The 71,725-nt window shown below is 45.1% G+C and overlaps 3 protein-coding genes across 3 annotated transcripts in view; 2 read left to right on the top strand and 1 right to left on the bottom strand.

Annotated features, from left to right (window-relative positions):
• The window catches only part of EXOSC7 (exosome component 7), a gene marked incomplete at its 5' end in the record, with an annotated part of 22,238 nt that extends 13,966 nt beyond the window's left edge, over nt 1-8,272 (top strand). The window contains 3 exons of the mRNA XM_081996907.1: nt 3,077-3,200; nt 4,166-4,321; nt 7,388-8,272. Of these exons, the coding sequence (XP_081853033.1) occupies nt 3,077-3,200; nt 4,166-4,321; nt 7,388-7,492 (385 nt within the window). The 3' untranslated portion in view covers nt 7,493-8,272. The remainder of the gene's footprint in view (nt 1-3,076; nt 3,201-4,165; nt 4,322-7,387) is intronic.
• Nucleotides 8,273-17,908: 9,636 nt separating this feature from the next.
• On the top strand, nt 17,909-24,563 carry CLEC3B (C-type lectin domain family 3 member B; the record flags this gene model as incomplete). Its single annotated transcript, XM_081996798.1, has 3 exons — nt 17,909-18,017; nt 22,729-22,827; nt 24,163-24,563. 3 exons carry the CDS (start codon nt 17,909-17,911, stop codon nt 24,561-24,563), a joined length of 609 nt encoding a protein of 202 aa, XP_081852924.1.
• Nucleotides 24,564-42,431: 17,868 nt separating this feature from the next.
• CDCP1 (CUB domain containing protein 1) lies at nt 42,432-69,955 on the bottom strand (the record flags this gene model as incomplete). The annotated part of the gene is made up of 9 exons (XM_081996389.1): nt 69,698-69,955; nt 55,923-56,129; nt 54,722-55,078; nt 53,022-53,390; nt 48,332-48,559; nt 46,262-46,642; nt 45,436-45,801; nt 44,072-44,153; nt 42,432-42,873 (listed from the first exon to the last, which is right to left on the bottom strand). The coding sequence occupies exons 1-9, from the start codon at nt 69,771-69,773 to the stop codon at nt 42,432-42,434; spliced, it is 2,508 nt and encodes an 835-aa protein (XP_081852515.1). The 5' UTR covers nt 69,774-69,955.
• Nucleotides 69,956-71,725: the final 1,770 nt, after the last annotated feature.

Raw genomic sequence — 71,725 nt, 5'->3', positions numbered from 1 at the left:
TGAAAACCCTGTCTATTGATTTGAGCAGGGAGTGCTAGTATGTCTAATCTCATATGAGCTCAGAAAGTCAGGAGGTGAAATTCAGAGTGAAAACCTGTTGTCCTCATTCACTCTTCCTCTCCCTTGGTACCTACTAAGTTTTCTTTGGATTGACACAAGGTTGTTTAAAGTAGCTGCCTACTTACCATAAAATATTATTGTCCGAGCAGGACAAGATGTCTATTTGAAGATCACTTCAGATTAACTGTTCTGAAGTTTGCTTGACATGTGTGTCCGTCTTTGAGACTTAGTTGCCTTTCATAATCTGTTTACAACCAGGTTTTTGTTATAAGTGTTTTCAGATCTTTGTCATCCTTGACTGCAGCCTTGGAACCAAGAGTAGGAAACTCAAACTGCTGTTTTTTCTGTGAAGCTACAAATGTTTAGATATTCAGATAGACATTTGAAAACCTCAGCTTCATCATTAAAATCTTGCTCTAACCACTTTTATAATAGCTATGGACATGTTTTTCTTTAGGGCTAAGTAAATCCAAAATCTTGACCTAAGGAATTTTGCACAAGGATTATGGCATTTAAACCCTTTGTATGTCTGACCTGACTCATCGTGTCCCCTTCAGGCATGGAACAATGACAATATGACTGTTTTAGGGGGAACACTTACTCCTCGGAGTTTTACACTGTTCATGGTGTTCTGAAAATTATATCAAGATCATGTGCAAAAGATAGCACATATCAAACTTTCTTCTTAACTGTGTCTCCAAGGTGCTTAAGGCTGGATTTATCCATGATGGAAGTAGATATTGCAAAAAGTGCAAGTAGATACTGTGCCAGGATTTAACATTAAACTTGATCTTGTGGAATGTGCCTACTTGCAACGAAGGCAACAGAAACGACGCAAGTTATAAAGCTGCAGAGTTCATAACACAATAGCCTTGCAGATGTGGGTTTTTGCTGGGCAGCATGGTAGAGGTAGAACTGATGCCCGCTTGCAAGGGTAGAACTGGTTTTGCAGTTGTGAAATCTGGGTCCGCAGCATGCAGAAAATAGCATTGTTCATTGTGTGACTAAGTTCTGCTGTACAGATTTCTGCACTGATTAGTTGCAGGAATCAAAATAGAAAAATGAGAGTTGCGAAGTAAACATGTACAGCTAGTTCTTAAGATAAATCTTCACAAGCTGGGAGAGGCAATCTCTAGTTTTCTGGAAATGCTTTGTGCCACACTCTCTTGTCTAGCTTCCGTGTGTATGTACCCTCTTTTTATGTAACTAATGATGCTTGTGTCTGATCAACTGTCTTTTTGCCTCTGTAATAGTTCTAATTTGTACCTCCCATCTGTTCTTGGCCAAAACAGTTACTTGCAGGCATTTTTCAGGTATTAATTCTGGCAGCTTTTTCTTGCGGACCAAACATTGCTCTGGTTTCATAGCTCTTTTAGGATGGAGTTAAAAATTGTTTAATCTCACAGATTTTCTTGAAATCTTCCTTCTTTTTTTTAAGCACTGCTCTGGCATATACACTCCTTGTCTAGGCTGTTGTCCAATGTTGTCCATTGTCCTCTGCAGCTTGAGGGTTAGTCACCTTGTGACTTTATTCCGTCAATTTTTAATGGAATATTTTTAACTTGAAAATAGGCTTTGATGCATTTCCAATGAGTTGAAAAGCATTTTGAATTTCATTTCAGGAAAAAGTACATATCACAGTTGTTCTGCTTACTGAAAGTTTTAGTTTTAGCTTGCCTCAGGCCAATGTTCTTCTAGGGGATTTGTTCTCACTGAAGCAGGGTTAGCTGTTGTGAAGTACTTGCCTCTAGGACTCTTAGCCACAAATAACTAAAATACTCTCCAGGGAACAACAAAAATCACTTTGCGTTGGTGGGGGAAACATTCACTAAATCAGCCTCTATCTCTTCTTCTTTTAAAAGAGATTTGATACAGAATGTGTAAAAGAATGTAGCCTACAGAGTCTAGTTATAAAACACAACGCTACTGTAAAAGTACTAATATAAAAACAGATTATATTACATTCCACATGGTTACTGAAGTTAGCTTTCTGGGGACGACTTGAAATATTTTATGTTTTCAAGTACAAATGTTTAAAAGCGAGAGTAGTATGGTTGAGCTGTGCGGAGGGTTTACGCCAGTAAAGCAAAGTCTCTCAGCACTCCATCCTAGTGGGCATCTGGATAAATGAGGGTATATAAGATGCTGACATTCTTGGCGCCTTGTGATAACCATCTTCTACTAAATTGCTTTAAATTACTTTATTCATTATGCTAAGAAAACTGCATTAAATCATCCTGTAAAAATCACATTAAATGGCTATCACAAATACAATATATGTACCTCTGATAAGGAGCTCGTCTAGCTTGTTTGTGAGAGCTCATCATTCACAATTAAGAAGAAAGTATTTCTTGGACTTCTGCCTGGGTTTTTCTATCCCTGATCGTTGCTTTTGTGTATCTGTCCTTAGAATAGCAGAGTGTTCTGGCTTCTTAAAGAATGAGAATATCTTGCCAATCTTCCCATCTTGCTAATGAGAAAGGATTTTACTAATGTCATCTTTTCCCTTTACCCTAAATCTCCTTAGTTAGCATCATTCTTCCCTGAACAGCTTTACTACTTGTATTTGCTACTGATGTCACAGCTTTGCTAAGCACTGCAATTGCTGTAATTCTGACAACTTTGTGGTTGTCTGCAAGGTTGAGAACCACAGTATGGAAGGATTCAGTCTTGGTAATTTGTGTCCTGTACATCCAGGCAGATGTAAAAAGAATTGTTCAGAATTGATTGGTGCAAATTCCAAAAGACTCTCTCCCCATATATTAGTGTAAAAACCAGTTCAGATTCTAGCAGTTTGAATTATGTAAATATTATTATCTTATCCTAAATAACTTCCCACTTACAATGTTTTCTTCCTAGTCTCAGTGAGTGAGTTGTTAATACTTTGATAACATTCTGGATTTCTTTTCTAAACATTTAGCCTTATTTAGAAAGTGTACTTCCTGGAGTTGAGGCTGTGTGACAACTGTATTCATTAACAGTTCTGGCAATTATTTTGCACATTTTGTTTCCACAGAATACCTAAAGTGCGTGTTCTGGAAGATGAAGAAGGTTCTAAAGAGATTGAGCTGTCTGATGACCCTTATGATTGTATTCGGCTTAATGTGGATGATGTGCCCTGTATCGTCACACTAAGCAAAGTAAGCCTGACAAATTTTTGACCTTCTACCTAGAGACTTCAGTTTCTATTAACTTCACCTGCCCTTTTATATTTTTTCCCTAGAGATAAAACTTGTGTTACAGAAATGGTCAGTCTTCACTATGTATGTATTTGTTCACCTTTGGCCTCCTAATTAAGAACAACTTTACTGAATACGAGGTTTTTTCCATCTCTGACTTGTAGGTTTATACTTGATGACTTCTTAAAATGCATCTTCTTGCATGCAGAAGAGTTGTTTATTATTTTTCATCTACTCCTTGCTCAACATCTAGAGCAGCAGATACTTCAGTATGTTAAAACAAATGGTCATTGTGAGGCGCAGAGGTCGTCTGATCTGCCTGGAGTTACACTAGTATTTCTTGCTGTGGACAGAACTCCGTTTTCATGGGTGCAATACTGTCCTTTTCTTTCAAACAGTTTTTTTTTTTTCCTTTTCCATATACAGCACACAGCTAACACGGTTGATTTGTTGGATGCTTCATTTTCCATTGCAAGAGTTAGTGATTTGCTTAGTTACCTGAAAGTCTGTCTGACATTTCTTTTAAGCAAGTTGCATAAATAGTAGAAAGGCCATTGCTGAAGTGAGGGCTCACCTGAGTCTCAGGATGTGTAATTTTCACCTAGTGGGGAGCAAGGTCCATGCTTGGAGTTGGGTAGGAGAGGGGAATAGGGAGTTTCATATAGGTGAAAGGATGGTCTGAGGGCAAAACAGTATGAAGTAGTGACATGCTTATCTCACCTCTGTTATGTATGTACATACAATTTGGGGTCAGAGATTGTTTAAATACTGTGCTGTCAAGTCAGTCTCTGACCACTGCAAAACGCCACATGATACAGGGATGGGAGGCTGTAGATAACTAACAGAGATACCACTCACAGTTTAACTTGTTAATAAAGAGCTTAGACAACTGCAAACTAATGTGTCATTTTTTCGTTAACTTACAGATTGGATATAGGCATGTGGTGGATGCTACCCTTCAGGAAGAAGCCTGTTCTTTGGCCAGCCTGCTTATTTCTGTGACCAGTAAAGGTGCCCTCACTTCTATGAAGAAGGTGGGGAAAGGTAGCCTGGATCCTGAGAGTATTTTTGAAATGATGGAGGTAAGGAGTTTTGAGCAGTTACTGTCTTGGATGATACGGGATGAACTGGAACTTGGGTATATGAAAAGCTGCAGTAAGGACTTGAAGAGCGGAGATCTTGGCGCTTTTATTGGGTGCACAAGGGACTTGCTGAAGGTCACAGAGAGTTCCTTTGAAACAGAATCTAATATGAATGGATGTTGGCTAAAACTTTTAGATGCCTGAAACATAGGGTACTCACATTTGTTTTAGTCAAGTACTTCACAGCTATAAAGCTTAAGTTGATAAACTTTGAGAGTATTTTTAAAGAACGTGTTCCCTCTCATCATTTCCCTTAAAGACTGAAAGAGCAAAACTTCTAACATGGTGAAGTCCCTATAAAAGTAGAGATGATGTTTGGAATTGCTAGTGCATGGTGTTCTCTTCTAGTAGAACTTGTTCTGTTAAGCTTGCTGTTCTCATTTTACTGTTGTTTTTCTTTGCTCCTTTATAGGGTTTCTGATCTGTTCCTACTCCATGAACATACTAGTATCTGGATGTTGTTCACATCCACATAAGAATTCCATTTTCAACCTTTCTTCAGGCTCTTAAATCTGTCCTGCAGTATAAATTCTTATGCCTGGGTTTGGCCTTGAGCATGAGACAGAAATGGGTTTCAACTTGGAGTCAGAATGAAAATTAAGTACTTCAAATTGGCGCTGTTTCCTAGAGATCCAGAACTAATTTCAGCATGGCTGTAGTGAGGAATGCAAAAATTGAAGCCAAGTTTGAAAATAGTTGATCTCAAGTAGAAATTACATGCTGAGTATTTATGGCACTTCATTGTTTCATGATGTCAATCCAGAGTGCTAATCTTGGTGGTACCAGTGGGCTTTTTATCTGTGTCTGTCAGAGATGTCATTTATCCCCTTTATCTGGGTAGAGGGGTGTTACCTCTAATCTGGCATCCTGAAGAAACCGAACTTCCTAGGGACATCTGATGTGTCTTCCTTGATGGATTTTGCACCCAATTCTAACTAAATGTCATAGAAGACTTGAGGTTTTGGGTCTAGGGCTGTTAAAAAGAGATGGGTGCTTAAGTCAGGTTCATGGTAGAAGCTAGCCTCCATGCAAATTATCTGCACAAAGCTTTGCTTGGAGCCTCTATTTTGATCACTGATTTTGCTCTGCATTGACCCCTAAATAGGTGATGAACTTCTGCGGTCCATTGTATAGCCTACCCCCAAACGCTGTGCTTGGGATTATGTAATGGTCATCTAAGCACTAATCAGAGATGCGTATGGAAGGTAACCATAGGAAATCTTCAAACCGTCCTACTCTGCTGAAGAGCTTTAGTGAACTTGTCCCTACTTGTTGGTGCAAGGAGTTGAAAGCTTTAGCTGATCACCCAGTGAGTTGTGCTGTCTCTCACTTGGTTTGGAAGAAGTCTTCCCTCCTGGGTGGTGAGCAGTTTGAAGGAGTGGGGGATAAAGCTGATAAGAAGAAACAAAGATGTTTTCTGGGAGGCCAGAGATGTGTTGTTTGGCCCTGCCTCAAACTCAGCAGCCTCATTAGGACACCAAGAAAAACAGAAGTGTCTGGGAACGTCCAGTGGAGGAGCTGCATAACCCGTGTTTGACACCTCCATTGCCTAATGATTTGGCTGCAGGTCAGAGAGTGTTCAGCTTTCCTTGCCTGGTAGAGAACAGATGTTCCTGGGACATATCTCTTAGGAAGGCAGCTTCACGGGAAAGTTTTGGAAAGCTGTCAGCATTAGGCTTTTTTTACTGAGTTTATGATCCAATCCATAAGAGAGACAAGTGTAGGCAAGGCAAGGCAGTACCATAAGAGGTATAAGATGGCAACAGTGTTGTGTGTCAATACCAAAGCTGTGCACAGTTCCCATTCACTTTGGCCTGGTGTGAGTGATGTTATCCTACCACCTCTCAGGACTCCAGACTGCTGCTGTGATCTTTGTCCCAGTGCAGAGCTGTAACAGTTCTTGTGTGTGCCCCCCTTCACTTAGCATGACTCACAGGGTCTAGGACTGACAGCTACCCTGCTGCATCAAACCTCTTCCTGAATTTCCTTTGGTACTCTGGGCTGTATTCTGTCACCTGGTTCTTCAATTAGAAATGTACATTATTTTAAGATTTGTGGGCCCATGGTGTTGGTAATTGTCATCAACAGGTGAAAGAGAGCTTTGTGGCAGGCATAGGCTTGATCAGGAGCTAATAAACTCAGTTTAATGTAATCAGTCTTTGGCTCTTTAGGGACAGGTGGGCTCTCTTCATCTCTGTATGGAATCAGTATTTCAGGTCATTTAGAGAAGACCTGGGAAAGCTCTAATAGGCACCACTGCCTTAAGATCTTTATTTCAGCATTGACCAATGTTTCCCTGTCCTGCAGTTTCCACAATACAGTTGTGCATGTGGGAAGAGTAGAGGCTGGTATTGGAGCTAATCTTGGTGGTTTTCCACTGCTGGAGCTGATTTCTGTAAAGAAAACCTTCTGTTAACTCCTTTAAGGTCCTTGGACAGTACAGAATTGCACATCATAATGAAGGATCTGCTCGCAGACTCATTTGGTCATGCAGCCCGTGTCCATTTTGGGTTTCTCTGGCCACACAACAGGGTGTTGAGCTGGTCTAAATTCACTCTGCTTATTCTGAGCACGTTCAGAAGAGTTTACTGAACTTTGTATTAGTACATTGCTTTGCTGGTCAGGTATCTCTTGTCCTCTGGCAGGCAGCATATTGCTTCATATTGTGTGTGCTGGCTAATTTGAATGTGTGGTTGTGCCAGATGTGAATTCAATTTGTATTCCTGGGTGATCCAGCAGTGCACAGATCTGGTATTAATGATCATGGAATGCTTCTCTGATGAATGGGAGCTCTGTCTTTATGTGTACATTTTTTCAAAACTTAATCAAATTAAAATGAAACTTCCATAACCATTATTTTTCTTAATTAAAAGCATATTTTGATTATACTAGCTGGTGCATATTAATCATTAAAGGGAAAATATTTGTCAAAAGGAAGTGTTCTGTAAGAGTCTTCCTGTTAACAAGCATATGTCTCAGATTTGTTTTACTTTCTTTGCATTGCAGACTGGAAAAAGAGTAGGCAAGTCATTGCACATAGCCCTTCAGAAGACTTTGGATGAAGAGGAGAGTTTGGGAACCTCACGGCAGAAAGTTGGATTTCTAGGATGAGTTTTTATTAAATGTTCAAAACTGGTTTTAATTGTTTGTGCAGTCTTGTCAGTTTGTATATAGAAAAAGGGTTGTGGGTTTTTTTGTTGTTGTTCCAGTACCTTTATCCTTCTGACTAAGAGGCTTTTAAAATGTTACTAAGCATAAAGAAAGCTACAGTTAAATGTGAATAAACAAATTTGAGATGCTTTCCATATTAAGTAACTGTCTGCACCTAGGAAGCGCATCAGCAGCAATTGATGCAATTGCCTGGGAAGAGCTTGAGTCTGTTTTCAAGAGTGACCACTGTAGGCTCTGCTTAATTTTGTTTGCATGCGTTCCACTTCTGCAGACCAGCTGCTGTGTTTTAGTGTCTGGAGGGTTGTCCTCAGTATGGCACAAGCCAGGTTTTGGGCCTCTTGAAATTTTTTTTTTGTTTGGTTTGTTTTGTTTTGTTCACCAGCCAGATGAGAACAGCACTTGGTGGAAGTCTTCCTTCAAATCATCTTTCTTATCTTTGAATAAAATGTGGTCAGATTTTACTGTAAAAACAACATGGTCCCAAGTTTCCAATTCATATTTTTAAACCAAGATTTCTTTGCTCACTAGAGCTCTGCCGGTCCCTTTTGCTAACAGGTACAATAGTAGTCTAGCCAAAACCTCTCACAGTGGGTAAGGAGAAGGGGCATGGCTAAGGTAGAAGGGAAAATAAGTTTGGTAATTCAGCTGGAAAAGCATAGTGGCTGTCAGTAATGATCCTTTACAGGGAAAGACAGAAGATGGCAGATAAGGCATGCAATCAAGTTGTATCACCGGGCCTTCAAAGTGGGTGGATTCCCTCCCTACATCAATTGGCTGGCCCAAAGAGCTGTTTATTTGGATGGGAAGAGACAACAGATGGAAGAAGTCAAAAGAGAAAGTTGATTTTCAAGAAGTTGTTATTTCATCTGCAAGTGTTAGCAGGGTTGTTTTGAACAAACATTATGGCAAAAGTTACTACAATAATCCAAGAATCATTTAGCTCAAGCAGCCTTTTGTGAATTTCCTGGTTTAATTTCCTAATATCAGATTAAGAACATTCTCTTGACTGGAACATATCTGGTGGGGAGAAGGGGAAAGCTTTTGCTGAAGAAGAGCTGTAGGTAATGGACAAAATACATTACATCTCAAACTAATAATCAAGATCATTAAAATATATGGTGTATTTAAGGTCTCCAGATCTCTTCAACCCTTTTCCTAGAGATCACTCACATAATTATTCAAAGTGACTGCAATACTACTGTGTATTTCACATATGTGTAGCCACTACTATAAAGAGCAGGCAGGTTTTTTTTTTAAAAAAAAAAAAGGAAAAAATAAATTGTCCAACAAAATTTGCCCGCAACATCTATTTTGAAGAGGTGGAATTTTTTCAGTACCTTAAGTAATGGGTTAGGTAGGTTATGATAGTGCTATGTAGTAATACAGGCAAGAAGTGATGATGATTTTATATATAAAAAAATCTTTAATCACTCCAGCAGAGGTATTCTTTGTGAGTCAAAGACTAACCTGACATCAGCTTCGCAGTAGCTGTGCTCCATTCCTTGCCACGCAAAGCTACTTGTAAGAATGTAGAAAGAAAGAAAACTGAAGGGGAAAAAAACATTTACAGTATCTTTGACTTACCAGAGGCAGTTTTTGCCTGGTCATGTGTTTGATGTTTCAGAAAATGGTTAATCTAAATGAGGATTGCAAGTCTTAAACCACAGCCATTCGCCATTCTCTGAATAGCTGTTGCCTTTTTTATTACAGCTCTGTGGTTGGATACCAAAAGGTTGCCCAGAGTTACTTCCAGGGTGAATTTTGTAACATGGTAATAGTAGAGTTTTTTTCTACATAGCACTCCAGCTGAAGGATCCCCAAGCGTTTTGGAAGTTACATCATTTAAGATGCTTCTTGTCCCCTCTCCAGATCCTTTTAATTTTAAATTGATTGTTATGAGAGCTGGGGAGAGGGGGCAGAGAGAAACCTCCCTGTGTTTCAAGCATGTTAACTGACACCTCTGTGGAGGTGAATATATGTGCATTCCCTCTCCACTTCTTTCTGAGGATGGCAAATATTTAACCCATCTAAGATCTAGGCTATGTGCTCAAGGTACTGAAAAAGCAAACTCTTGGTACCTGCGCATCTGTGTCTGCTGCCAGCACAGGGAAACCTGTGGAGCAGCTGTGTATACAAAAATGGCTACCTCAGTCACAAAATACTTGGTTCCAAGCACTTCCCAAGAGTGTTGCTGTTAATTAAAATGGTGTGAGTATTTGCAGTGCTTCCTCTAACTATGAGTGTCCTCCCCCCAGGTCTTCTGTAGCTGTATAAGTAGGCACAGAACGCACCGAGTGGTCTTCAAGGGGTCCTATTCCTTCCACAGTTGCTACCTCCCATCTATTGGCATGGAAAAGCAATGGGGTGGAGTGTGACCACAGTTCGGACAGGGGCTGCTTCTATGCCCAAGAGATAAATAATGAGCCTGGCCAAAAGTATTACACAGCTGCTAGTTGGTCTCAGCTGTCCCTGGAGGTTTGCTGCTACCAGCTCATATCCCAAATGGATAAACAAAGCTCTGACAGGGGTAAAAGGGCCTACAGCAGTCCCAGTTGATACAACATTTGTTGTATCAATGAGACTGTGGTTCTCAGGCATGCTAGGGGATATGCTGCCCATTTCTATTTTCTTAGCTCCCTTTAACCCCTCCCTTCCATCCCAAACAAAAATAGCAGTTAGATTTTTAATAGAGGCTTCAACTGAGACTGGTCCTGTTCCCATCTGGTCTGGTGGAAAGTTCCATGTGTTGCTGTGCAGATATTGCCACGTTTTCATTGACTCAAGTCCAGTAGAACTAAGAGGAAACATCTGCGGAGCGGGATAGCTGTCTGTTTGTCCCAGAAATTAATTGCTTCTGCTGGGAGTGTCGAGAGGCTGAAAGCTGTGTACTAGAGATGAGGAGTGTAGCAGCTCCTGCTAGGCTTCTGCTTGTGTTGCCTTAAAAGCAGCTAGCTGCAATTTACTTTTTTTTGTTTCTCCCTTTCCCCATGCATCCCAGCTTAAAGGTCTGTTTGACAGGGACAGTTCCCTTGAAGCAGGAGAGGGCTAGGCTGTAGGTTAGTGAACCTGGCTAGTTTGCTTCTCGTATTCCTCCAGATCTGTGTTTACGCTTAGGGTGGTGCACAGCAGATTTACCAAGTCGAGGAGTCCCATCAGCCAACATTTTGCAACTACAGTAGTGGTTCAACATTGCAACTGTGTAGTTTGGGGAGGAGAGGGGAGCTTGTTCTGCCCTGGGGCGGGAGTTGAGGCAATGGGGAGGAGAGGGACTATGCTACCCACAGACGGGCTTTATGAAAACTTGCTGCCACACAGCCTGTTGTAAAGACAAGTTAGTGTGAGCCAGAGCTTGCTCATGGCTCCCGTGAGACTGGAGTGTGCAAGTCTCTCTTTGAGGGACTCGGCGCCTTGATTTGACATAGGTAATATGGAGTTTCTTCATTTTCTTTGTAAAAAGGAATTAACTGGGGTTTGCCACCTTCTGCTAGGACTGCCTCCAGCTTTTCTTTTAAACTTCAGCAGATGCCACGGCCCTCCTCGGCAGCGGGATGTTCTCCAGCCCTGCTGTGGCATTTGTTTACTTTGCCTGTAGTAAGCAGCTGCTGAGACCTAGAGGGGGGAAAGAAGTGACTCTGTGACTGGTGAGACCTGAGCACTCCAGCCCTTACCCCAGAGCCTTGTTCCCTCCTTCCCTTCAACACGCTTGAGCAAAGTGCAAGAGCAGGTCTGCAACTGGGACTGAAGCTCTTCAGCCGTCAGCCTTTCTGCTATTCCTCCCTGCTTCCCAACCCCTCATCTCCTAGTACACTCCTGCCTGTTTGCGCTCCCTGCCCCTGTCGGGCAGCTATTCCTTCTAAGGCAAAACGTGGACGCTCCTCTTCGCTGTGCCTCACAGAGCTCCCTGCTGTCGGAGGCAGCTAGCTTCAGGCTGGTGCTTTAAATGTCTGATCCCGCACTCCTTTTCCTTTGGGGAAGTCCCAGACTCCCAGTGATAGTGCTCAGCCACAGCAGGGCACTTTGGTACCCATCTCCCCACAGAGGGCCTGCAGTTCCTCAGTTTTTCCTTGGATCAGCATTTCTATCTGTCCAGTAGCAAAGACCTTTCTGCTATTCCTGCAAAACAGCATTAGGATCTCAAACATGCTGCTGTTAATGACTCCCTGGTGATGGTTTCAACCTCAATTTCATCGACTGGAACACTTTTTAAGGCGGCTATTGTTTCTTACGAGCACCTCTGTTGCTATCCTGCACTCAAGAGTAGGGCGAGATCAGCAGCAGAGGCACACTGTTCTCACAGCACACCATTTACAGATCAGATTTGATCTCCCTGGTTTAGACTGGGAAGATCATAGTTACTGAGGCTCCTTGGCTAATACCTTCGGAGGGGAAAAAAGAAATGAAATCTTAGCTGCTTTCTGACATAGAGAGGCCCTCCTCCGCCCAGCTGGCATGGCAGGGACCACAGCTGAGCCAGTTGTGCTCAGGCATTGGAGCCACCAGCCTCCAGGCCTTCCTTTCCAGAGGAGCGCTCACTACACGTTCTCGCTGTGTTTTGGCAAACGGTAAATTTTGGTATTTCCAGGGTTGGAAACCTGTGGGTTGAAAAGTCATGATTTAAGTCCTACCTCTCTTCTTTCCCCCCAGAGAGAGACCACCTTTAATCTGATGAGTCTTTTCAGAGGCATGAATTGCTTTCTTCCTGTCTGATCATGCAAACTTTTCTCTAAATTCAAAAAGCTAAGGAATTCATGAGGCTGACACTGAGATTCTCTTACAATCCCTAATTCAGCATCCCCAGCCATGTGAAAGCAAACCTGCTGAAAGGTGAGAACAACATGCAACAAGATCATAAGGTGGCACAAGCTCTCTCTGCTTGCCAGTCCTAAAATACTGACTTTAATTTCAGCGGTGACTTAAGCTCATGCTGAGACAGGCAGTTTCGTGCAGGCTGCTCAGCAAACCTGCACAGTTAAGAATTTCTCTAGAGTTTTGGTGTTAGATTTAGACACTTGACTACACTTTTCCTTTGGCTGGTTGGACTTTGGGACATGGATGGCAGGCAGAAAAGCAAGGCAGTGAAGACAGCCAGATTCACCCCTAGCCCACAGGAGCTGCATTGCTGCAAATGGAAGGGGAGTCCATCCGTGCAGCTCCTTTTGGAAACAGGAGGATTTTGAGCCGCTTATAGCACTTGAACTCAAGTTCTCCACATTTGGGGCCGGTTTAAGGCCCAAGGATCTCCTTTGTCACAGGACAGAAGGATCTGTGCTCCTTGGTGAAGGTGGGGTAGGGATGTGAGCTGTGCCTGCCATGGGATGTGATGGGAAGGTTCCCTCCTTAAGCTCAGAGCCAATTTCCTAAAGTTGGTGCTGGGGATAATGTTTTGGCAAAGTGCTGACTCCTGGGTTTTCCCCATCATTGTCCTTATGAAAACCGCCCTTTCCTGAACTACTATCGCATTTCTTCTCGATTGGTCTCAAAAACAATGATCCATAGCTTCGGCTCTTTCCATTTTAACCTGTTCTGATATTGTTTACGTTGGTGGAAATAAGGAACGATGCCAGCACGAGTTTGGGCAGCGGCTAACATCAGAGATTTCTTCTGTTAGCCCCACTTCCTCGCAGCATGTTTTTTACTGTCCACTGCTTTTTCTTTCCTGTTTCTCTTTGAGGAACTGTGGTGCTGCTGAGATGCAGATCCTCCCCCTGAGGAGAGTGGATTTGGTCAAGGCAGTGCAGGAATGAAACCCAGTGTGCTCCCCCAGCCACGGTTCAAGCCACCGAGCTGCATAGCCCTGCACCTAAAGATGCCGTTGGGTCTCCCCTTTACTCTCCTGCTGTCAGCGCCTGTGGGGGAGGCAGGAGCCTTCCCAGAGGACGGGGGACCGCAGGCAAAGAGCAAACATCGTTCGGCATTGTGGTGTCCTGCCTTTGAACTGGTAACTTAGCCTTGAAAAGCCAGGTCTGGTAATTGCTGATCTTGATAATAACCGTGTGAATACTGTTATCTAGTCCACCCTTCCACTTTCCAGCCATTGTGTGGCGGCACTGCCTCATTTCTTGGCTTGGCGATACCTGCTCGTTTCCTAGGAGCCGAATCAAAATAGCCTCTGATCTCGCTGCCCATTTCCTTGCCTAGCTGGGCATGAAATCACAGGTCTGCACCATTGCCAGGAGCATCCAGCTTCCTTTTGTGGGCTTATGCCAGCCACTGTTTTGCTAACTGAAAGCTTTCCAAATTCAGCATTGCAGCCTACTTACTGGGTTTCCCAAAGCCACGTAAACTTTTCTGACTGCTTCCCTGCGGCCCTGGGACAGTTTCCATAAGCATAGGTTCTTCTGCCCTCTTTTTTTCATCTCAAACCGATTTCCTTACAGCTAAGCAGAGCTACTCTCTGCCCAGGAGACCAGGCTTGAAACCAGAGAGTAAAGTGCTTTTACTTGGAAGTAAAATCCATAATTGCACAGATTTAAAAAATCATGGACAAAAACCTGCTTTATTGGGATAATTACAGTCTTTCTACTTCTCATTAACCGAATGAGCTGTTGCTCTTTTTTCCCTTGGTGCCCACTCCCTTTCTCCCCAACGGGCTATACGTGCCTAGCGAGCCTCCCAGCTGCTTCTCCTCAGCTCCTACGTTTGCTGCTTCTCTGAAAGGTTTGTGTGGCTGAAACCCTGCCGCCGCTGTCTTCCAATTCTATTAGTTAGATAAATTCCAATTCTATTAGTTAAATAAAAAGGATTACCTCTACCCACCTCCCACGCCTCCCTTACATAAGGAGCATGAATCATAGGGATCTCAAAAGCATGATGTCTGCCGAAAGAGCCAACTTACAAAGGACCATTGATATCCCCATTATTTAACTGGAACCACAACCTCAGGCTTCAGCAGGAGCCGTGCAGGGGATGGGCTGGGTACAGGCAAGCGCCCTCCAGCTTTTAAGTGGCCAGTCCCTGTACCATCCCTGTCCCGGACCCGTTGCGGCAGCACTTCAGCTTGCTGCTGTCGGTTGGGCTCGTGGGGAGTTGTGAGCTTTTACAATGTCAAGGATTTATTTTTTTCAGTCTACACAGGGCAGAACTGGAGCAAAGCCCCCTGTGAATAAGTGTTACAGCCAGAGACAAATTTTTTGAGTCTACTTTTTTTCATTTTTCTCTTTTTTCCAAGAAAAAAAAGATGGACCTGCTGTCTGGCACGGGGAGAGGGCCCCTTGGTTGCAGACCTGTCCTTCAGGGCTAATGGAAAGCAGCCCTGCCCTGCTCGTTTCAGCTGAGGAATCGGAGAAATGCAGCACGCTGGCAGGTCCCAGCCACCCAGAAACCTGTGGTTGGGAATTGCTCTGAGTCCACACCAGAGCTGTCTGTTTCACACGCAGCAAAGAGAGCATTTTGTTTTTTCCCCAGCATGGCAGGACATGAATCAAAGCAAAGGCAGGCAAGCAAATCTGGGGCCAAGGAAAACTGGGAGGTGCCGAGTTACCAAAAGTACTTTGGATAGGTAAATGCTACTTGAGTGTCAAGAGAAGGGAACACGTATGTGTATGTAGGTGTCTGGCATCTCTTGGGCTCCATCCCATTTTGGGATAGTCTAGGCAGGAGAACGGTAAATCCCCAAAATATATATTCTTTGGCTTAAATTTGAATGTGGTTGTGTGTGTGTGGTAAAGGGGAGTGAAAACTAAACCTGTTCCTCCTTGGCTTCAAAAGCTTGGACTGCAAAGGAGCTCAATTCAGGTAGGATGTAAGGGCAGGGTTTTCCTTATTCAGCAAAAGTGCAAGGCAGGGTAACACAGTTGTGGCCAAACTAAATCAGTGGCAGCTCTTTTTCCAGCCACACCCCTGTTTATCTCAGACTTTTTATGCTCCTACAACTCCAGTGGTTCACGGTGTGCCGGGTGGCATCTTGCCTTAATTTTTCAGAAAAGAGTTAAGGTTAATGGCCACGGTCTGGAGCACTTTGTTCTCCAAAATACCTATTCTTCCTCTCCTCTCTCTACATGAATTTCCTCCACTTGCTTAGATTGTTCCTGTTACTCCTGCAGGAAAGATTCACCCGCTTGTGCTGCAGCTGCTGAACAACCACAGCACCCAAAAAATCAGGCAGTGGTCTTGGTTTAGGCTGCAGGGCGGCTCAGTGCAGCTCAGCTGCTCCAAGAACTCAGGCTGGGACCCTGCAAGGGGTCTTGGGGAAAATGACATTTTGTGGAACATGTTCCCCCCATCTCAAGTCCAGCTCATCCTGGTCATCTCTTGCAGCTCTAGGGGCATTTAGAAGCCCGAATGTTCCCCAAACTGCGTGAAGACCCAAATTTCTAAGTATTTTTGGCCACCTGGTGGTATGAAGCATCAACCAGCTTTTCAGAGCTGCCGTGCCTCATGCAGTGTCTCAGGGCTTTGACAACAGGCCATGAGATACTTTGGATTATCGACCCTGGCACGTGCCAGGTTTCCTAATGGCAAAGTGCACCTGAGATTTTGACTGTCAAAGGTGTGAGTACCGCCAGAGGAGGAAGGGAAGTAGTCCAGCACCAGGCAGATGCAGTGCACTTGGTGTGGAGATGGAGCAGCCTTCCTTTTAGTGGGACATCTGCAGTAGCAGGTGAAACGTCTTCCCCACTTTCTTCATCCATGCTTTTGCCCAGGCCTGCCGAAACACAGTCCCTTTTCAGATCACTTTTGAGGCAAAGGTGTAGAGGCTGAGATCTCCCCTTCCCACTGCCCGGTGGGGTGAGGCAGAGCCGAAACACCTCCAGGTCCCAGCCAATGCAATGGAAGGGGTTAAAGAGCAACATGATGAGCAGCCCTCTGGTTTGGTTAAAACTCTGGAGCTGTTGTTTGGTTTCCTATCGTACAGAACCAAAAGTGGTTTTGGAAAACAAAAAGCACACGAAGCCACCACGTGCTCCGGTGATGGGGATGTTTGCCACCGCAGGAGGCTCGCTGCCCTGGAAGGTGCCACCTGGCACGTCCGAGGTCTCAGTGTGATGCTGCTGCCAGGCAGCCCCACAGCACTGACCACCCCTGTCCTTCCAAAATTGCCGTAGTGTCAAGGGACAGTATGGCCAACGCAGCTGTCCTCACCCCCGAGCATGGGAATCTCCACGAGGAGAGTGATTTCTGCTGGAACTGCCCCAGAACCGGCAATTTGAGCCCAGGGCTGGGAGCCGCCCTCCGTCCCCAGCCGTCGATGCAAGGAAAAGGAGGGCAAACACCAGGTCAGCCCCCGCTGCCCCCAGCCCCAGGCAGGTCCCACGGCCGAGGGGGAGTGCCGCCAAGCCGCCCTGCGTGGGCCCAGACCGAAGCCTTACCCTGCAACGTTAAATTCGGGAGCTGGGAGAGCGCAAAGGCACAGCCACAGGCACAACAGGGCCGCAATGCACGGCATCCCCCCTTTTGGAGGGGGGGTTCTCCAAAATAGATGTCCAAACCTTTTGCATTGGAAGCTGCCCTCGAACTGTGGCTGTCTTAAGGGCAAGCAAGAAATTGCCGCCGTGCCAGAGGGGAGAAAGCGGCCAGCTCTCGTGGGACGGCTCGGCCCACAGCAGGCAGCGCTGCCCGGCCCCCGCCACCCGGCCCAGCAGGGCAGCGGGCGTCCCCACAGCAAGGGTCACCCTCCAGAGGGGACCCTCTGCAGAGCCGGGAAGGGGTGGGCATGAGGCACCAGTCTCGTCTCTCATGGAGAAGCAACGATGGCAGGACAGCCCCATCCGAGAGGTGTCCTGCACTTAGCGCGAGGGCTACCCCCGGGCGGGGGGGGGAAGCCCTCTGCCCCGTTGCGGCTGCGCCAGGCTGGGGGGGCACAGCGGCCCCTTGCAGTGGGGATAAACCAGAAGGCTCCATGCAGGGCCTTGCGTCACGCCACAGCGGGGACGGGGGCGCTCGGTCCCCCCACCCGCTGCCTCCATCAGTGCTCGCGGCGTCCCTCGCAGGCAGGGGCTGCCTGGCCAGGCCGGCCCCTCGCCATTCCCTCGGCCACCCAAACGCCGTTTCACACCTCACGTTGTTGCCGTCGCTGACGCACGAGATCAAACTCGTGGCATTTTCCTAAAAGCCATAGGTAACCGTTCCAGCCATATTCACAGCATTTCCTTATGTTTAGCCGAGCAGGCTTGCAGTACATTCCTCCCCCCCCCCTTTTTTTTTTTTTTAAAGCAAAAACAAGCAGTGTGCTAAGAAACACAAACCCGCTGGGATGTTTTCAGCCTTGGCCGGAGCTGCCTGAGAGGCTGCCTCTGGCCGGGGCTCAGCGGGCGGCTTTCTGGGACAGCCATTTCTGACTCAAGCCGGTGTTACGGCGGCTGTCTGAGGGCAGCGCGGAGCCGCTCCAACCTCTGCTTGGCACCAGACGGCAGCGGCATGGCACTCCGGGGAGCCTGCCTGATCCTCTGCCTCCTCTCCCTCGCCCAGGTCTCCTCCGGCCAGCAAAACGCCAAAGCCCGGCAAAAGCCGGTGGCTTCCAAGAAAGGTAAGGAGCGGCGGCACCTTCCTTGCAAGGAAACCTTGGGGGGATGCAATTAGTCTGGTCGTTTGGGCATTTATACGGTTCTTTAATGAAACTTTTTTAAAAGCATCTAAAAACCTAATACAGTATCTTCCTCCCCCCTCACCGGGGGAATGATTGGGTAGCTCTTCTATAAAATAGTGAGGATATTGAAGTGGTTTTTGTGGGTTCCTACCTGGAATAAATTCCGTGGGATAGCTTGGTCCGAATTTCAGAGGGCAGCGCATTTTCCATGTTATCTCTGAGGCTTGTCCCGAACTTTTCCTTTGCTAAAATCTCCGTTTCTATGACCCCCCACCTCTCCTCATTCATTTTTCAGAAGCTAGTAAGTGGCAGATGACAGACAACTGTTGTAGATCTGGAGACAAGAGTAGGCAGATAACATACAATCTATTAAATATCAACATAGATCTTCATTTTAAAACACTTGCCGCAGCTGTATGTCAAGCTGTACATGAGCTCCGACTACTCAGGCTTACCAGAGGACAATGCACTCAAAAGGATGCTCAAGTTTTCTTTTTCCTGGTGTTTTTTGCTTTTTTTCCCCCCTTCCCCTTTTTTGTTACTGTCGCATCCTTTCTCCTTCCACCTCCATGCACATTAGCTATAGGAGAAGGCAGATAAGGAAGCGGCTTGCGTTGCAGCCCAGCAGCGTGTGAGCCTGCCTGTCTGATGTGTGCAGCTCGGGCTTGGACGGCTTCTGGCGGGCGCTTTCCTGCTTGGAACAAAACCTCAGGAGTGAGGAAGAAGTATCCCAGGAATTTGCTTGGCCGGGCTGCTCTCTATGCTCACCCGGTGGCTATTTTCATCAGATCCCATCCTTGAGGAATTTTTCCTTTTTCTCCCATTAGGTCTTTCTATGAAATCACAGCGTAGCTGCTTATTCCTCATTGCTAGTCCATGGCTGTTTTCCAGAGGACAAAAATACCCCCTTGAGCTCATATAGGGCACATATATGCATTGCACTCACTGGAGGTACCAGGAGCGAGAGACATTTCTTACAGAAATCTTATTTTTCTCTCCGTATCACTGCAGCTGCTGTTTGTAACCAATTAGTGACAAGAAGGTGGGAGAAAAATCACCTTTTTGACAGGAAAATCGGGCTCTGATTTAAAAACATTTGAAGGGGATGTCGTGAAAATCAAGCCATCTGGAACAGCTGGTGGCAATCTTTACTGAGAGCTTGGAAGTTCCTTGTCAAAGCACAGGTCAACTTTTCTGTGGGGAAAACGGAAAAAAACCCCAACAACTTGGCATTTTTTGGCCAGCTGCATCCAGCCGCACGGTGGGTCAGCTGCCCTGCCTTTACTGGAAACTTCCAGCATTTCTTGGTTAACATTTTTCTGATTTTTACTAATGCCAGGGGGTGGGGAAAGAGGGAGGAAAGCACTAAAAATCCCCCATGAGGCTCCTCTTTGCCCCCAGCCCCACGCCACGTCCAAGCCTGCCTGCCCCATCCCGTCCCCATCCTCATCCCTGGCCCTCAGCACCCCCATCCCAGCTCACTCCCTGCCCTTCTCCGGGGAGGGTTGGCTGAGGTGAAGCCACTGGAGGGTTGGGGTGTTTGGCTGGATTTATGGTTTTTTGTTTTTTTTTTTTTTAATCTGCACAGCCAAACCACAAATGTTAGAAAAGAAAAAGATTATTTGAGCCAAGCTTTTCCTCTTTTTTTACTTTTCTTTTGTTTTTTCCTTTGTTCTGTTTTTTCTTCCTTTTTTTTTTTTAATTATTGCTTACATTTGGATCTGCTTCAGAACAAAAATGGTGCTGTTTCAACATGAAAAAGCCAAACCATTCCATTTAGAAAATGCTGAGACAGCACATTCACTTTGCCTGCTGTTGGGTTTTTTCCCCCCTCCAAGTGCTCCCCAGTGATTTTTCCAGATGCAGCAGTTCAGCAAACTCTCCCTGAACCCCGACATCTTGGGGGGCAGGCGCCATTTTCCCTCCTCCGGCAACCCCAGGGGTCTCGCCCAGAAGGGTGCCCAGGGGAGACGGGCAGTGGCACCCCCAGCTTGGGGGTGCAGGCTGGGGACCTGCCGGCCCTGGGGGGGCTCCCCTTGGTCACAGCCATGGTGGGGTGCTGGGGGCATGGGAGGGACCATCTTTGTGTAGTTCTTACATGTATTTTTAAGGTAATTGGAGACAGAAATCAGAGTCCGGATGCTTAAATCGGTGTATAGGGACTGATTTGGGCTCCGCTCTTGATGCTGCCCAAAATTTCGGTATAATCTTGTTGTCTGGGTGCTCTAACCTGAAAATGTCCGTGAACACTTACACTGATATGAACCCAGTGTGGGTGTGTTCAGCCTCCTCCTCTGATCCAGGGACAGACTGCAATGTGGGACCTGACTTTTTGGGCTGGAACGTTTGTGGAAATGCTTGGTGTCAGCAGAAATCCTGATGGCTGGGGTGGTTTGATGACGGACATTGCAAACCAGAGCGATGCTCGCCCCGCTGGGGGACAGAAATCTGTTCAGATGGGAATAAACCAGATGATGCCTGCCCAGGCAAAGCTAAGCAACCCACATATAGGTCCAAATTTCATACAGGGATAGTTGAATAATCAAAATCAAGTATAGAGGGATTTGTTTGTTATTCAGCATATAATTAGAACATGGAAAACCGGGCGAGATCTCCCATTTGCAGCATCACCTATGTTACTGGCCAGGCTTTCAAACCAGCAGACTCTTGCGACCCACGTCCTTCTGCGAGTCTCCTTGTCATCTCACCTCTGCCCACGCTTAATCCTGCTGCTCACGGTTAGCCGCACGAGGACCCGCTCCAGCATCCACGGGCAGCACTGGCACCTCCCACGCTGGCTGCAGTTGCAGCAAAGCCCGGGCTATGATAGCCTTGGTCATGGGCTTCAGGAGACAAGCCTTGAGGAAATGACAGCGCAGAGACACAAGCCTCTGGCAATGAAATAGAAAACTCGATGTCTGTTGACGTAGCCACCGTACTCACTTTGCAGCTGAAGGGCAAATTAACCACTCCCAGTTCTCCCCCGGATGTCCTGGTGAACCTGCTGCTGTAGGAACATCTTGCAGCCCAGGATTTGGAAACGAGGTGGTGAAAGAGACAGGGCACTTAGGTAGGTATCAAGGAGACATGTCACTTTGCGTGGCAGGGACCCTCTAGATGGGAAACCACCAGCAAACCCGGCTGGAGCAATGTAAGGAGCTGCCCCAGCAATACTCGTTGGCAGTGTCCTGCCGTGGCTCTTGGGTGTTACTTAAACATAAGTGATATTTGTTCTGCTGTAAGACAGGCTTGCATGGAAAAAAAAAAAAGACATTAATTAGCTGTTTCCCACAAAGTGTTTTCATCAAAGGCAGCAAAATAATAACTATCCCTCAGTGTTAAGTGAACCCATTAAAGTTAATTGAGCAATGAGTAAAGCAGCTTAATGCCCTCCTCCTGATGTGTCTGGCTTTTCATATTCATGGTACCATGTAATCTTTGGGCTGGTGTTTCTGGTCAACATCCAAGCTGCTTCCCCACTTGCCTGGCTTGCTGCCTCAGCTCCCCGCCTCCTTGACCCTTTCCTTTCACCCCATGAGGACTACCAGATGCTTACACCAGGCAAGGTAAAGCAATAGGAGCAGCAGAGATAACGTAATGAACACAAATGCCTCGATGTCCGATCTCCCACCACCTCCAAGGCATGACAGTCCTTGTGCTCCTAGACCGGAAAAATCCAAGTACTTATTAATAGCTGGCTGGAGCCGTTGCAGGAGCAAGACACCAAGCAAGGCTTTAGTAGCAGGCTGCAACCAGCTCCCCAGTCAAGGAGGCGTCTTCTCGCAGCAGGAGTAGCTCTGGCAAGTTTTTGGGTGCCTACACCAGGGATGCTGAAGACAGAGGTGGGACACAGGCAGCTGTGATGGCCTGAGGGATGGCATGGCTGGTGGGCTGAGGGATGGGGTGGCTGGTGTGAAGAGGCAGATGCAGTGGAGGTACTGCAGCCTGTCCAGCCCCTTCCTGCTGAGCACTGGCCCGATGAGCAAAGCACTTTCCTGCCAATGCACCCATGAGAGCTGACTAACGCGGGGGCACAGCAAGGAGGGCATACAGAGAAAATCATGTGTTAGGGTGTTTAAGGGAAGCCAGGAGGGTGTGCTGTGAATAGAGACAGGCCGGGCGTGTTTTTGAGGAATTGAAAAAAATAAATCATATCCATCAGCAGCTTGAAGTTCCCCACAAAATGCTCGTGTGTGTCAGGACTCCTGCTCAGGTGGGGCAGCATCAGATGATGCCCTCCTGCCCTCGGGAACTTGACCCACCAAGTGCAGCTCCACCCCAGGCAAGTGCCCTACGCAGGGGCTCCAGAGACGAGCCTGCACCTTGCAACGCTCATGTGCTTGACTCCCACCCCAGCACTGCAGCAGCAGCCCAAGGGGAGACACCTGCCCCACAAAGCCCCATGGGGTGCGAAGCCCCATGGGGTGCAAAGCCCCAAAACCCAAACTGGGAAAACTGGGTCGATGGTGGAACCAGGCTAGCGAGCAAATGCTCACTGTGATGGATGTGCAAAGGGACAGGTGTTTGCAGATCCCTTCTGTTTGTCTTTGAGGGCAGAGAAATGGGGAGTTTTGATGATAAGGAAGAGCTTTGGCTGCCTCCCTGGAGGACGCAGCTGATGTTTATGCTTCTCCCTTGGTTTCTCCAACAGATGGTGTAAGCCTCAAAATGATCGAAGACCTGAAGGCCATGATTGACAACATCTCTCAGGAGGTTGCTCTACTGAAGGAGAAGCAAGCACTCCAGACAGGTAAAGGACTCGCTGGAGAAGGCATGGCTTTTGCTTTGAGAGAGGAGCTGCTTATAAAGCAGCTACAGTTGCTCCATGCATTTTGACAAGAGATACCCAAGTGCCCCACGACAGGGAGTCCATCATGGGGAGAGAGGTTGAGAGATCAAAGCAAAATATGGTCTCGCTGCAATTCCTCCAGGCAGATGAAACTCCTCAGGCAGTTAATGACATGAGTTGCGCAGCATGTTGGCCACGCTCTTTATGTGCTAGAGCTTCCCATTAGTAAAGCTATGCATATTTCTACGACACTAACCCAGATGTTCGTTCTTCTTTATCAGTTAGAAGGATGGGTAATGGATTAGTCTGTACTTAGTCAAGTGTAGATTCCCCTTTTGTCTGAAACACAGTGAAATGGTGACCTGGTCTCTTACACCTACCACGGTACTGCCCAGGGAACCTCCTGGAGGCCAGTCCCACCATGCTTCACTGAACGCATACAGAGGTATGTGTTCATGTCCATCTTCCTGCCATGCTTCACAGTTATTCTGTGTGAACTCCACCGACATCGATAGGAGAGAGATTTGCAGAACATGAAACAGGAATGAGATGAAAACACAAGTTAAGGAAAATTTTCTCCTTAAAAGAAAAGGAACACAAACAAAATCAAGGCTTTAGATCTAGGCTCACATTCATTAGTTTGGATATTAATGCATGGCTCTGATTAATTATTGTTTGGCTAGAGTACCCCACACTCTCAGAGTTTAGAGCTTAAAAAAACCCAAATTGCTATTCTTAACAATAAAGTCAGAGTCAAGTAGAAATTTCCTCTGAAGGCCTTAAGCTATGCAAGGACAACACGTCTGATCAAAGCCTATTAAAAAAGACATTTTTTCTCATGCTTGCATAATGAAGATGATTGAGTTGAAATTGCAGACTTTTTTCCAAAACACTCCAACACCCCAGCAGCGCCCACAACGAACCTTGCCTCTAAAAAATCCTCAGAGAAAGCGTGGCAGCAGCCGGGGAAGAGCGAGGCCGGGGGAAGGGGCAGGAGGACCGTGCTGTGCCTCCACTCCGGCAGCGGCAGAGCCCAGCAGGGTGCCTGGGGCACCCCGAGGTCCGTTTTTTCCCAATGGTTTGCAGATGGGGAGGGCACATCTCCGTGGCAGCGCCCTGCGTGGGAGGGAGAGGGCCCCTGGGACTCCCGTGCTGCTGAGGACGGCATGGTTGCTGTGCAGCCTAAGAAATGAAGTTTGTAATTTGGCCACTGCGTTTGCTGCCTGTTCCTGGGCACCGTTTTTAAAAGGAGTTCCCTTTCTGTCTTTTTGTTCTGTTCGTGTGGTAACCTCTCAGTTTGTCTGAAAGGCACCAAAATTCACCTAAAATGCTTTCTTGCATTTTCGGAGACCAAGACGTACCACGAGGCCAGCGAAAACTGCATCTCGCAGGGCGGCACACTCAGCACCCCGCAGAGCGGGGAGGAGAACGATGCGCTCTACGACTATATGCGCAAGAGCATCGGCTCCGAGGCAGAGATCTGGCTGGGCCTCAATGACATGGCAGCGGAAGGCAAGTGGGTTGACATGACGGGTGGCCCCATCCGCTACAAGAACTGGGAGACTGAAATCACCACCCAGCCCGACGGCGGCAAGCTGGAAAACTGCGCAGCTTTGTCGGGGGCGGCCGTCGGCAAGTGGTTTGACAAGAGGTGCAGGGACCAGCTGCCCTACGTCTGCCAGTTCATGATCGTGTAGCGGCAGGGGCTCCCCCCTGCCTGCCCGCAACCCGGGTCTTCCCCCTTGGCAGCAGGGTTATAAAGCTATAGGTATGTGTACGTGTACATGTATGTATGCACGTACACGCGCACGTGTTCAAAGTAGAGTCACTCTTTGCCAAAAGAGTCGTCGCGGCTCGGTGTCGGATTAGAGGGCGTTAGAGCATTTCGTTTGGCCACATCCAGCCCTGTTAGCAGCTGCATTGTTCTTACTAAGGCATGATTTATAGATATATTTTTTTACACAGGGAATTTATTGGGATGGCTTGGTTGTTTCAGCAAAGAACTAGCACAGCAGTCCAGCCTGGCCAACAGCCACCTCGACTGCCCGGGGCTGTTGTTCTGCAATATCCTTTCCCATCTTGCTGAGCTCTGTTGGGACACCAGCATAGCTAGTTCCTGCTTTCTTCTCCTGTTTTGCTTCCCCATAAGCCCTGGCAGGGATCTGTGTGAGCTCCTTGTTCCTCACAGTGCCCTGATTCAGGCTCCTGGGGATCGAGGTCCCGTCTCGGCAAGCAGAGGGGGTTACGCCTGCTTTGCCATGAAAGATACAATTGGGCTTTATTGGCTGAGTACCAGCTGCTCAACAGGTTGTCCAACTAGTCCAGTTATGTGTGTGAATGAATCGGCAAGTAACAGGCTTGGGTTGACTTATTGAGAAGGCAAGTGTCCTTTCCGGAAGCATTGCCCACTTTGTTGGTCCTTTTCTCGCCACCAGAAGCCCGTTTCACTGATTTCAGTGAGAGAGCGAGACCCACTGCCAGAGCTTTAAAAAAATCCCTTTGGAAGCTTTATTTATGCTCCAGCATCATGGGAGAAGCAGTGATGACTTGCAGCACAGTCAGTCAAATGCGTTCTTGGAAATATAAGATGAAAGTATTACATAAATAACAGATACGTAATGCTATTAGGGAATATGCTGCCATACACAACTGTGTATTGAAAACAAAACCCAGGACAACTCACTTGAGCAACTTTAGGAATCATTAGACTTGTTTAAGTGATGGAAACCCATCTGAAATAATCCATTCTTTGTTGGTCCGGGCACAGTCCTCAGCAAACATAAATCTGCCGAGTACTGTTTGTGCCAATAAAGTCATGGCCAGCTGAAGGTCTGACCTCAGTAAATTTTTTCTGAGAAAAGGGTTAAAGAGAAAAAATAAACTGAAATAAACAGCAATGATGGGAAAGAAGTGCAGGCCACCCCGACAGGTTAACGAAGCTTTGCTGGCTGTTGCCTGAAAGGTATCAGCGGTTCTTTGCAGTCCAGTGCTTGGTAATAACCCCCCCCAGTTTGGATCACATCCCCTGTGCTGCCAGGTTGGGGGTGTCAAGACATGATGCTCTTGGGGAGCCCAGGGGAAAGGTCTTTCAAGTTGCTGCTGTGTTTAAAAACAGCACGCTGGTGGGTCTTCCAAGACGTCGAGTGGGAGCCAAGCTGGAGGGATCGAAACACATAGACACACAAATGCAGAGCGCACACTTCCGAGGCTGTCACTTATTGCCAAACTCTCTGCTGTTCAAATGACTATAAAATAAAAATACATATATAGCTTGCTGAAAGAATGGACTTGCGTCAATGTGATTGGAGTGCTTTCTTCTTGTATTCCTCTTCAGAGCAGCTCCAGGGATCTGTCAGAGGGTTGGAAATAATCAAAGGCAGAGGCGAAAAGCAGAAGGTGAGAGCCTCCCACCCTGTGATATGGCTTATAGGATTTCCCCCCTGCCCTGTTATCATCCCAGTCACGTGCCACGCGCGGGATACAGGCAGAGAATCCTTTTATAGGAAAATAAGATTTTCTTCCTTTCCTCCTCTTGCTGCTGGGAAATTTCACTCTGAAACACGAGCCAACCCAAAAGAAAGGTCCTTCCCTCATCCCCGTTTGGCAGCAGTAACAGTAGTGGTGCCAGGGGAACTGGCACCTCAGGTCCCAGCGTGGAGCCAGCACTTCCCAGGCTGCCCCCCACCTCCTCCGCAACCAGCAGAGCTGCAAGCGGCACTGAACATCCCTCTCCTTCTCCCACCGAGGTAGTGACAACTTCTCCCTCCTCCTCCTCCTCAGCGTCCTGCGAAGGAGGGAAGACCATACATGAAAAAGACAGTGCTCCACACCAGTCTGGGAGGTTTCAACTGCTGCAGAACTGCATGTGAAATTAGGTCTCTCTTGCACAAGGGGACAGCCCTTCGCTGAGCTTTACTCTGGACCCTGATCTTGAAGGTTTCCAAGGCTCTTTGCTGTAGGTCATGGTTACACCCTACGAGCCAGCTTGTCTCAGTATAAACCCTCTAGTTCCCTTGGCAGACGATCCCTCAATGTTTTGAGATACGCATGAATGCAAAACAGCAAAGCTGGAAGCGTTGCTGGCTTTGATCCTGACTGGTCATAAACCACAAGGTCTTAAAACACAAATGTGCGGTCAGAGAAACAAACAGAGGGCTTTTATGGGAGCCCAGGAATTAAAGAGGGGCAATGTGAAAGCCATGGTCCTTGGTGATACTGAGCTTTGGGGGAAGATGTGAGTGCTGTAGTTGGACCATCTCTGCATGGAGTGCGAATCTGAAAAACGGCCGTGGAGGCGGATGCCAAAGGATATTCCCAGAGAGGACACTAAAGAGCCAATCTGTCAAAATCTAGAGAATAACAAGTTGCTCCCAGCAGATTTCTTGCTTGTATCTCTCTTGCTGTCTATTTTCACAGAGCTACATGCCTGCCAGCACCATCCTTCATAGATGTTTTGCTCTTCTGAAGCTGGGAGGAGCACAGGGAAGGATGGCTTTGCTCCTGCCGTAGTTGTTGGACCCAGGAGGCCAAAACTGACCTTGCAGTTTCAGGGTTGCATTTATGAGTTAAATATTATTCAATATGCTTCTTCTTAATGTACATTATGAACTACAAATTTTCTTTTAAAAGCCAGAAAAAAAAAAGAAATTCTAGAAGATTCCTCATCCTTGCTTACCACAGCACTCTCTGTTTGTTTGCTTGTGGCCAGCCCCGTGTTTTGTGCTCACAGTGAATGCCGGGGTGGAGGGGTTGAACGGGGGACACTGGCTGCCTCCATTCCAGAGGGGCCTAATGGGACCTGCCCAGAGCAGATGTGGTTCATCTGCTGGGGGCTGGGACCAGCATCACTTTTTTGATCTTCCATCAAATCTTTTTGGCCTTCAAGCCAGAGAGCAACATCTGCTGTCCACAAAGTACAGATTCAATCAAAGGCATGCAGACTAATCGAAAGAAACCTCAACTCTTCCCCAAGAAAAAGAAATGTGAAAGTGATCATGTCTGAACCGACGTCTTGTGACGCCTGCAATCTCAAATGAACCTCGTGCTATTAAAATAGGAGACGTTGTGTAAGATCTTGTGCCACGGATGGCACTGCTCAGCTCTGTAACACAGCCGAGGAAAGATGAAGCACGAAATGTGCATATATTTATATAAACAAACGAAAAGTTACTGGGTGAGCCCACAGAAAAAGTGTTACCTCAGCACTACGGCGTCCACAGCTGACTTCAGCAGAGCTGCACTAATTTACCCAACTGATTGCCCTGACCCCAGTTCACCAAGGACCAAATGGTTAAAAGTAAAATGGTTGACCATAAACCAGGTAATACCTTTCCAGAGTATCCTCCCAGCAAGGGCCGGAACAGCACACTATCCACACGCACCAGTGCCCCGGCCAGCAGCCAGCTCGCTTTTGGCTGCTGTCAGTTAAAGGGCCAGGTAGGCAAAGGTGGGTAAGAATTTGGGAGTCATGAGCCAAAACTTTGTTTTGAGCCTTGAACACTTTTGTGGGACTCAGGCCTTGGCAGTCCCAGGTGAATGTGGATCAAGAGAGTTTGGTGGCATGGAAAAAGGACCCCAAGCAGAGAGAGGGCAAATATTCGCACTCAGAGCAAGCAACCCAACCCCACACCTCTGCTCCTTGTACCCCACGCCTCTGCTCCTTGTGCCTGCCCACTCAGCCTGGGGCTTACTCAGACCCAAGTCTCTCACTACATCAGGTGGGCCCTCTCCCCATCATCTTTAGCAAGGAACAGCCCCAAACACCTCTGCTCCTGCCTGCTGTAAGGGGCAGGCACTTCCCACCTCTGGCTGTGGGATGAGACCACCAGGTCTCCCCTCAAAAGGGAAGGAGCACTTCTACCCCTGCACCACTGAGCCTTGTTATTCCTACAGGCTCTGCTGTTTGGTCCCTCTCCTACGTAAGCGCTGAACCCCACTTCAGTACCTGACCTCTCAGTCTCTCCTTTTGCAAATAAAATAAAAAAACTAAATTAAAGTTACATTTCGCCAGCTCAGAAGCTGCCACAGGCAGGGAATAAACACAGATTTGTGAGGATCAGCAAACAAGGGTAAGCCAGATGACCACTGGGAGCATAAATATAAAATATTTGGGGGTCATTACACTGATGGAGAGCATAAAAATAATCTCCTTGTGGGTAGAAGATAAAGCAGGGGATAAGAGAATATCAGGCTATGGTGTACAAAACAAAAAAATAGTATTTTATCCCCTTTATCTCCAGTACAGAAGTACCCAGAGGGAGTCCAAAGGTAACAGCTGGGGACTGTTGCAAATACGGCAAAAACCAAAATCACAAACGCCTTAGCCGTGCCTCACACCCAGCAGCCTCACCGCCCCGTCCAGCCCTATGCAAAGGGGCCAGTGGCTGCATCACCTCCCCGCCACCCCCCTTCAGCCCCGTTAGAAAGCCAGCCCTGAGCCCGCTGAAGGGAACAAAGCACACAAGCCGCTTGCCAGCCTTGCAGGCTGGCGACAAAGAGCACGTCTCAAGAAGCTATGTTTAGAAAACACGGTTTGGGAAGCTCTACATCTTATAACAGAAAATGCAAGGGGGGAAATAAAACCTACACCACCTACTGCTTTGCAGAAATGCCCCAGGGCCAGATTAGCTTCCCACTGCCGGTAACAGTAATTTCTTATTTCTGTCAATCACAGCCATTGACAGGGATCCCAAAAGCAAGGTCTCTGGCATTCAATATTGTACCCCATTTCTGTGTTTCCCAGGAGTGGTGAGGCCACATCTGTAGTGCCAGGAACAGTTTTGGGCTCCCCGGTAGATGGGGGATATGGACTTACTGGAGTGAGCTCAGTGAAGGGCCACAATAATGATGAAGGGCTCGGGGCAGCTCTTGTGTGAGGAGAGAGTGAGAGCTGAGACTGCTCAGCCTGCAGAAGAGAAGGTTCAGGGGGTCTTACCCCTGTGTTTAAATGCCTGATGGGGGTGGATGGAGAAGACAGAGCCATGAGCACAAACTGAAATACAGGAAATTCTGCTTTTCTCTGTGAGAGTGGTTAGATCCTGGCACAGGTTGCCCAGGGAGGCTGTGGAGATAGATACTCAAAACCTGACTGGACACAGCCCTGGACAACCTGCTTGGGGGGACCTTCCTCTGAGCAAGAGGTGGAATGAGGTGACCTCCAGAGGTCCCTGCCAGCATCAGCTGTCTGTGCACCCACAGACACTGAGCAAGTGATCCTACCTACATAACTGGTTCCTCTGCTACAGTCACAGGAGAAAAATAGCCATTTGAGGGGGAGACTGATGACCTCGGACATCTGATGGATGAGCTGTCATGTAAAAGTCTCCCTAGAGAGAAAGGTTATCAACAAAGCTGATGATAAAATAATCTCTTGTGGGATGTGATTTCTACACTGTAATGTTGAAAGATATAGACCTAGCTCTAGATGCTAGGTCTTGCTGCTCTGCCAAGTGTGATCAGAAGACAAGAGCTGAAACTTCATATAGCTACTCAGTTGAAACTGAAAAAAACTCCACCAAAAAAAAGCACCAAAAAGCAAATGAAATGTATTTTTATATTAGATGATGAGTCCAAACACATAATTCACAAATGGGTAGATGCAGTTGTGAATCAGCTCAGCCACAGTGACAGATTTACTTTGCTATTAGAGCAAGACGGTCCATGGGCAGCTCAAATTTCCTAGAACCATAGAATCACAGAATTATTAAAGTTGGAAAAGACCTCTAAGACCAAGTCCAGCCGTCAACTCAACACCACCATGCCCACTAAACCATGTCCCGAAGTGCCACATCTACATGGTTTTTTAACATCTCCAGTGATGGTGACTCCACCACTTCCCTGGGCAGCCTGTTCCAATGCTTTCCTCCAGGTTCATGTGCAATGTGGACACTGCTCCATCACTGGGAAGCCTTGGATCCAAACCCAAACCCCTGAGCACTGAGCCACACTGACATGGGGGGATCCAAACCCTTGGAGATGGGCGATGCCACAGGTCCCACCTCCCCCGTGCACCAGCACAGAAGTGCTGCAACTCCATCCACAGAGGCTGGCTCTTGCATTTTGTTCTATAATATGTCAGAGCAGAAAGCCAAACCCTCAAGCGGGTAGACCTTCAAACAGTCAACTTTTAGGAAACACTCCAGAAAAAGCACTGGTTATAAACATGGTTAAACAATTGGCTCCATTGAAGAGCAAGGACTTGGAAGGAGCTGTGTGGGTGGGGTGCTATATACCTACAGCAAGTGATTGAGAGTTTTCTAGACAGCCTAGAAACTGAACTTGCTTTGAAAAATGAAGCAGGACAACAAACAGTGCTTTTTACTCCTAAAATAAAATGTATGCATCAAAAAGGGATGCAAACACAGTGAGTAATTGTAGCGTATCACTGGAGAAAGATAAGCAAACCTAAAAGCATGGTACTAGGGAAAAAAACACCTTACATATAAAACATGAGGAGCTTGAAACCAGACAAAAATAATCATTACTGAGAATTTTTCCTTCTTTTAAACATTCACGGGAATTGTTATGCCAGCCTATATGAGTAGCCTATTTTTAAGCCTGCTGGAACTGCAGAGGTAGGTAGTGTCCACAGCCAGATATAAAACCACCTCATGGCTTTTATCAGGTGATAAATGTGCATTAAAAAGACAGCAGACAGCCCTGGAGGCCAAACTGCAATGAGCAGTTCCTGTATCCAAAAGCAAAGATTCAACCTTTGATTCATGTGCTAACCAGGGAGCCTGGAGGACCCTGGAGATCCACAGAAAATAAATTAAAAAAAAAAAGTCTCAGGAACCAGCTGTATTGGGGCAAGATAGTTTTCTTGCTCCCCTCATACTTTGGGATGAACAAGGGAGGTGTCCATAAGGTGCCAGGCCCTCCTGGGACATCTATCATTCGGCTTCTTCCTTTATCAGTTGAAGCAAGCTGGTCGCTGCCGAAATCCCTGGAGCAGACAGATGGCCACAAGGCACAGGAAAACTGAGAAGCCAACCTGCCTCCTTCCCTCACGGGAGAAGGACACCAAGGTGGCAGCTGTCTTGCTGTAGATCATACGAAGGTCTGAAGCAGAGCTGCCTGCCAGCCACGGGGCCAAGGACACCGCTTCTTTCCTCCTTTCCTCCCCCTTTCCCAATGCCCTGCATTCACACTCCTTGGAGATTAAAGTTGGTTGTTCCAGACACAGGGACTTGAAGTTGCATAAAAATGGTCTCTTAAAGAAAAAACACCACCTAACCTGCCAGTTCCCCACTCTGCGTATCAGTTATCCACCCACGGGAACTGCAGCTTGTCAGAGCTTACCTGCACGCGTCGTATTTTGCAGCTATCCCACTACGTCCTCAACGGCATCCCCACAGCACGGAGCAAGCCGGGGCATTTAGTGTCGTGTTGACGTGCTTAAGTGCAGCGCTGGGATTTCAGCTAACAGGAGTAACAAGGAATTACACATGCCTGGAGCGCCCAGCCATGCTTGTGATTCAAAACAGTTAAAGAAATTTAAACTCAATAACATCAAAGTGCTGTTAAGCAGACATCTTTACTGCAGTGCTGGACGCATGGGGGATATCTCCTCCTAACGTGCGTGCGCTGAAACAAAAGTTTATCCTTTATATACCTTAAAGACATGAATATTCACACCGCCTCCTTGCTTATCTACTACATTTGCATAATGCTGGCGTTGCAAAAGTACACTACGCATGCGCGGGGGTCTCGGGTGGTCATGGGTGGTCGTTTGGGGATCAGCCCCCTGCTCCTTTTTCCCTCGTATGGTCACGGGTCTCTTGGGGATAATTTCTTTTCCTTGGATGTTCGCCCCTTCTGTTGTCCCGCCAGGCTGTTCCTTCTTACCATGCTTGTTAGAGCATTCCTGCCAGTCTGTCCCTACGCTCAAGGTTAAGATATCTTCTCCGTTCTCTTTAATCTCTCAGTCCTTGCTCTTAACTCTTCTTTGTTTTAATTTTCATGAGGCCTGCTTTAGTCGTGATTAACTGTTCACACATAGTTACGATGTTAGCATTGAGGCAAATACAGCCTAAGGACTGTGAGAGAGTAGGCCGTTAAACATAATCACACAGTTATCAGGCTAAAGAAATCTATATAAAAGTTAAACTGATCATGTAATCAATAACCTTCCAAAAAGTATATATATATTGAGAAATTGATTTTATAATTGTTTTAGATCCTTGTTTCACTTGGTTCAGGAACCAAGCTCTTAGTTAAGTTCAAGCCTCCCCAGGCAGAGAAAACAGGCAGGGACCGCAGCAGCCAGCCTCTCTCACAGAATCATTAAGGTTGGAAAAGACCTTTAAGATCATCAAGTCCAATCATCAACTCAACATACCATCAACAAATCACCTCCTGCCCATCTCATGTACAAGCTCCCATCAACTCGCTCGCCAGCTGCTCTTAGCAGGGCTGCAGGGAAAATCCAGCTTTGTCAAAGAAAAGGAAAAATTTAAAAGACTAGCAGGTCACAACATCGGTGTTTCAGCCCTTTGCCACAGTCACGTCCCAGAGACACTGGTGCTATTTTGTTCATCGCGAAAGGCACCCAGGCTGGACCCGGTTTGGAAGCACAGGCTGGGTCAAGGCAGGGCTCCTGGGCACCCGGTAGCCAGGTGCCACATGTGCCCAGAGGCATCTGTGTTAGTGCTGTGACCATGATGCAGAAGGCACCTGAGTATTACGGACATTGCATTTATGGAACTTCAGGTTTGAATTCTGCACAATGAAAGCCAACACACACACACAAAATAAGACACATTAAGGCTGTAAAGCCCTGGACCTTAAAACAAAAAATCAGGAAAATGTGAAAATTAAGGTCACCTGGAAACCTTGGTTCCACGCCCTTCTTCCATTGCATGATGCATCTTCCATCATGCATTAGCTGTACCAGTAATTTCATGCTAGTACATTTACTGCAAGCGTAACAGCAGCACTAACCGCAGCAAATGCTATTACAGCAGTAGCTCTGCAGAAAAGGATGAAATTTAAGCACCCAGGCAGAAACGCGCCCTCCCACCGTGCAGGAGAGCTCCTCCTCCCTCCCTCGCTTTCCCCGGCTGTGACCTAGATGTGACCAGTTTCTTGGCCAAAACCCAAAGAGTGGGTTAGGATCCACTATCGTAACTAACGGTCCACTATCAATGTTGACAAAGGTAATATCTCATGTTCTTACTGTTGTATAAAGTTATCTAAAGATATTCCGCCAGCAAAGGTTACCACAGAATAGTAATTTAACTGTCACGGCTAGGAGCAGCGACTCAACAGTCAGAAGCGTTCCAACAGTCTAACTTCAACTAACACCACCAAAACCAACTGCTGACTTGGGAACACCCAGGGGTGGCACACTTGGTCCTGGTCATCCCCAAAAGCCCAGCACAGCTTGCCTATCTGCTGCAGCTCCGGGACGTCAGCAGGAAAGAGGTAGTTGTGATTTTTCCAGGAATGGAGAAAGCTTCACTCACAGCTCCTGCCACAGCAAATGGGATCTTCCTCTTGCGTCTGCGTCCTCACAATGATGACGTGAGGCAACGCAAAGTTTGGTATACATGATTAATTGTTAACAGTAAGAAATACCAGAATGAGGTGAAATTACCCCAAAAGAAAACATACAGGAAAAGTTAAAATTGGTACCTGAGCCTTCAAGAGTGAAGGGATGCATTATTCACATCATCTTTTTCTACTTCAAGGTAGCGGGAAGGGGAACGGCTCCTCTGTTTCGTTCCTTGGTGACAGAAAGCCACTGAGTCATCACCATTGCATCATCTAAAGCAAAGTGTGAATTGGTGGAGACATTTTTACTATGGTAAATGTTAGCGAAGCAATTACAGAATTTGTATCTTGAAAACAGTTGTTGGTAGCAACATGATTCGTTGCACCGTTTGTGGACCTGGCTTATTGTTCTGCACACTTCCATCTAATTTGGTGTCTAACTAGGTATTACTCATACGAGATGTCATTCATGTCAAAGGAAGCAATAGTTTTCAGAGTAATTTAAGTTTTTTCTTATATATGTCAATGTTTTTCCCAGTACTTCTCCAGCTATTTGAGATGTAAACAATTACTTCAATGTAAACAATTACTTCAAGTACTGCCACTTCATTCAGTGAAGCAGCTTTCCGGCAGCAAAACCTGGGGACCTTGCTGTAGCCAACCTCACCCAGCAGCTTTGCTGTAATCCCAGCAGGTCCAGGTGTGGCTAGAATAAGAAATATGTTGTAGACAGAGGTTGATAGTATTTCACCCCAGCATTGGCTGCTGGGTGTAAATCTCATAGAGAACATTCACAAAAGAAGTGGTTTCTAGAGAAGTCTGTCTTGAATTTGGCTGACTGGGAGCGTGAGCAGAAAAGACGACAAGACATGAACATTTGACAGGAGGAAAAGAAACGTGGGGTGATGACAAAAATCCACTTTTCAGTGGTGCATGAAGCAACTTTGTTGACACATAGTTCAACCTCTCCAGGTTGAGTTGTCTTCCAGCAGTACTGCCTTCCCAGCTATATGCTGGGCACAGATTCCTTAAGACTCATGTCCCTCAAGTAGTATTGTGAATCATTATCACAGAAATCCAGCATCTCTGTTCAGCTGAAGCTGTATCTCGTCCTTTAACCCAGACGGGTGGCCACAAAAACCTGAGGAGAACACGTAGAAGTTGGATATGTGGAACTGATCACCCAAAAATCAAATGTCAGAACACACAAGTATATCATAAATTGCCCAGTTTCCTCAGATGCTTAACTAGCAAGGAAAAATATTAAATTGTCTTCTGGGATATTAGACATATGCATGAACCCATATGCTTTGCTACGCTGGTTTAAGATATTTAGAAACTTTTTCTCCATCAACCCAAAGATAAAAAAATTAGAGAGGAGGAGCTAATGGCTTGCTGTCTTTTTTTTTTTAATTGCTCTCAAAGACTAAGCCATAAAATGTTCACCAAACAATCATACTAGAAGATTTCATTATGCCTTTGCTTACTTTTTAGGGTTTATTAAATAAACTCTGTAAATAAATAAAATAAACTCCACTTATTAAATAAACTCTCATGAACTTGAGGAAACAAATGAAGGGAAAATATATGAAGATTTTCAAGCTTTTGAATGGGTAAAGCATTAAGCTGTGAAAGTAATTACCAAGTATCTAAACAGGTTTGATTTGGCAGAAAGTAGAACAGTTTTCATTTAGTGTGGAAACGTGAAATCTATAAAGATTCAAGCATTTGGATTTGCATCTTACCAAGATGATTATTCTTATACAAAAACATTTATTAAAGCATTTATCTTTAAAGCCCTCACGTTTGAAGACGTCAGAAGTCACGTTACTTTTTTAAGTAGCACAGCTGATAGCTTCTACTGCCTGAGAAGGCACCAGTGGATATGCAGGTCTTCGAAGGCGAAATCTTTGTGCAGTTACGCCCCAGAATGCAGATAGAGTTTAGCATGAAGAAAGTTCTACTCAGCAGCTTAAGCCGTAGAGCAGTCATTTTCGCCTTTGTGGTTAGCCATATGTTACAGAACATCTATGCAAATTTGTTTTCGGGTTACCTTTTCCAGAACCCAGCAATTAAATAAAAGTAGCATTTTGAGAGGAGCAAAGCACCGTTAATTTGCTTCTCTTTCAATTAAAAAAAACCCCAAACAAAACAAAAAACAAAACCAAAAAAGAACTTTTAAGTAAAAAGCATTTCCGATGATGAATTTGAAGCAGATGCTCAAACAGTTGGGCTCGGGAGCCTGCAGTCCATGCTCCTGAGACCAAGCGCTGGATCTCCTGTCAGGCCCTGAGCGGAAGACTAGATTTGCACACCCGCACTCAACCGATGCCTTGCCGTGGTTAATGTCCTGTAGGGAGGAACCTGTCTGTATGGGCTCTGTCTGTCACTTTTTAAACCCTCAAAACAAAGGTCAAAGGCAGGGATACTTTTCCCACAGGGCAAGCAGCAAAGGTTCAGGACATCCTAATACCACCTTCCAGGCAAAACCATGCCCAGGGCTCCTGAAAAAGAGGAACACCCAGACCTGTCCCCGTGCCATTTGAGGAGGTACCCCCTGAAATGGAAGCATCCCTCACCTCTCCCAGTATTCACCCAGACCACCCCACTGGAGGACGCAGCCTTTCTGGCCTCAGCAGGCACCAGCGATGGCCTCAAGGAACGCCCAGAAATGAAGACCTGTCGCTCCGAAAGCCTTCAGTAAATGTTGGGGAAAAGGGTCCATCTGAGTGGGAAGAAGCCTGTGGGAGAGTTCCAACACCCCCCGCTACCAGGGAACTTAAGGCCACTTAAATCTTCTGCATTTCTGAAGGCGGGGGGGGGGGGGGGGGGAAGAAGTCACTAGCCCCGCGTCCCTCAGGGAGAAATCGGTTTCAAAGTCAAGCAACTCTGTGTCATTCAGCCAAGCAGGGCTTTCTCTTTTTTTTTTTTTTCTGGTGGAAGGGCTGTGACTGTGCAAGTACTGCGGTAAAACACTCATATTTAACCCTTGCTGGGAACAACAGCAGGTAGGTCGAAGCTGCTGCAGGCACCCTGATGTACCCTGAAACTCTTTCTGCACCTTTCACAAGCTTGCCCTCATTTCCTACATTTGAAAAAAGAAAAGAAAAAAAAAATAGGAAAAAAACCCACCTCAGAACAAAAAGCCTCCAGAAGAAATTAAATACATCCAGGAGGCCTGTAAATGCCTTTTGCTGGCTAGAGCTCAGCTCCCTTGAAAATCAGTCCCACACAGCAAACTTTCTCCCTCCCGCGCTCCCTTCTACTGTTTCTCTCCCCTGATGGGAGGAGAGGCACCTGGCACTCTCCTCCATCCCTCCAGCAACCACCATTCCCTTCAGCACAGATTTGCACCCGTGTGTGTAGGGCAGACATTCGCCGTGGTGACCAATACCAACGTTCAGCTTTATGCCGACAATCACAAAATCACAGAATCACTAAGGTTGGAAAAGACCTTCAAGATCATCAAGTCCAACCATTAATCCAGTGCCACCATGTCCCCTAAACCATGTCCGGAAGCGCCACATCCACACGTTTTTTGAACGCTTCCAGAGATGGTGACTCCACCACCGCCTTGGGCAGCCTGTTCCAATGCTTGACCACCCTCTCGGGTGGTCAATGAAATAAATATATATATATATTAAAAAAAAAAAGAGGAGCACATACTTTACATGGAACATTGTTTCTTCTAAATAATACTTTCTGAAATCAAATAATTTCCAGTTAGAAAAAAATATAATAGTTTTGCTGCAAAGATGACAGGATACCCCCAGAGTTTTTCCCCCTCCACCTTCTTCTGGGAAAACACCCTTCAGAAAGCGAGGCCATTTCTCTAGCCTCACCTCTAAAAAGGTGCTACATGCTGATGGACTATTGCTTCGTTACAGCGTCTTGGGCAGGCTGCATCACGGCACCCTTTCTACAGCCATGAGCGACTGTAGCAGTTGTACCAGGATAAATACACATATCTATATATAAAATACACACACAGAGAGCAAGAAACAAAGCAGTTCCTCCAATTTTTGAAGATTCATCTTGTCCAGAAGCGTAAAGTCTGACTTGTATGCAGCAGTGTAGCAATTCTTTAATACAAGAGATGGATGCAGCCCAAACCGCAAAAAACCCCCACCTTTTATATATTTAGGAGTGTTGCTAATTGAAACAATTTGCCATGCTTCATTTATGTTGATGGAACAACATGCCAGAAGTTTCTAAGTCCCTGTAAAAGAGCTGTCCTTTCCTCCAGGCTGGATCAGTTTTCCACAGCATAATCCCTCAGTTTCAAAGAAAATTAGGTAACCCATGATTACTTAATTGCTGGGAAGCTGAGGAGCTATACTTTATGAAAGATAAACCAATTATGTATAAACCAGCCATTTATACTAAAGGAATGATTCCTTCAAATTTTTTTTTTTTTTTTTTTAGTTTCTAGCTTCAGACTTTTTGGGGGGACTGATTTGCTCCCATCTTTGTGTGCACTGCAGCCCACAGTTAGGCGCTGGCTGGTGAAAATGTGCACGTTATTCAGCATTTTGCTTCCTCCCTGCCCACCAACAGCATTCACAGACTTAAATGTATGCTCTGTCACACTCACAGGTATCCCAGGATAGTTTCTTCAGAGTAACAGGACTTTTTTTCCCCCCTAGGGTCAAGGAGATGAACTCTCAGTACTAGTCTGGTGTCAACAACAACAAAAATGACTTTTTAATTTCTTACAGGTGCTCTACAAATTTATCTCTAATCTAAAGACTAGTAGCTTGGCTCTTGATTTATCTGGAAATTGGACTAGACTATTCATATACATGCTTAAAAATAAAGCAATTAGTATTTTGAAAGATCGAGATTGTCCAGGCCTCGCAGATTCAAGCCAAGAAGCATCTTTTCAGCACTGGGGAACAAGACCCTCCACTTCTTTTTGCTCTTCAAAAGCAAATTACATTCGGGCCAGGAGTTTCTGCACTGCTGTCCTCCTATGGACGCCCACCTTTCAATTAATGGTTAACCACAGTTAGAAATGTTATTTTTAGATAAAGACCACTGCGTGGGAACTACTCCAGGATGGCGCAATCTCAGTGAAGATCCAAATGATAACTACTTTTATTTATATTCATATTAAGTGGCAATTTTGGAGAGGGCCTACGGACTGGCCAAACCTTGCTGAGTTTCCTATACCTTCCAAGAGTAGATCTGGCTAATTCAGCCTAGGATCCATACCCAGCAACTACTGGGATCCTCAGTAGTGAGGATTTCAAACATCACTTTCTATGTGCATTAAGCTTGCCTCAAAATAAATAAAAAAATAAACCAAGAAAGCCGTCAGTACGTACTGATTCCATGCGCTTTAATTTAGAACAAAAAAGTGCTTCACACATTTTCATAAGGGTCTCTTCTGGGCTGAAGCACTAACCATAAAATACACTTTTATGCTATTATCCCTGAAAAGAAATTGATTTGGAATTCAATTATATACGTCAGTCAGGCATGAATAAATAACAAACATCATGACCCTACTGAGAAGCCACTGAACTATTTATTTTTATATGAAAGCTTCAAATATTTTACAACCCTTCTCCCCAATGATCTAAACACATGCATTGTAAAAAAGGCAATTAATAGCATATCACTGTCTGTGTGAGAAAAAGGACAATGCACAGTCAGCAATATATTATCCCAGCAAACCAGATACTCTAGAAACCCATTTCTATCTTCTAGGGTGAAGGAGCAGCTACCAACAGACATCAAAATATTCAAGGCTGAGTTTACACACACACACAGAGACATACACTAGTTACTCCAGCTAGTAGTATAGTTATATTTTATTTATTTTTAAAAAAATTGTCACAACTTTTTCTTAATGAAAAGTGAGCTGGAATTTGTGCCAGAACTCTTACCCTAAACATACCAAAATAAGCACAGTGAAAGTCAACCTTAGACTGGAAACAACTGTAAATTGAGATTTACATCACCACACCAAAAGCTGAGTTAAATAAAACTTACCAGGCAACAAGCATCATAATCTTCCTTCAAAGATCAAGAGGTTGTGAACAAAAGCCCGACCTCCTTAGAAAGAATATCAACTAAAACAGTTAATCTAAGCAACTGCAGAAACCAAGCTAGAGGGATGAGACAGCCTTGAATTTCTCTTACAGACTTCTCATTCCTTTTCAATAAAAGGGAAGTGGGAAACATTGACCAGACAAATGCACAACTGGACTACTCTGATAAAAATATATTGTGGCAAGTCAGTTACCTGAGAAAAACAGATATCAATATTGCAGAAGTCTTTTTAAGTTCTCAAATGACATTCAAATAACCCAGTACACTTTGAAATACATGATCCCAGTGAGTAGTCAGAGATCTAGGAATACATGTATCTATATTAAAAGTTACAAACATAAGCAGGAAAAAACCTGAAACAATTAAAAGGCACTTTCAGCTGGCATGTGTTTTGATATATGCTACAGAAAACCAAATCAGATATGACATTGTACTGAATCTTACAGTGGTCCAAGCAGTATAATGGTATACACTGTTAAATACACACACTTGACCGTATATAGTCAGTTTGCAGTGCCAGCATAGTTAACACAGGAAGAAATCCACCTTTTTAAAAATGTAAACATTAACATTTCTAGTAAAGACATTTTAATTTTAGACATTATTATATGTTTAGCATTATCGCATGCAACACTGTCTAAAAGTTTTATGGCACCTCTGTGTATCAGTAGGCAAGAAAAAGTCACAATAAGACATCTGGAGATAAATTCTCAAGTCATCAAGTCTAGTGCTGCATGCAAAATTGCAAACTGCACACCTGGACAAGCCAGATGTTTGTATATAAAAGGCAACTTTATTCATATACCCGTAGTCCTCTGCACAAAGATCTGACCCTCAAGTTTTAAAAGGCACAGAAACTGAGGGGCATGCTCACTAAAGCACTTAAAAATGAGACCTATTATTTACCTGTTTTCAAAGGCAGCTAGACAACTGAAGTGTAAGTCCCACCATCATTTCAACATAGTTGTTAAATTCAGACTGATTAAAAAAAAAATCTAGGCTTTCCTTATGGATTCACTCTCACTCTTTGCATTCTCTTCATTTTCCACCACCTGCTGGAAACAATCTGTTTTCTTTACCCCTTTTTTAAAATCTTTATTTAATAATCAAGCATCTCTAACAGGTGAAGTGAAAAGCATTAGTAAACAGCTGGATGATCACATAATTATTTCTTCATTGAATCCTTACTCTTACTTGAATCAAAAGCAGAATGTATTAGTAAAATGTGAATGCTACAGGCATCTGAACAGACATGCAAATTGGTTCAGACTTTTGAAACTGTTTTTGTAAAAAAGCAAAGAAAATACAGTCTTTGGTGTAGGCTCACACAGTGCCATCTAAGTATAACATCAGTTGGAAATTAGAGAAAACACGTAACTTTACTTCTGAACTAGAAGAGCCCAAGCTCAAGCGTTCACACCAATTTACACACACAGAGCTCCTCCAGGCAGGAAACATGGACTTTCATTACACTTACATAGCCACCACCCTGCTAAATATGATGAATTTTCAAGGAGCAAGTGGCGGAAATGACAGCGTCCCCTCCATTGTTCAGACATCTGTGCATGAAGCTGCTTTGAGACGATGATGTAGCCTATGTCTTCCAAGAGCCACCAACCAACACTCAAACAAATGACTTGAGAGGAGGAAATACTGGACAAAACACTCTCCCTACCCTATTAATTGCCACAGTTTTAAGCTGGCAGTTAGGAAATAATTTTCCTGATGTCTTTATAATAAAAAGCAGGAGTGTACCTTTGCCACCCGTTTCACAACCAGAATTGCATGAAGTCCTGGAGTGTCTCAACTGGTTTTGAGTTTGCTAGACGTTCACTCTAAAATGGAAAGCTACCAAGCGGAAGTTTAAAAAAAAAACCCACACACAACAATTGAAAACACACACAACACAACATCAAAACATGTTTAAAAACAACACTCCTCTTCAGGCTTTTTTTTTCCTAGACTCCTGTCCTTACACTGTATTTCCACAGGGAACTGCTATACCTGGTATATAATTACTCCACTAAACCATCCTGTTCCTTATTTTCCAGCAAGGACATATCCCCATTCTTCTTTTCATTTGTATCTCCATTGTCCTCCAACTGCCCTGACTTCTGATGAGCAAATGTGTAAGTGTCATGGTCTGTGTCCGTCAGAGGTGGAGGTTCCTCAGTGTTAGAAGAGCGTTTAATGTCTTTTCTGAAGGAGAATGGAGGTGGAGAAGGTGGCAAGCTACCGATGGGTCCATCAAAAGGCCGGTACACATCAACTTCTGGAGCAACTGAGCCGTTGGATTCCTTCAGCAAGTGCCCATACACCATAGCATCATCAATAACTGCATAGACATGAGACTCATTGTTTTTCCTCCCTTTTGTGAATAAGCCTTGTTTTCCAGGCACCTGGGTATTCACATTAGCATTGTACACTCCCACCATGGGATTCTGGCTTTTCTTCTTCCTGTTACAGAGTTGAAATTGTTAACAAGTCAGAAACACCACATGGCTGGTACGTTTGAGCTCAGTAACAACAGCTTCTGTTTTTACCCATCCCAGCCACGCTACCTGGATTTAAGGCTTTACTTGCAATCTTAGGAAAAATAACTCTAGTCTAGGCACGCTTTTTTAACAGAGCAGAAAATAACTTCATGCTATTTGGTTACCTACTGCTGCTCTGCTGACCCTGGGGTTTGCAAGATTAACTCCAACAGCCTCCCAGGCATGGGGGTCCCAGCTGTGCAGTGTACCGAGTCTCCCAACATCCACAGACATTAACAGGACCTAAAAGCCATCATAACCTCCCAAAACAAGGCTGAGCGTTACTGAAGATGAGTGAGGTAGTGGGTCCACTGTGAAAGTCCAATGATCTTTTCTTCATTGCACTTTCTGAAGCGACCATCCCCAAAGTGGAAAGACCAAAGGCTAAGCTGAAGATTTTTAAGCCTGTATTTGTAAAGTCTTTTCTGTGTGGCAGACAAGTGTGCTCATAACTGCTCTAGTCATCATATTCCACAAATTCATTCCAGCTCTACAGCTTCAGGACCCAATCACCACTGCCAGCACTGAGCACACATGTATCAGAAACCCCCAAGACTCCACTTGCATAAGTAATACTATGCATGTTTGCTTTGCAAAACCCAGTTCTCTCCCCAAGGGCTCATCTCAGAAAAATGCTCCCACTTGATGTGCTAACTCCAGGAGAAGCTGCTGGAGATTGTGTAGATGAAAGATAGCTCCTAGTGTATCTGGGTGAGTTTACAGCTTCTTGGAACAAAGTCTTGTCTAGAGTCATATGTGCAGCAGCCACATTCATTGCTATTTCATTTCACAGGAATTGCTGAAGAATTTCAACCAATACCTTACTTACAGTACAGCCAGAAGCCTGTGCTAAGGCCAAGGTAGGCAATGCACTGGGGGTTGAAGTAATGTGACTCCAGGAATTGCTGCTCTACTCGGAGTCACTCAATTTATGGTAAAGCAGCATTCCTGGAGTCACACTACTTCCACTACCATTGCCTATCTCCCACCACCATTGCCTACCTCATGCTTCAGACTTTTGTTCAAGGGATCTGTATCAACATGTGAAACAGAGGGCCTAGCAGCTCTCCCAAAATGCCTTCTTGAACTGTTAAGTTACACATGCTGAATTATGAACTTACTTCTTCTTAACACAGCACACAGTCAGTCCAATAGCCATGAGAACTCCAGCCCCAGCCACCACAGCAAGTATAACTCCTAGGTCTGCAAACAGACAAGGTACAAGGACACTAAGCAAGACAGAGAAAACATCCAGCTTTCTCCTAAAAGCTGCCTGGGTTTGAACCTCCTCAAGAGTTTCTAAGCATACCAGCTGCCTGCAGAGCAGGGGTTTCGGAGCCATGCTCACTGCGGGGCAACACACGCCATTTCCCAGAGGTTGGAGGCCAAGCAATGCCAAACTCGTGCTGCTAGCAGTGGAGCACAACCAAAAAACCCAACCAAACCATCCCACCTCCAAGAGTTCAATACAGCTCATGTGCTGCTAAACTTACCTGCAGCATCTCACATGCCTCTGGCTGAATAGGTAGGGAAGAGGAGAAAGTGCAGAGAGAGAGAGAGAGGGATTCAACAGAGGAAATAGTGACATTTCACCAACTTCCCCTCAAAACCATCCTTTCCTTTGAAATACACAAGTTGTGTTGACCTGGTGCTTTCTAGGAGTCATAAAATTGATCAGGAAAGTCCATGTGTACGCATGTTTTAAAAGTATACATTACAAAAAAAGGAAAAAAGAAGAAAAAATTAGAAATTAATTTGATACTGTTTCAGTTCTAGCCTGTGTAGCCAATACTTCTACAGACAGCAGTCTCCCACAGGTGAAGTGCAAATATGAAGCAAATTACCTAAGCAAAGCCTCCCCTAAAAATGTGTCTCCCTCTTTTTTTTTTTAAACCTATTTATGTTTCAGGGAGATGAAGGACAACAAGAATGCAGATTTTGCTGTTAGTCATCAGGGCACTCTCCACTAAATGGTCAGACCTGTCCCAGGGATGATTTCTTTGCTCATGTGAACACTGAGATGAATTGAACTGCTAACATGAAGTAAGGATTATTTGTATGAATAAGTTTGCATAATCAAATCCCAAGTCGTTCACCAGGTCTGTGACCTTGGGAGGGAAAAACATCACGATTTTCTTATACGTTCTGGCTGTGATCTCCAATTAAAAAAGCTAAATTAAATGTATATAAAAAAATAATCTAGTCTTACTCCCCCCCAAGCCCTGCAATTCCGTCTCATAAAAAACCCAACATCCCCCACCCCAAGCCCACAAAAAAACCCCACCACATTAAAACCCCTCCTTCTTCCCCAGCTTCTAGAGGTACCCAGCTGTAACTCTCAGACATTTTTGAGGGACAGGTATTTCCAAAGACGGGGATCTCAAGTCCCAAACCCAAGGAGGACCAGCATCCATTTCCTCATTTCCCCTAAGGGAAAGCAAGGAAACAAGTGGAAAGCAAACCACCACCACCTTACAGGACTCACCTATCTGCTTGTCAGCAAAAGCCACCCAGAACTGCAAGGTCAGCTGCATCTTATGCACAGGTTTACAGTTGGAGACATTTACCCAGAAGTCATGATACATATTTCGGGGCTCGGGCAGAAGCTCGTCCTCACGGCGCACGGTCTCCTCTGCCCCCAAAGTCTCTTCCTTTATGTTGACATAGGCACGGCCTGTCTCACAAGCAATGCCCATGCGGTCCTTGGAGAACCCGAGGCGGGCAACTTGCTTTCTGGGCACAACGACGTACCAGGATATCGAGACATAAGGAGGCAGACCATAAGGCCAGTTGGGAGTCTGCAAGTAAACTTTAGCTTTTTGATCTGGACTCACAGTGAATGTGCACTCATCTGTAGTAAAGGAAAAGAATAAAAGGAATGAAAAATTAAGTTTTGATTCCCCCCCCCCCTTTTTAAAGCCTTCTCTTTCAGCATGTAAAATTATCTGGTCTTTCTTCTCTGTATTTATACCATCACTTATACCTGGGACTAGCAAATTTATACAGTCACCCGCATCTCAGTACCAGCAATACAACTCACCTATCATCCCCTCCCACATCAGTAATTATCACAATTAGCACAGATATATCTGCAGAATTTCCCACAATCAACTATCTACCACCTAGAGTACAAAGTTCCTTCCTTCTTCCAGGAACCACCTCACTGATTCAGATAAAGATTGATCCTAGCAATGGCTCCAGGACTAGAATCTAAAGAATTGATTCTTATTTCTCTTTATCCATATGTACTCTAATAAGCATACTGAGAGATCCAACACTGTGCAAAAAAGTAGTACAGAACACTACCTTACCTTTAATATGTGGCACAAAAGACATTTTTAGATCCTGATGGTTAGACTCATTGAAGAATCCTTTACCAAAAGTTTTTAAGGATATGGTGATATTATTCCTCAACTGAATCTTTTCAATGGATCCACCAGGACAGAATACACCAACATTCAACTCGGTCTCTGGGGTGGCACTAACGATGCTGTAACTGTAGCTCGTGTTGCACCTCTGCTCTGGGACGTGTTGCTGAAGTTTTAAGGATGGAGACGTAATTTCTATATTGATCAGATCGGGAGCCAAGAGCTTCCAAATAAACTTATGCAGTCGAATTGGCAATTGGGTAATAGCCTTGGCCACTGAAAGGGAATAGATCTTCCTCTGACACCACCGAAGATCGACACAGCCTGAAATCACAAGAACAAGTCTCAAGGGTTGTATTTTTCTTGTAGAGGAAATATCTAGGAAAAGCAAGTTCTCCTGTGTACCAGAGTACACACACACAGAGTACTGTCAGTTTTGTGTTACAGACCCAGATAAGCATTTACCTGAAAAAATATCCTCTCTTAGTAATCTTTACCCAAATACATATCATTTTTAGTTAAAGATCTGTCCTTAAAAGGGTGCAGGACACCAAAGAAACTAACAGATACAAACATATTCAAAATCTCTCAACTTGAGATATTACTTTTGCTATATCACTTGCTGACTGGGACACAGTTGCAGACTAGCCAAGGTTCAGATACATTCTCTAGTGGCAGTTGAAAGCATTTGGGAAAAATCCTACACCAAATGCACATAGTATCTTAATCAATGACACAGACAATAGAATCAGAGGGCACCCTCAGCAAATTTGCAGATGACACCAAGCCAAGTGGTGCGGTTGACATGCCTGAGGGACGGGATGCCATCCAGAGGGACCCAGACAAGCTCAAGAAGTAGGCCCATGTGAACGTTATGAGGTTCAACAAGGCCAAGTGCAGGGTCCTGCACCTGGGTCGGGGCAACCCCTGGTATTCATACAGGCTGGGGGATGAAGGGGTTGAGAGCAGCCCTGCCAAGGACTTAGGGGTACTGGTGGATGAAAAGCTGGACATGAGCCGGCAATGTGCGCTCACAGCCCCCAAGGCCAACCGTATCCTGGGCTGCATTCAAAGAAGCATGGCCAGCAGGTCGAGGGAGGTGATTCTGCCCCTCTGCTCCACTCTGGTGAGACCCCACCTGGAGTCCTGCGTCCAGCTCTGGAGCCCTCAGCACAGGAAAGACATGGACCTGTTGGAGCAGGTCCAGATGAGGGCCACAAAGATGATCAGAGAGATGGAACACCTCTCCTATGAGGACAGGCTGAGAGAGTTGGGGTTGTTCAGCCTGGAGAAGAGAAGGCTCCAGGGAGACCTTCTTGCAGCCTTCCAGTACTTAAAGGGGCTTCTAAGAAAGATGGGGACAGACTTTTTAGCAGGACTTGTAGTGATAGGACAGGGGGTAGTGGTTTTAAACTAAAAGAGGGCAGATTTTGACTAGATAGGAGGAAGAAATTTTTCACCATGAGGGTGGTGAAACACTGGCACAGGTTGCCCAGAGAGGTGGTAGATGCCCCATGCCTGGAAGAATTCCAGGTCAGGTTGGACGGGGCTCTGAGCAACCTGATCTAGTTGAAGATGTCCCTGCTCACTGCAGCGGAGTTGGACTAGATGGCCTTTAAAGGTCCCTTCCAACCCAAACTATTCTGTGATTCTATGCAAGCAGCACAAGATGCATTCCTGATGGCAACGTTGGTCCCATGTTTTCAAGGGCAGATTTATGGCTCTCATGCTCTGTTTCCTTGTTTTGCAGTTCTCAGCAAGAAGATTCTTAGGTGCCTTCTGTCCTTTCCTTTCTAGGAGTAGCTACGCAGTTTCTATTTTTAAAAGTAGAATGACGTAGTGAACAACAAGGTCATCTCCAGATTCACTGTACCCATCTCCCATCTGGCCAGCACCTGGTTTCCAACCACACCCTACTTAAAGCCCAAGTGAGAGAGAAGTTTTGGCTGACTGCTGGGGAAAAGCACACAGAAGCATTCCCTAGGAAACAATGTTAAGCCACTTTTGTCATACTTATGCCTTTTTCAGCTGTGATCCTCAGACGGGACAAGTCCTTGCACAGAAAGGAGATCTTGTAGACGGTGCCAGACACTAAAGTCAAGACGCGGTCGCAGGTGCGAGGATCCTTACAGATCAGGCACATTGGTTCAGACATGAGCGGAATGCGGCTGGGCCACCCTTCAAAGTGTATCGTTACAGTCATATTCCACTCCTTGCTCAGGTCGACCAGATGGGTGACATCTGCAACAAAAACATCCCAGAGCAATTACCGGCAAGAAGCGTGGCGTGAAGCAGAACTTCCTCTGTCTCTTCTCATCCTATTAGACGAGCAGCTGTTATAGCTATTTCTTTATTAGCTAAGAAAGCATTATTTATTTCTTTCCATCAGCATATTACAAACTCAAGCATATCGTATCATGCTTCTAATTTAGAAGTTTGAGGCTTTCCTCACACAAAACCCATCTCCCCACCACTTTGCAGTTATCAACAGGGTAACATGCATGATAGCCTAACCTGTTCAAAGGGGGCTAGAAGGTAAGGAGCTCAGCCAACTACATTAGATTTGTTTTCCCTAAGAAGTTTCTTGTATTTCTTTTAAAGTCAGTTCTACCAATCACACAACAGTTTATCAGAAAAAGGTTCTCCATTCTGAAATTTTGTATTTATTGCAAGATTGCCATCTCAGCTAATTTTTTGTTAGTTTAGGTTTTTCAAAGCCAAGCTGAAGAAAATTGTCCAAAGGCCGTAATTAAGCACATCTGGTTGTCTGAAGTCAGTTAAAGATTAAGCTAATTTAAATGCAAGTACCAATATGGTTCAAAAGGGAACTAATTGCCAAGTACTACAGTTCAGCAGAAGTGCTGGCAGTCGTTATGAAGGTTACTGGAGCCTTCAAAGACTCTTCCTGAAAGTCCTTTCTGTTTGGCAGTTAAAAACATAAAGATGCCACAAATTATCAAAGTCTGTCACCATGCTGGTGGGAAGGCTGAGAACCGTGCCTTGCTAGACTGGTTTCCCTCCACAGCATGACTGAACCACCACACTGCCCTTACCTTTCATTGCCCAAAAGTGTTCTTCCAGAAATATTTTCTGACTAGCTGTAAAAAGCAAACCTGAGAGCTGGCAGAGTTAACCCTGAAAAGTAAAGAGCACCTTTGCCTTCCTCAACACCAGCCACCACTTCTGCTGCAGTCCACCCCTTTCCCCATACCCGGCCACACACAGGCTGCTGCAGGAAGCCTTGTAATGTCCTCTGAGCTCACTGGACCTGAGGTGTCCAGGTGCACACAGTGACCATCATTCCTGGCACCCTCTCTCAAATAGTGAGATTCAGCTCAAAGATCTGCTTAAGGAGGCATGTACTGAGGTCCAAACTGCTTAACATTTTCAGTAGTGGGAGAGCGCACACCCTCAGCTAGTTTGCAGAAGTGGTGCTGGAAAGCAGCTTTGCAGAAATACCTGGGGGTCCTGGTGGACACCAAGCGGAACATGAGCCTGTGACGTGCCGCTGCAGCAAAGGTAGCCACCAGCTTCCTAGACCATGCTAGAAAGCAGGTTGAGCAAGGTGAGTCTCACCCTCTGCTAAAGCCCTGGCGAGACATCGTCAAGTGTTGGGTCAAGTTCTGGGCTCCCCAGTATAAGAGAGACATGGGTGTACTGGAGTAAGGCCAAAGAGCCACAAAGATGCTTGAAGGATTGGAGTATCTCTCAGAGGAGAAGAGACTGAGAGAACAGGGACTGTTTAGCTGAAGAAGGTGGCTCGGGGGGTGTGTGCACATGTGTGTGTAAGTGACATGGTGTCAGACTCTTCTTAATGGCACCCAGTGACAGGGCAAGAGGTACAAATTGAAATACAGGAAATTCTGCTTAAACATAAAAAAAGATTACAAATTAGTGCAATGGTGTTCAAACACTGGAACAGGTTACCCAGAGAAATTGTGAAGTCTTTAGAGATACTCAAAACCCAACTGGACACGGTCCTAGGCAACCTGTCCTGTCTCATCCTGCTTGAGCAGAGGGTTGGAACCAGATGATCTCCAGAGGTCCCTTGCCATTCTGCAAGTCTGTGATATCCTAGATGACTTGCTACAGCAAGTCAGAACAACAGGGGTAAGCAGGGATGACAAACACCTTCACCCATGTAAGCTAATGGCAGTTGCAAATACTCAGAACATCTGAAAGGCGGAAAGAGGAAAAAAAATTGAAGATTATGGCTGTAGCTTAGCTCACAAATATTAACTATCATGTGCAAAGATAGATATTGGATCCACAGAGCATTCTTATGCTGTTAACAAGGCATGGGTCTCTGATGTCAAAGAAAACGACTTGATCTAGTGGAAGGTATCCTTGCCCATGGCAGGGGGGTTGGAACTAGACAGTATTTAAGGTCCCTTCCAACAAAAACCATTCTGTGATTCTATGGTTCTATAAAGGACTTTAAAAATTAAAAAAAAAAAAAAAAAAAAAATATATATACACTATTATTACTCAAAGGCATAAACAAAAGCTGAATAAAATAACTTTCTCCTGTGTGGAAAATCAGACACACAAAAAGGCAAGAGGTCAGGTGGAAATCTTGAAGTCATTGCCACAACTAAGCACAGAACCCAAGATTTCTACCACAAGGTTACTTGTACATCAGAGGTCTGGGTTTTTTGCAGCAGCTAAGCACAGAGAGGGTTAAATCAAGAAATTATTTTGATTGGAAAGAGCTATATTTTCCTCTTATTTAATGACAAGCACCACAGACAGCTGTGGAATACCCAAATCTTTGGGAAGCTTTGAGAATATTAAAAATGCATTGGTATCTGCATAAAAGCCACGCTTAACTTCCACACTGCAGATGGCATTTTTTGTTTTTCTTTTTTTAAAATAAAAGTTTCAATACTGTCTTGAGGGCTGAATTTGAATCTTTGATGGAACTTATATAACTACAAAATTACTCATTAAATCCTATTAGATCCCTAGGGAACCCACTGTTGTCTCTTAAATCCAAGTGGTTTATTACCTGCATTTCATTCAATATATGACAACCTGTTTTTTTTATTTTTTAGGTGATTATCATCTTGTATAGTGGCCATAAATATATTAAAATTCCTCTTTGCTTTCCAAAGCAGATGGGAGATAAAGCTGATTAACTGAATACAATGTTTTCACTCACTCTGGCTTCCAAGGTGCCACACACAATAAATGCAAGCAAACATGATTTGGTTAACAACAATTTCAGGAGGATTTGCTGTTCGTGAATGGAGCCAGACCAGACAAAGAACTGAGAATTACAGCAGTGAGATGCTACAGACCCTTTCTGGACACATGACTTTGAGATACAGGCCATTCAAACTTCAATCCCTCTAAAATGACTTAGAAAGCCTCTAAGTAGCTCCTGCTGCAGTGGCAGTCCAGAATACAGACTCCCCTCCGCCTGCTCCTCTGCAGTGAGGGCACCTTTACTACTAACCTCCACCATATGAACTGAGGTCAGAAGCTAAGAAGTCAGAGGATAAATCAGATATTTCATAGCTCATTACCTAGCCAGGCCTTTTATTTCTGTTTTTAGATAGATGCTGTGGTATTACAAGTCATTGTGTTAAGCCTGTCTGAATTTAGGGCAAGAAAACAGAAAAAAAAAATTTTCTCTAGTGCAGCAGCAAGCAGCAAGAAGTCTAAAGAACACCCAAATGCGTAAGGGATATTATCATTGGAGTATCTTATTGACACCTTCCATGTCTAGTGTAACTTCTTCACACTAGAAGATGTTCAGGTTTCCCTAGGAAGCAAAATAAAACTCAGAGGCAGGAAGAAAGGAAGAGTGGTCAAACATTGGAACAGGCTGCCCAGGGAGGTAGTAGAGTCACCATCACTGGAGATGTTCAAAAACCATGTGTACGTGGCACTTTGGGACACGGTTTAGTGGGCATGGTGGTGGTGGGTTGGCGGTTGGACTTGATGATCTTAAAGGTCTTTTCCAACCTTAATGATTCTATGAAAGAAATGAACATTGATGCCATTAGTAGTATGAAGACAATTTTATATCTCCAATTTCACCAGTTCATGCTGTGGATCCTGACTAGCTGTGACAGCAAGTTTCACCAGGTTAAGCATGACTGCTTACGTACAGAGCAGAAACCTGGGGTCACATTTTAAGAATTACCTTTAAAATGTTGAATCTTACAGTTAAAAACAAAACTGTCTGAATAAGCTCGAATTTTATTTCTGTACTGGAGAACAGGGAGTGACATGTTTCCAAGCAGTTATGGTCCTTGCCTGATAGCTGGTTTGGAACCCCAGAGGGAACAGAGTTGCAAGGAAAAGCTAGCCAGTGCTTAGCTTTGTTAATACAACGTGCAAGACCAGATACTGCAGGTATTAAAGACATTTTTCAGTTACACGATGCAGGCACTGGAAAAGGAAAGGAACTCTCCACTTACAAGCTACAGGGTAAAATCTACAATGGAGCTTTATACTCTGTTGCAAATTACAAATTTCAGTATTGCCATCCGCCTTGCCATAGCAAGGGCCGGTGGTACCCAGGGCAGTACAACAGGCCTCAGTGTTGCTTGGCAACCCACCTCCTTAAACCCAAGGAGGGTCCAAAGTTCAAGAAAAACGACAAAAAAAAAACCACGCCAGTATCAATCTTCTTATGGTGCTCAGCCCAGGCATCTGTAAGCAAAAGCAACAGAAGGGGCAGGCAGGTACTTACTCTCATCAACCTGCGGATGCTGAACGATGACTTGGAAGAGCAAGCGGAGGATGCCCGGGTTCTGGGCATCCTGATCGCAGCCCTGCAGGGACAGGTTGAAACTGCCAGCAATATTGGCAGGCTGGCTGTCGCTCAGCTTGAACACCTCTGGGTTGCTGAGGGAGCCGGGGAGGTAGTACTCTACCCTCTCCTCTTTCCTTTCACAGTTGGAGAGGCTGTAGTTGTGGAAAAACACGTTTGCTCTCATGTTGGAAGGAACCACAAACTGCCATGTCATGAGCTCGTCTTCTGGAAAGCCCAGCGGGTAGTTTGGGGACATCAGGGTGATTGAAGACTCCCTCTTCAAAATGGATTCAATAATGCACAACCCTAAAACATGAAGGGGGGGAAAAAAACCGGACAAAACAAGCTGCACTTAAAGACATCACATTGGTGCACGTGACACCCCAGCAGCAAAATATTTTTGTTTTGACAACGAGATTGTCCACTTCAGCTACAGGTTAGGTTATTACAAAACCCTCAGACTAAAATATATACTCGAGTTGATGCTTTTGTCTTCAGGGATATATTAATACTGCATTTTTAGCTTAGTGGGCTTACCTTTCAAGCATGTGGACAGAGAGGCCTTTATTTTTTGGAAAGGAAAGATCCTAGTTCCTACCTCTGGTCCTGGCTTTACAAAAGCAAACACGCAGCCTGACAGCTGCTTCTGCTTCACTGGTTTTGAGAAACAAAAGATGTGGGCTTTTATACCAGCACAGAGCTCTCCGTCCAAAAACCTCCCTGATCTAGCAAAAGCATGCCAGCAAAGAGCCTCAAATACGCCTGATAAAACATGACTGCGAACCATGGAGGCTGTGTAAGACTCTTCATGCTTGGATGACTCATGGTAGCATGAAATTGAGTAAACAGAGATTATGGTCTCTCTCTAGGACTCCAGCAATGATGTGCAACTGCTAAGACTGCCAGGAGTTACAAAAACTTGTGTTCTAGAAGCTCAAAGCCGGACCAGGTCCCTTTTATAACTGATGGCAACAACCTTAGAATTCAAGTAAAGAGCAAGGACATCTCCCAAAGAGGGTTTGTCACGAGATCATAAAGTAACCCACTGGCTGATATATAATATTCCAGCTATTTTAAGAAGATTATTACACAATGTTTAATGTTACTGTGCAGGTTGAAACAGATAGCTGTATTTGAGCAGGCTCATGTACCTTCCAGGTACTGCTTCCCCTTTTCCCACCTTCCTCTCTCTTCAAGAGGCGCTGGTTTGAGGCTCCAGCATGTTAAGGAAGCTTTATTTAAAAATAAACAGACCCAACTACACACTGCAATCAGCAAAGAACTCTCTTGGCTTATTCTAATTATTCTATCTAGTCTCACCTAGCTGAAAACATAAAAACAAGGCAGGTATGTTTAAGTTTTAGGAAGTTTAAAGAGATTGAAAATGAGTAATGTGCACTGAAAGCAGCAACACAACAGTTTTCATAATTATTAATAAATCAAACTAAGATATTTTGACCCCAGACGAGCACCAGCTACCAAACTAAAAAAAATACAATAGCTTTTATAAAAGATGAAGTTGAAAGGAGTTAGGAATAGCAGCATCAAAACTAGAAGGTTACCCGAGAAGAAAGGTTTAATTCTGCTGCAATCTGCGTGAGGTGATTACAGATGAGGAAACACTACTCTGTACTTACGTTTTATGGAAGCCCTGTTAGCTATGCTGAAGCCCGAGGTGGTGAGAGGCGAGTCCCACGGGAGGTGCACAGACATGATGACTCCTCCAAGCAGTTTGACACGAGACACCGAGCCGTTCCTGCAGAAGGTGCCAATGTTGACTATGGCCTTATCAATACAGCTGTTAATGTTGTAGCTAACAAAATCTGGGCACATCTCTCCTGGTTCAATCTGTCTTAGCCACGGGGTAGAAAATTTCAGTTCAAGTCCAGTCTTTGTACTCGCCTTCACGTCCCAGATGAAAGTCCTGTTAAGGCGAGGTAGCCCCAGTGGGTAAAGATGAACATCTCCAAAGGGACACGGGCCTGACACACAGTCTAAACGCAGAGAGAGAACAGCCATGACAGATTCATGGAAAACATTCAAGTAAACGAGGAATTGGATACTTTCCCCTCCATTGCTATTTTCACAATTTTTAGGTTACACTTCTCCTCTACATGCATTAAAAGACACTCCTATAACAGTCTCACATGCGACCTCTAAACAGGACTTCTAACCCATAGAGTAGACAGGATAAACCTGCTTTAGTCAGGCTGACTAAGGGAAGGGATTCATTGTCTCTAGTACTCCCGCCTTGTTGGTGAAGAATTTAGAAGGTATTAGTGAATAGGGTAGAGCACTGAATGGGCAAAAGGGAGAAACGCAATGTCAGGAGAGCTAGAAATCAGGGATCTAGAGAACCAATTTTACCCCATCTTGCTCAGAGAATTCCTGGCAAATCATTCATCTTTAAATTTTCCACTGCTTGCCATCAGCTGTATCTTTGTTTCCTTGGTGCCCTGATAAACAACCTGGGCGCCAGACTTTGCAGAAGTGATGAACAACAACTGCCACTGCAGGATTCTGGGGAAAACTTAGAAAACTTTTATCTGAAAAATCCAAATTATTGGTATTTCAAGCTGGACACTAAAAATAAGCATACTTCAATCTATGTCTAGGCTCCAACTTAAAAGAAGAAATATCACAAGTGCATCTTACAAATATATCATGAAATATTGTGAACATTACTATTTGCATGAATCATATGAATAAAACCCCAAAATGTGAAAAGAACTATCCTTGAACATCACCCCAAAAATAACAAAGATGTTACAAAGGACTAAATGGTTTCACTGGAGGAAAACTACCATTGAGGAAAAAATTTTAAAACCTGTATCTTACCAATATTTTTCTGAATTTCCATGATGAAATATTTCTCTGGAGTACTACAAGTGAAGGTAAAAGTCACATTCTCCCCAGGCTTTATCTTGAGTTCAGACCTGATGACGTTTTTATTAAAACGAATTTGACAGCTTGGTGAAACACCGGGTCTCAGTTTAATCATAACTGTGATGTTGTCCACTGTATGAAGGGAGACCGTAAAGGAAGCTAAGAAAGAGAAAAAAAAAAAAGTGTTTTGTTACTAGCATGTACGAATATCACCAGCCTCTCCACACATCCCTATAGTTGCCCCATTGTCAGAAGGAACACTAGCATCTACGGTCTCTGAAGTCTCTGGTGTTGGACCTACAGAAATGCCTCAGCTCTTCCAGGCCAGCACAGATGACAGAAATCTGTTTGCTGCATGTGCCCAGAGGTATACGTGGGATTTGTGTAGGACCAGTTCAGCTCCAGTTTACCTTCACCAGCATTATTTATTTCACATATAAAAAGTAGCTCAGGTGTTCCTTTCAAAATCGCTGGCTTGACCATCATAGACTTACGGCTTTTGGGGAATACATAAAAGCCTCAGCAATTTTCACAGATTTCAACCCATCCTAAATCACTACTGATTGCAGAAGCAGCTCTCACAGGAAATACTGGAGCCACAGGATAAAATGCTTGGTGAATAATCTTATTTTATGGGTAGCAGTCTATCAACAAATGGATCAAACCTGACTGTCTTGTAAAAATATACACGCAATATAAGACACGAAGGAGCACTGACTGGACATTCAAGATGACTGGAAAAGTTATCAGTCTGATGCTTAGCAAAGATGGAGCTCAGCCCTGGCTGAAGCCAATAAAGTTTGCATTGAAGTCAACTGTATTCCAGCCCCAGGTGAAAAATCTGAGGACAGATTTTTGTTGACAGACAGACAGTTGGAGGGTTTTCTGCCATTTCTTTTCACTACTCTCCCTTCCTTATTTCAGTGTATGGAAGATACAATCATAGTGTCTACAGCACTTGTGCTTTTAGTGTTTATGGAAAAAAAAAAATTATGTGTGTTAAAAAAAAAAAAAAGAGATCTAGAAATAAGGGTACTTCAAGTCCATTCAAAAAGGTCTGTTCTTTGAGTGGGCCATCACACTGCTGCATGACAAAGCTCTGCCCGAATGCCAGGTTGGGAATGCTCTTGCTCACTCACCCCAATAAAGAGAGGCTGACCCCAGCAAACCCAGCAGTGCAGCTCCCTGGGAGAGCAGCTGTCTCAGAAATGCACATCTGCAGGGCTCTGCCCAGATGCTCACCATCCCTTGAGCATCTAAACATCCAGCCTGGTCCCTGCCAGCTGCTATTGCCGCAGTGGTGGTCAGGATGCTGGCCAAAGCCCAGAGACCCAAGGGCTCACCTGGTGAGGGTTGTGGGGAGCAGGGCTGAGCACACCATAGGAACCCTTGACTGGCAGAGCCCTCTCGTGGCAGATGAGCATGCCAGAGACCCTCAACCAACCTACCCACCCAACTCAAAACTTTAGCCATCGCAACCACAGAGAGAAGCGTACTGCACTAGCGACTCAATTTCTCACAAAAACCACCTGTCCTGTTTTTAAACCTCCCTTATAACTTCTCCTGATTTTTCCAGCAATCTCATGGTTTTGCAGGGCCTGACTTTCATTGCAATGCATTGCAAAAGCCCTGGGGATTGAGCGGTCACCACGGGCTATCATCCTTCCCTGCCACTGGGAAGACTGCAGCTCTAGGGTTGCAAACACCGTGCATCAAAATTCTCACTGCTGGGGGAGTAGGGCAGAAGAGAGTACTTGAAGACATACCTCCATCATGTTTTTGTTTGAGTTTTATTGGTCTTGAGTCTTCTTCCAGCCTTTCTGGCTTTTCTACACAATCTTGGAGTCAAAAGACTCGGTAGCAAGCCCTTGAAACTGCCTTACCTATTTGCCTCCAGGATCAAAGGCTTTAAATGAAAACCTCAAACACCATGAGGCTTGCCAAACTTCTGCACATACTTGTAACAGTGAGTTTACTAACCCTGTAATACCATTACTGAGAACCTGGTCACTGCGTAACTTTCCTACAGCTTTTAAGTAAAAGGACAGTCCTCCAACCTGAAAGCCTACACTGAATTCTCTCACCTCTTCCAACGGCTGGCACTACTTGACGTCTGCATTTCTGCCTTTGAAACGCTTTCGCAGAGGTTTTCAATCTGGGTTTTCCCAGAGGAGGGAAAAAACCCAAACCAACCATACAGGCTAGGAACTACCTTGCGCAATGACACAGGGGACAATTACAGGGGCAACTTCTGCAGAGTGGGGAAAAGGAAGGAGTAAAGTAAAGCCAACAACCAGGGCGGCTCCTCCTCGTTCTTTGGGAGGAAGCAGTTTTCAGAAGAGAAAGTGAAACAACTATTTCCAGCCTAGCCCAGCATTTTGTCTTCCATACCATTGGACGTTTTTGGGGTTCTTTTGGGGTTTTTATATTTATCACATTTTGAGCACAAAATGCCCTTTGACCATGATGGTCATCATTTTTCTGATGTTTATGTCATCCAGGTATGAAGTGTTAACAGCATAATACCAATAATTAATTACTACAGACAACAGAGACTTCTTTCTTGCATATGGTAATTGTCACACTCGTCTACAGTTTATAAGTATTACTGAAAAGTCTGTTCCTCACTTTCTGTTCAGTTACCACGGTCCCTTTTCCCATCCCTGGGCCAGCACAACCATACGTTCAACCTGGCAGGACAAAGAAACGCACCAGGGCCACTGACAGACACCACTTCCGCACCAAATGCTCGTGCATGGCTCCAGGCCATTTTTGGTCACAAGGATTAAATTTAAGCATAACCTTAAGCACATGACTAGCTTTAAAACAAAACAAATGCCCTGAGCTGAAACCATGGAAGAGAAATTTTCAACATTTTGAACGGCGTTTTGAAATTAGCAAAGCCTTCCTACACGGGTCAAAACAAAGTATTGCCTTCCCCAGCCCTTGAAAGGCCTGACTTCTGCTGCCTGGGTTTTTTGCCGCCCCAACCCTTTTCTGGACTTCATGACCATGTAGTCACATCCATTTGATCTCAGTATCACTTTCCAGCATGGACATTGTCCATGCCTCAGCTTTCCAAAACAGGACCTGCCCAAAATCGCAGAAGTGCTGCAATGATCAATACATCAGCATCCCAGTAGGCAACAAGGATGCAGATCTATACCCAGTCAGGGTCAGCAAAGTTTTCTGCCAGAAGCCCACACAAGGACAGACACCAAGCTAGAGTGTTGCATAAGCAAACAGCTTGCTAAGAAGAAACTCCACAGACAATCATTTTGGCCAAGAAATAAGAGCACAGTGCTACAAGGTCAACACAGCAGTCAGCTACTAGGCATGTGCTAAACTACATTAGACTATCATCAAATCTCATTTTCATAGGAAAAATAGAAAAAAAAAAAGAATCATGCAGAAAGTATATCCAGTGATCCCAAAGTCACTAAAAATAAATGACTAAACGGTAAAACCCCCAAACTATAGCCACACACACTCAGCAGAATAGAGAGACTACTTAAAAAGCACCTTTACTGCAGAGCTTTTATAAACATGAGTGAGTCCCTTCGTGACTCACACTAATCTGTCTTTGCCTATGATTCCCAATGCATGCCTTTTTATTAGGATTACCAGTAACTCTACACATTTCCTGTAAAGAAGGAATTTCTACGCCTCGTTAATGCTGCACAGGGATGACACACAGGATATCCAAACCAACAAGCAGCAGCATTGCCAAGCTGGATCTACTCTGTCTACACAACAATGAAATCATTGGGCTAGAAGATGTCAGAATTGAAGCCTCCAGTCCCGACCTGGTTCACAGGCTGACGTAAGCATCTGATCTCACCCTAAATTTTTTTCCTCTAACCAATTAGAGTTTTGTAGCCTCCTTTGGCTATTTATTCAACTGCTCTAATCTCAATCTGCATCTTCCCTGCCGCAACTGGATTTCACGACTGCTCATCCTCGTTTGAGACTGCGCCTTCATGACAGTTGTCTCATCACGCCATCCCTTAATCACTAGAGTAATGTTCCTCTCTCTGCACAAACTCATCTTGGCTAGCTTTTTCTCAACAGCATGACTTTTCTAAACCTTTCATCAATTTTATTGCTCAGAGCTCTCCACCTTGAGTTAGAAATAATCTGCATAGTGCAAAACGAATTGGATTACACCACAGAGTTTAGCCTAAATTTATCTACAGCGGTTGCACCTGACACTAATCTCTTAGTATTTAATATGTATATATAAATGCCAAAAGGACATTTTCCCTATACAAGAGGGAGGTCCAATGCAGAAGACAGCTGGAGAAGAGTAGAGCCAGTGGCACTCACAGAGCGTGTGCATACGTACGTTCAAGGAAAGGATTTGGCAGGACAGCAATTTTTATGACTATGTACAGTGCTTTGCTAAACAAAATAGGAGTTAGAACAGAATCCAACTAGTTTTGACTAGAGGGCTGCATTTTATTGCAGCAATTTATCCATAAGAATCTATTGATTGTGTCACAGGACTTCACTGGATGGATGAAAACATTCAAAAAACCCCAGACAGACCAAGAAACCAAAGTCCACAAGAGTGACCAACAAAAAAATCCCAGATGTTAGTTTATCCCAAAATAATGTACAAAACCTGTTGGTTTGCTCGTTCTGGTTAAATTGTGGGCTTGTTCCACTACAGCCATTTTTAATAAAAAACAGTTGGATGGGGCTGACTCAGACACCATTCATAAGCGGGCGGCAGCTGGAGGAGACGGGCTGCTGCAGAAGACGAGTAGCAGCAACACTCACTCCGGATATGAAGTTCCTGGATCCAAACTCCTGTTCTGCCTGAGGGGGATCTGAACCCACACAACCAACACACCTCTCCGGAGAATGGGCTTGTCCACCGCAGCACTTCGTGCCACCGCCTCGGGACAGGGATGGAACCATGGCACTGTTTGCCTCTACAGCTCAGCGCCTCTTCTGAGCTCTTGCAGGGATGCTGGCTCATAGGCATGCTTGTAGCCTGCTGAGGTTGTTCCACTACACATAGTCTATTGCAAGGATCATGGCAAGACGGTGGGAAGCAAAGGGTACAGCTCATTAACACAATAACCCAACCATAAGCTGAATTATTTCAGTTTCAAGCCATACGAGCTCCTCTCCCTGATCTAATGGATGGCCTTGGCACAGGAGACAGCAGCATCAGCAGGACACATTCAGAGCAATCCATCCAAAACACCCTTCACCTAGCGAGGAAACCTCAAGGTTGTCTCCTCCATGATGGGGATCACAGGCTCCAGTTCACGCATCCCAAGCAAACACCCCAATGGCTCAGCTAAGAGATACACCAACAGCTGCACCTGATCATCCATTTCCCCATCCCCTCCAACACAATTCACTGCACAGTCAGCCCAAATTTGCCAACAGCAGGTCAAAGAATATTTAAAAGAGTAAAAGTCTCCCTGCTTTGCCGACTCAAACATTTTGTATCTCCCTCATTGAATCTTTGTCAATTTGAATCAACTGTCCAGTTAACTACAGCACCCGATTGCCCAAGCATCATCCACTCCTCCAATTCCACCTGCAATGGGTACCATTACAGAGCCATTACCCATCCAGGTAACTGCCTTCACATTCTTCAAGCCCTTGGCAAAGTTAGTCAGGGAGCCATACACCATTTATACTCTTCTCACCTACTAACTGGTGCTGTGAGCAGCAAATGGAGATAACGAGCACAATCACAAATTACAGCTGCTGAAATCCTGTCGGACTTTATAAAGCAAACAGGTTCTCTGTTTACATTTAAAATGTAAACTAACTACTGTCTACGTTACTCAGTGATCTCCTTATGTTTGGACCTGTCTTCCAATACCACACTTGCTTGGGATACAAGGTCCATATTTTGTGAAAGGATTGCTTTCAGGGAATCACCCAGATGATTACAGCTTAAGATCTGCAAAGCTTGTAAACACTTACAGATAGATGCTGCCAGTGACTATTATGCCAGGGTAACCACCCACATCTCAGGAGAGGGCACATGGGAGAGACTATCCATTCCTCAGCCACCACAGTACAGCCCCCTAATCTTCACTGATGGTTTGAACTGATAGCCAGGATGGGGATGCGAAGCAGGCGAGAAGTCACACATCCAGTTCTCCTCCTCATCAGGGAGGAAGAGTGTACACCTCTTGCGGAGTAATGTTACAAGCCAACCCAGCACAATTCACCAGAGAAGGTCTGTCAGTACCCCAGGCCAACAAGGTTGCTCACTCAAAAGTTGTTAATTCATTAATTTGTAATGTCTTAACAGAAATAAAGTACCTTCAGATTTAAAGTAACTTAAAAAAAAAGTTATTATAAATTTCAGTACTTCTATCCCTTTCTCTAGAACCTTTTGAATGATAATTAACACACTCATATAACTTGTGTAACAGCCATTTTTAAAAGAAGTTTTCTTCACCAAAAGCAGCAAAAAAAAAAGACACTTAGCTGTAATTACATAAAGGAGAATGGTGACTCTGAGCTGCCTTTTCTTAATTATTATTTTACAGATACGAAGTTTTGTTGCTTCTGTAGAAGTGAGACACAGAGCTCAGCAAATGCTGCCTGCAAGCTGACCACCAATTCGCATGCAACATGCAAAATGTACGATACTTGGGTCTGCAAAACTTGACGAGAAAGTGTTGTGCTGTCACAAGGAATGCTAAGACACAACACAAGCCACTGCAGGAGCCTCCCTTGATCAAAGGGGTGTTTGCTTGCACAGTTTATCCCTACTTTGATGTAAGCCAGCAAGAGGACAGCATCTTGGAGCATGTCTGAGCAGCTCTTCAGTCTTGGCTCTGGTTAAGGAAGGTGGAAAAAGCACATTTCACAATCAGGGATCACTCCCATGCCAAACATCCTGCCAACAGCTCTTTGTCTCTCACTTCTTAGGAACTTCACATCATTCCTTTTCACTCCTCGTAGCCTGCTGTCTCACAGACCCAGAAAAACCAGGGCCAACTCCAAAATGCGGGTGTGATTGTAGCTCTCAAAATAAAAGTTTGCTGACAGTGAGTAACCACGCTCGCTTTGTTCCCCAAGAAATCAAAAGGCACAGCTTGAAGCAGGCTGTCTCTGGGCACCCTTGAGGATGGTTGTTAAAAGGTGTCCAATGGAACAGGCAAAGGTGAGACTTTTCCCCCATTATAGGAGATAGGTCAAAAAAAAAAAAAAAAAAAAAAAATCTGTTTTCCCACACTCCTGGCAGCCTGGGCACTCAGAAGCAGACTAGACCTTACCAACATACATGAAATGCACATCTACCAGGCGTTATGGCATGATTCTTCAGGTGGCTCTTCCCAAAGGTCTTGCAGAAGGTCGCATCAATACTATCTACACTGACCAGCTTCAGCTACTGAACCTCGCCTCTGTCACCAGCTATTACAGAAACACAAGATTTTGCTCTGACATAACTGCCAGCAGTCAACAGTTTACTAAGCACAGGGCAACCCACGTCCCTTTCCTTCACTCCCTGGTGGCACAAGCAGATGTTGAGCAAGAGAAATGTGTACGGCCACTCGTCCACCAGATCAGAGAAGTTTTCAAGTTGAGGGATGGTGACCAGGCTCTATCAGCTGAACCCTACTAAGAGACCACCAAAAGTCACCAGATGCTCTATAGGAACTGGTTCATGGTTTGGCTACAACAAATCAACCTGCGCTGCAGCGGGTGTGTTGTCTGCTCCAGATCTGAGGTTTGACAGGGATACCAGAGCAGCATCATTGAGACAGCTAACGTCCCAGAAACTGCTGGAAGTGCTTTGTTAAGGTAACATCTTCTTAGTCTTTCCCCCAGTTGGGCAAAGGTTTATAAATTATAAAAATTATTAAAGATATAGAATTGTAAAAAGACTTTAACAGAAACTTAAGAAAAGCAAGGGAAGAGGACACAGGGTTACACAAAAAGAGCCCAGTTCAACCAAAACTGGTGTCCAAGGCCAGTTTTTCCCATATCTTCCAGCCTAACACACACTTTGTTGCAGCTGAGCCTTTCTAGAAGCTCGTGCATGGAGACCAAGGCCAGAAAGCATCCAAAGGGAGAGCTCAAAGGAGCATGCAGAAGACAGTGGGAAGACCTTGCTTCAGTAAGAAAATCACCCGTGAGCTCAGTTCAGTGGAACAGCCCACTCATGACAGAAGTGAGCAACACCCAGCTTCCCCCCGCACAGCCCCAGCAATAACCCAGCACCACCAGCAGCCCCGTACTGGCCACAACATGAAGGGGTACACCCCCACGCACATTCACTGTTCTCAGCTTGTGTTCATCTGTCACTGCCCAGGACCTGAAGAAGGTCATGTTTTGCCATCAGCAATTACAAAAAGCAAGTGCAAATCTGACCAATACAGAGAAACTGATTAAGAAGGAAAAGAGTTACTCACCTATTATCTACACTGATTTGCAAACACCATATCCTTGTCCACACATAGCTGTAGCAGTCAACACAGGCAAAGCCAAAAGTGTCTTGACTGTGTTCTCAGCAAAGGATGGCTCCTCATGCTATTTCTAATATGAAATATTTCTGAAATGAACTAAGTGCAAAGTTGTTCAGCCTCTGCCTAAGACTGAGGTTTTGGCAGGTGTGGATTCCAAAGCTTTTTATTTAACATATATACATGTATAAATATCAATTAAGCTGGGTGATAAGGGCTATACCAATAAACTGAGCTCCATCAATATTTATTTGTGAAAATTATTCTGCTACATACTTCAAGAAGTCAAAGCTTTATTTTTTCGGTAGCTTTCCTCCTACTTTCTTTTCTATTCCAATATTATTTATAGATAGATGAATTCATTTAAGTAATTAACAACCCAGAACACAACTGACCCAAAAGACACCCGATCATAGAATGATAGAATAGTTTGGGTTGGAAGGGACCTTTAAGGCCATCTAGTCCAACCCCCCTGCAGTGAGCAGGGACATCTTCAACTAGATCAGGTTGCTCAGAGCCCCGTCCAACCTGACCTGGAACTTTTCCAGGGATGGGGCATCACATAGGGGAAAGGTTCTTCCCTTATTTCATAAAGCAAGCCCCGATTTCTGTCTATAAACTCCTGTTAACGTGTAGCAAGACAACGCACACAAGTCAGAATAAAAATGAGGGGAGAGCAATCTTATAGCTGAAGAATAATTAACTTCCTCCTTGCCACAAGTCCATGGTGGTACGGTGGACATAAACTTCAGCAGCCTGCAACTCCTCTACCCCGTTTCTCCCCTAGCCAGCCCTTCAAGCCCATGCCTTGAGCCAATGCCAAAAAACAATCCTTTTCAGCCGGATACCCTTTAATTATTTTTTGGCTGATGAGCCACTGCAGCTCATCAAATGACAACCCCAGGCATAAAGGAACTCGCCAGCCACCTAAAGAGCCAGGCTCAGGAGCTGGCCCACTACATCAGGTTTCTTCTCTTTTGGGCTACTTCTTAGACAAATGGCTGCTATTTGTTGGTGTTTTCAGTTCTGCATACAAGTAACCCCACGGCCAAGAGTATGGCTGTTGGAGAAGTGTCATTCACACCTGTCCTGGTTTCAGCTGGGATAGAGTTATTTTCCTCATAGAAGCTAGTGTGAGGCTATGGTTCGAATTTGGGATGAGACTCCAGAGACCACAACCTACTTGAGGAGCTCTGGTGGGGGTACTCAAACTGGTGATCGTTTGTGCTGCTATGGAAAACAAGTTCAATTCATTGTATTAATCCTCAAATATTTTCATGTTCCCACCACCTCACATTCACACTTAGGCCTTCACATTACCTCTACATCCTTTCAGACTTAAAAAAAACCAAACAAATGACAAACACACACAGACAAGGCTCACCTGTTAAAAACAAACATCTCAAATCCACAAAAATCTTGAATTGAGAAAAAAATTTAAGTGTATTTTCTGGTGGAAAATTCAAGGTAGTAGCATCAAAACTGAGACACACAATAAACAAGTAATTTACTATAAACATCTTATTTTCTAGAGAGCAAAACTCTCCAGACTGATAACGGCATGAGGCAAACAAAACAAAAAAAAAAAAAAGAAAAAAGGAAAAGGTACAACCAAATACTCATGCACATTACTTGTGGTCTTAAAAGGAGAGGTCTCAATCAAGTGAGCAAACGGCGATTCAGAATGGAAATAATCTAGCTTCCACCAGCTTTCAGAGGAGCACAAACAGGCCGATTATTTATATTCTGTCAGAACAGCAGAAAGATCCTGCTAACAGCCTGGGGTTTTTTTATTTTATTAAAAGAAGCAGCTTTACATGTTAAGACAAACGCATAACTCAAATCAGTCAGTTGCCAAGAAAAAAGTTAACTGGAGGGTAGAGCAAGAAACAACGCCAATATCTGCCAATTCGCTTATTGTAACAACAACATTTTAAAGACAAACCCCAAAATACATATGCAGATTTTATCACATAAGGATACTTTAAATCTGAAATATTTGTTTATGTTTCATAGACATCATAAAAGTCTGACTAACGTCATTATCAGCGCTTTAAAGAAACAAGGTTTTAGGTGGAAAAGACATTTTCAAAGGTCAGATACACAAATACTTCATTCACACTCCCACGTCTAAGAACAACTATTACACCAAATACTTCTTTCTATAGTTCTCCACATAAGTTAACCAATGTTGCATTCGATAATTTAAGTTATGCATAAAGTCACATCTGAAGAAAACCCCGAAGAAAAACAAGCTCCTCTGAAGTCAACAAGACCAGCCACGCTTGACCTGCACGTTCCTACTGGACAGTAAAGACAACGCCATCATACTGTACTTGCTGGGAACGGGTGGAGGGAGAAGGCGAGAGAAGAAAGGACTTCATCAAGGATGACAAGAGACAGCTTTAGAGAGAGACACACCAAGATCTGTAGCCATCCCATCAGAGCATCACCAGTTCCCAAGAAGAGGGACGCGTGCCTCATACCTACCTCCTGCGTGGTTCTGCACACACAGCCTAAACCTGGCCTTGCTGAAAGGGAGATCGTTGCAATTTGCAGCCAAAATGCAGCAACAGCGGAACCAGTACCAACGTCAGCACCAGGGCAAAGGGAACTCCTTAAAAATTACCAAATACGTAGGGGTGTGGGGGAAAACCTTAACCTGAACTATCTTGGGTTTTCAGGACAAACCTTTGCTCAGAGAAATGTTCCAACAACAGTTTTGGCTGTGCAATAACAAAAGCAACTCCCACTGGGATGAAGGACACACCAGGCACATGAGATTTGCCAACAAACCTGGGAATGCACCGTTACCCTCTCTGGTCCTGCTCACACCATCGCAACCTTCAGCCTGCCAACCCATGCCACTACTGCAGCCAAGACTGAGCCACTTCTTTTTTGGGTGGGGCTGGGGGTCCACAAAGAGCAAGAAGGCACCGAGTTAGAGTTCCACAGGATGACAGAGGACCTGGTTCACAGGGGCAGTGGGGCTTGTGCAGGAGAGGGACAAGTGGGCAGAAGCATGCAGTTGGAAAGGAAGGAACTGAAGGAAGTAGGAAGAGGGACCACCATCAGTGGCAGCAAACCACTGGGTGTACCAGTGGTGTTTTGTGCAACTTCACTGTTACTAACTTTGCCTTACAGAGAAACTTTACGGTTTGCCTGAGGACAAGGTCAGTGGTTGGGGAGATACCTCTCCCCAGTTCTTCTGGATTAGGTTAAGAAAGCTCCAGACCACAGAGACATCTTGTTTGTAAGGAAGATTTGCACAATAAGGATAGACTAGACATTCTTCATCAGACTCGCCATCTTCCTTCCATTTCCTGCACCTTCCCAACAAGAGCTGTTAAAACCACACACAAAGGAGACTTGCTGAGCTCTCCAGGGACACAGCCTGCACCCACTGCCACCACAGAGCTGGTATCCAGCTCACTACTACATCAAATCAAACTAGTGGTGTGGGCTCCACCTTGTATAAAGCAGGTATAAACTTTTTTTTAATGCCTACACGAATGCATAATTCATTTGGATGTTTTAAACAAGCGAGAGGGAAAGAAGCTGGAGCAGATAATGACAATAAGCAAAAATCAAAGGCATTGGCTCAAAAAGAGCTGTACTGTGCCTCAAAAGCAAGCCCATGAAGTTTAACGTGAGGCATCAAGAAGATTTATGGGGGTAAAAATAAAATGAACAAAGGATTTTGATGACACAGTTTGACCAGCGGGTGAGGAATAATGTGTGAATGTATGATTAATAGGCTGCTGCATCTCCCAGTGAAGGTCTAGACCTACGTATGAAAAAAGATACAACTGAGGATTTTTTCATTAGCTACTTCAACAATACAAGATATTTGGAAAGTCTAGCTTCTCTCCTTCTAGCACTGACCCACCTGAGGTTTTAAGAGAGTTTGTTTTCTTTGAAAACAACACACAATTAACCACTGTATAATATTCTTTCTTCTTCCTTTGAAGAGGCTTAAAGAGGCAAATAGATGTTGTTCACTTGACTTGGAGGCAATACATTAAATGCAAATATTTCATTTAAAAGACTACACAGGTTGAAAATTAAACCTCAGCACTGCCTAATTTCACAGCCAACGTTTAGACCGTATTGTTTATAATAACAGTGGCCGTGAGCCACACTTCAGCATAACTAGCGCAATTAAAGGTCATAGAAACGTTAAAAAGACATGCATTTCACATCATCAGACTCTTTAGGTTATTCATAGCCGCTACATATAACTCAGCAGTCATTTTGCACAGAAGGACTCGCACTTCAAGAGCCTCTAACAGGACAAATAGCTATAAAACAGACTGTTTAGATTTGAGGATGGGCATTTTTTTTGCAATGAAGCAGCTTTGGAAATTGAGGAGAACCCCGGAATTCTTTTGGGGTCGCAGTCAGGATTTAAGAAAATTATTCACGGGTTATATACATGGGGTTGCATCGAGGGCTTTCGAGAGACACAGTGCTGGTAGTGAGCGGCAGCCTCCCACGAGGCTATCTGACGCAGGTGAGCATACAAGCCGTTCTGTCTCCCTGCACGTACAGCTCATCCCTTGCTCTCCGTACGTCATACCATTCTCTTTGCTTAAACACCTTACGCGCCGGCACGGCCCGACACGGAGCACCGTCCTGCGAGCTCCAGCTCCCTACGAGCAAGTCAGCTGCCTCGGGGGGGAAAAAAAAAAAAAAAAGACAGATTTTGTGAAGTTACTCGCATAATCAACACCCTAGCAAGCGAGGGCGTAAAGATCAAATCGTTTCTCTTGCTAGCGTAGAGGAAGAAACCGGAACGTTCCAACGACGGGTGCCGAACCTGAATGTCTCTATTTCAAGACGATTTTTAAGCGACGGCCCAGCACCCCGGCTCAGCAGGACGCCTTCACCGGGCGCCTCCCGCCCCCTCCGGGAGGAGGGGACCGGCGGAGCCGCGGCTGGACTCTCGCTCCGGGAAGGCGACCGGCCAAACCCGCGCCGGCGAGCCCCGGGGCTCGTCCCCGCCTGCCGGCGCCGGCGACAGGCGCCTCCCGGGCGAGGGAGCTCGCCGGACGAGCGCTACGGGTGCGATTCTACTCTATCCCCCCAGCTTTTCCTTCCCCCTCGCCTTTTAATAACTAATTAAATGAGCAGCAGCACACGGAGGTAAAACAAGAGTCACCGGTCCCTCGCCTACGTTGCGGACAACAAAAGCAAGGCGAAGCCCAGCCGCACACCGGGCCGGACCCAGCCCCACCGGGAGAGCCGTGGCGAAATGGGGAGCCGCCCCGTCCCTACCTTCCCGCTGGAGGAGCTGCGCCGAGGCGACCAGGAGCGCGACCAGGAGCGTGGCCAGCGCCCGGCCCGCCGCCATTTCCCCGCATGGGCCCGGCGCCGAGGCGGGCGCGGGTCCCCTCCGGCACCGCCGCCGCTTCCTGCTCCACCTCGCACCTGGCGGGGCGGGGCGGGACAGGGCAGGTGAAGGCCCTCCTCTTCCTCCCGAGCGGCGGCCGTGCGGTGCGGCGGCGTGGGCTCGGGCCGGCCCCGGGCCCTGCCTCCGCCCCGGCGGGGTGGAGCCGGCCTGGCGCCGGAGGTGCGGGTCGTAGTCAACGGGAGACACGACGCTGCTGCTGCTGCTGCTGCTGCTGCTGCTGTCACTGCTGCTGTCACACCGTATGCCAATGCTTTCCCCTGCCCGTTGTCTGACATGATTAACTCCTACCAAACGAGTTTTGAATTTTGGCCAGCAAGCTCCCCGGCACCCGTGTTGGGTGCCGGATCTGTTAGTGGTGCTGAGGAAAGCGCGCTGTGCCTGCCCGAGCACCTCTGGACAGATGTGCTGTCTCATCTAGCGACGCAGAGGTGGTGGCGAGACCGTATTGTGGCCTTCCAGTACTTAGAGGGGCTTCTAAGAAGGATGGGGACAGACTTTTTAGCAGGGCCTGTAGCGATAGGACAAGGGGTAATGGTTTTAAACTACAAGAGGGTAGATTTAGACTAGATATAAGGAAGAAATTTTTCACCATGAGGGTGGTGAAACACTGACACAGGTTGCCCAGAGAGGTGGTAGATGCCCCATCCCTGGAAACACTCATGGTCAGGTTGGACGGGGCTCTGAGCAACCTGCTCTAGTTGAAGATGTCAGCTTGGTTGGACTATGTGACCTTTCAAGGTTCCTTCCACCCCAAAGCTATTCTGTGGTTCTATGTTTGGAAATGCCACATTTCACACAGAGGTAGGTCCTTCACAGTGAACAGCGGTTTGTGTCCTGCTTGTTAGGTGTTTGGGGACTATGCAATGAAAAACTCTGAGCAGAAACCATCATGATGTAGTCAGGAGTAGATGTTTGCCTGGTGAGTAAATACCTTACGAACATCAGACAGCTCATCTTCTAGTAATTCCATGCAGTTGCTTTGGAGCTTTTGTTTCTTTGTGATATCGTTACAAAAAACCAGTACATTTACACTAGCCCACAACAGCACCTGGCTGTTACAGAAATCTACACAGGAATATTCATGTTTAAAGGAGAAAAGTCAAAATTATGTCAGCGGTTCAAGACGTTTTGCAGGTTTAAGATCAAGTTTTAGAGAAGACTGAAGGCCCTTTGCTCTTGCTGATTTTGGCTGGCAATGAGGATACTCAGCTCTCCCAGGAGATCTTTATACCTCTCTTATAAATAAATCTATTGTTCAGTGGTCTTCTGCATAGTATGGCACTTTACTCATCTTGATGAAGAATATGCAATTAAAACAAAATGTGTATGGAAAAAAAAATCAGTCTTTAGAAATGGACACTGTTAATAAGGAAGTAATTAACTGGTTACATGACTGCAGAGAAATGAACAGGAGTTTTACAGCCATATGAGGAGGAACAGAATGATTTCTTAGGGGCTCAGATCAGTTTTGATGCCGCTTCATTAACATAAGGAAATAAAGAAGGGCTGGGGTTTTTATTTGCTCCTACTGGAGAATTAGGAAGGCTTTTGGCCAAGTCGCAGGTTTTAGTTTATGTTAGTTGTGTCTTATCAAATTTCATATCTTCATAAAGTTCAGGACTTTCCCACTGAAGGTAATTCTTAATATCAGCTTTATATTACCTTAAAGTTCCTTTTTTCTTTTTTCCAGATCAAAACATGGAAAAAGTGTTGTAGACTTCCTAAAATTGTTGTGGGTTTATGTCCATTATAATTCTTAACACTGTGCTGTCATTTGTAATTCTGATGTAGGCACACAGAACCAGAAATCTCCCACCTGGCTAAGTGGCTGCTCTGATGTTCTCCTCGGTCACCCCTCTGGTCACCAGCATGTCCCAATGAGCACATCGTCA

Source organism: Phaethon aethereus, assembly GCF_964289735.1.
Source record: "Phaethon aethereus genome assembly, chromosome: 2".
NCBI lineage: Eukaryota > Metazoa > Chordata > Aves > Phaethontiformes > Phaethontidae > Phaethon > Phaethon aethereus.
Note: the sequence above shows the minus strand (reverse complement) of the source record. Positions and strands in the feature narration are given on the sequence as shown.